A 72,089-nucleotide genomic window follows, 5' to 3' on the forward strand; every position below is an offset into this window, starting at 1 on the left:
TTAATCAAAATTTGATGGGAAGAAGCTAAGATGTTGAATATAAGTGAAGAGTTGCTCTTTTCTTTAAGAATTACTAGTTTTTCTGGGGTGGCTAGGTGGCACAGTGGATAGAGCACTAGCCCTAGAGTCAGGAGTACCTGAGTTCAAATCAATCTCAAACACTTAATAATTACCTAGCTGGGTGGCCTTGGGCAAGCCACTTAACCTCCATTGCCTTGCAAAAACCTAAAAAAAAAAAATTACCAGTTTTTCTTCTGATGTCAGTTTTGTACCCCTAGACTAGATCTTGATTGAAGAAGACAGATAAAATTTTAGTCCATTAGCCTTCTCAGAAACTGGGAAAAAAGAATACCTGATGATGCTTCTGGGGCCTTCCTATGACTTTTACCTCCCCACTACCTGGTACACAGGCAAGAGATGAAGCTGTGATTTATGAAGAATACAGAGAAAAAAAGAGAAATGAAATGATATTTTAAAAATCAATTAATAGAATTGGCTAAGGGAAGGAGAGGAAAAAGGAATCTAGTTGACAAACTGAGAGGAAAAAGAAGAGGAAGAAGATGAAAAAGGAGAGGCAAATAACCCCCCCCCCAAAAAAAGTAGTAACAAAGAAGAAGAGAATATCAGGAGAAAAGAACCAATGAAAATAAGGTCAACTTAATAGAAAAGAAAGAAAGAAAGAAAGTAACCAAAGAAACATAAAACTATATTAGTAACAGAAGAACTGGGAAATCATAACCTGAAAAAAGATAAATGGAAAAAAATATAGACCTAAATACCATAATTTAAATGTGAATGGATCAAACAATCCAGAAAAATTAAAAAGAGTGACACATGGAATAAGAAAATAAAACCCCACAATGTATTGCTTAGAAGAAATGTATTTTAAAAGCAGAATATATAAACAAAATATAACTAAAAATAGTAAAAAATTTTACATATATAAAGTGAATCTAAAAAGCAAGATTGGCATCATGTTATCAAAAGCAAAAACAATTATTGAAAAAGAAAATAACAAAAAAGGACAAATAAGGAAACTTCATATGTTGAAAGAAACCTTAAGTGATAAGCAATTATAAGTAAATATATATAAATATAAAGTAAAAATAACAATATAAATAAATATATAAATGTAAATAAACAAATAAATAAAATATGAGTATATATATATATGTATATATATATATATATATATATTCAAACACATATACATGCATATACTCCAAATACCTTAGCAACTAAATTCATAAAGGAAACATTATTCAAGTTTCAAAAAGTCATTGACAGTAATGCAACAGTGACAAGAGATTTCAATATCCCTCTGTCCATCTTGGATGAGTCTAACAAAGATAAAGGGAAAACTATGAACTACAAATTTCTGGAGAAAATATGTTAAAAGACTTATGAAATCTAAGTACAGCAGCAAAATAAAAAATGCATAATATTCTACATCCTATGGAACTTTTATAAAAATTGACCAATTTATATAGTGAAAAAGAGGGTATTGCAAACACATGCTAAAAAAAGAAGAAATAGTTAATATATCTTTACAGGCCATAATAAAATAAGAAGAGACATTGGTTCAGAGAATACCAACAAAAGATACAGACCCAAAGTGTTAACAATTAAATCATAAATGAGTGGATAAAAGCACAAATCACAGAAAAACAATTATATAAAAAAACAATGTATCACAAATTCCAGAATGCAGCTAAGGTAGTACTCAGGAGAAAATATATCCTTACAATCATACTTTGACAAAATAAAAAACTTAATTGAACTTTAAAAATAAGAAAATAAACAGAGCAGCTAGGTGGCACAGTGGATAAAGTACCAGCCCTGGAGTCAGTAGTACCTGGGTTCAAATCCGGTCTCAGACACCTAACAATTACCTAGCTGTGTGGCCTTGGGCAAACCACTTAACCCCCATTGCCTTGAAAAAACCTAAAAAAAAAGAATTACTAGTTTTTCTTCTGCAAAAACCTAAAAAAAAAAGAAAATAAACAAATTTTAAAATCAACCTAATAATAAAAACGCCTAAAATAAGAATAAAAAGACAGATACTAAAAATTAGAAGGGAAAAATCTAAAAAAAACAAAAAAAAAAATAAAACTAAAAACTTTGAAAAGATTAATAAAATTGATTTAAAAAATAAACTTTAATCACACAGATCAGAAAGTCAAATCAATAAAAAAGCAAATAAGCAAAACCAGAAGGCATATACAAAACCAGAAGAAATATAAAGATTATCAGAGCAGGGGCGGCTAGGTGCTGCAGTGGATAGAGCATCAGCCTTGGAGTCTGGAGTACCTGAGTTCAAATCTGGCCTCAGACACTTAATAATTACCTAGCTGTGTGGCCTTGGGCAAGCCACTTAACCCCATTGCCTTTCAAAAACCTAAAAAAAAAATATTATCAGAGCAATGTGCATAGTCATATGCTAAAAATCCATGAACACAAAGGAAATAGAATACCTTCAAAAACAGGAAATATCCAAACTATAAGAATAGATATTGATCTTAAATAGTCAATCTTAGATAAGGAAATATATCAAATCATAAAAGCATTACCAAAGGGAAAAAATTCCCAGGTCTTGATGGATTCACAAGACAAATTTATTAAACCTTTAAAGTAGTACTCCTTCACAAATTATTCTCAAAAACTGAAAAAGAGGTGGAACCAGGATTTCAATATGAAGCTAACATGCTCCTGAATCTTTTCCCTACCAAAGATAAATGAAATCTCTACACTGACATTCAACCTACAGATCTCACCAAGAAAATAGAAAAGATTCAAAAAAGTTTTCAGTGGTAAACACTGTGGAGAATATTCAGTGAAGGTATGTCTCTTTGGGGGAAAAGGAGAAGTAAAGTCCAGTAGCCAGGAGAGCAGGAAAGCCAGTGGAAAGCTTTTAGTCACAGTGCAGTCCAGGTCTCAGTAGTTTCACAACAGCAGAGGTCCAGCAGGTACATAGCAAGCCAACAGGGAGGGTCCCAATCCAAAACAAAATCTGAACACTGGAAACACTGGGCAAAAGATAGAACTGGAAACAAACCACTGAGAACAAACACAAAGGAGGAAATAAAACTCTGCAAAGGCAAGGCCTGCACTGCATAGGCATCATCTTGACCAATGACAAGTTAAGGATCAGATTGCAGCCACAGCTTCAAAAACTTGGATCTATCCTGCCTATACTCCCAGGAGCAAAGCTAAAACAACAATGATGGGCAAAAAAACTAAAAAAGGGCTCACTATAGAAAACTACTTTGCAGATAAAGATGATAACAATGCCATGCTGGCAGAAGAAATCAGTGAAAAATTACTCACAGGGAAGTCTCAAACAAGTCTATGAATTGTATTAAAATCCAAATGCTAATAGAAGAATTTAAAAATATATATATAAAAACCAAAAAAAGAGAAGAAAAGGAAAAATGGAATAAGCAATGAAAGTCCTATAGGAAAATTATGAAAAATTTACCAGAGAATTCAAGATCTCTAAAAAGAAAACACAAAAAGTAATTGAAGAAAATAAAACCCTAAAAACTAGAATTGAACAAAAAGAAACCAATGAATTACAAAATTCCATCAAACAAAATTCAAAGACTGAAAAAAAATTAAGAAAACATAAAGTACCTTTTAGGAAAAACAAATGACTTGGAAAACAGCTCCAGAAGAGATAATCTACAAATCACTGGATTACTAGAAAGCCTAAATCATAAAAAGAACCTAGAAAGAATCATGCAAGAAATTATTAGGGGAAAACTGCCCAAATCTGCAAAACAAGAGGACAATATTCAAAGAATATTGAAAGAATACACAGAACCCCTCCAGAAAGAGATCCCAGGATAAAAATTCTGAGGACTGTTATAGCCAAATTTGCGAATTCTCAAATAAAATGAGAAAATACTGCAAGCAGTAAACAGGAAACAATTTGAATTCAAAGGAAACACAAATAGACTCACACAGAACCTATCAGCCTCAACATTGAAGGACCAGATGACTTGGGATCTCATATGTCAGAGGGCAAAGGACCAAGAATTTACTACCCTGCAAAACTTCAGCCTATATTGTCAAAGGAAAAAGATGGATGCTCAACAAAATAGAAGACTTCCAGAATTTTCTGACACAAAGACCAGAAGTGAACAGAGAATTTAATCATCAAATGCATGACTCAGGAGAGTAAATAAAGGTAAATAAAAAGGGGGAAGGAAAAAACAAAATAAAACAAAATAAATGTTAATCAAGATCATAAAATTATATACAACCTTAAAAGGGAAGTATAGTATGTCTAATTCTTAAGAATTTTACTTCTCTTAGAATAATTAAAGGGTTGATATAATTGAAGAGATTGGACTTGGTATAGTTGGGTCTTGTCTCTACATTGAAGAGGCCCAAGATGATATCACTATGTTTGAGACAAAAAGCCCTGATGAAAAGCAGGAGTGTTAACTCTAAACTTTAGTGTCTCAGTATCCTTTGACTTGCTTTAATTCTACTGTGCTGACAAAGCTCAGAACTTTCTCTGATAAGGGCAACATAAACTGGGCAGTACTAAGTCAGTTTATCCCATTACTTACAATCATTTGTAAAGTTCTCAGAGTCTCCCAGTAATTAGAGCCCTTTGAGATTTTCATAGCTAATTAAATCAGATTAGAGTTAATTATTATTTTGCTTAAAAAGAAGTTACATACCTGGGTGGGAGGGAGTAAAGTGCGGGATAAAATAGACTTGGGGAGGAGGGGTGCAAATAGATCATGAAATGATTTGACTTTGGATAATATTTTAGTTCTTGAGGATTGTGTGTCCTTAGAGGGTACTTGAAAAGGAGATAAGGTAGAAAATTATTGTAATTTGATGTTATTCAAGACTCTTAAAACTAATGAGACAGAAGAAAGGAAGGTATTTAGTGACTTTGAGGCAATGCTACTTATCAAAAAATCAAGCAGTCAGTTTGTGATAGTACTTTGAGCTTATCAAGCAATCAATTAGTCAAGCTGTTATTGATGATACCTGATTAATAACACCAAGTGAAGAGGGAAAGAAGGGAAAGTGAACACTGAGTAAATTCTGTTCAATAGACTTGACTCAGAAAGGGAATAAAATACATTCCCACTTGAGTTTAAAAATCTATCCTACTCTATAGGGAAGGGGGTGACAGGGGAAGGGAGAGATAAGGGAAGGTGGAAGGTATAAATGAAAATAAACTGAAAGTTAAATTTAAAAAGAAAAGTTAGAGGGGAAAGGGAGGAAAACTTTACTGAGTAGGAATAAGAGGAAAGGAAAGAGGAAAATATAAATGGAAAGAGATAGCATAGAGGGAAATTCAGAATTTCTCATTTTAACTGTAAATGTGAATGGAATGAACCGCCCCATAAAATGGAAGCAGATAGAAAAACAGATTAAAAACCAGAATCCTACAATATGTTGTTTACAAGAAACACATTTGAAGCAGAGAGATACATACAGGGTAAAGGTAAAAGGATGGAGCAAAATATATTTTGCTTCAGCTGAAGTAAAAAAAAAAATCAGGGGTATTGATCCTGTTTTCAGATAAAGTAAAAGCAAAAATCAATCTCAGTAAAAGGGATAAGGAAGGGAACTTCATCTTCTTAAAATGCACCATTGGAAATAAAGCTATATCATTATGAAACATGTATGCACCTAGTGGAATAGCATCCAAATTCCTAGAGGAAAAGCTGAATGAATTACAAGGAGAAATAACAAAACCTTAATAATGGGGAGCTTCAATCTCCCTCTCTCAGAACTAGATGAATCTAACCACAAAATAAACAAGAAGGAAGTTAAGGTTAATGAAATCTTACAAAACTTAGATATGATAGACCATTGGAGAAAACCTAATGGGGATAGAAAAGAATATACCTTATCTCAGTAATAGATGTACCTATACCAAAACTGACCATGTACTAGGGCACAAAAACTGAATAATCAAATGCAGAAAGACAGAAATAATAAAAACATACTTCTCAAACCATGATGCAATAAAAATTACATGTAATAAATGGTTAGGGAAAGATTAACCAAGAACAAATTGGAAATTAAATAACTTTTTCTTAAATAATGGGTGGATCAAACAGAAAACAATAGAAATAATCAATAATTACATCCAAGAAAATGATGCCAATGAAACATCATACCAAAATTTATGGATATAGCCAAGGAAGTTTTGAGGGTAAATTTTATATCTCTAAATATCTATATGAATAAAAGATAGAAAGAAGAGATCAGTGAATTGGATATACAACTTAAAAAACTAGAAAAAGAACAAATTAAGGATTCCCAATTAAATACAAATTAGAAATTCTGAAAAATCAAAGGAAAGATTAATAAAATTGAACTAATAAATAAAACTAAGAATTGGTTTTATGAAAAAGCCAGTAAAATACAGATTGTTAATCTGATTTAAAAAAGAGAAGATAACCAAATTACCAATATGAAAGACAAAAAGAGTGAACTAACCCCCCAATGAGAAGGAAATTAAAGAGATAATTCAGAGCTATTTTGCTAAACTGTCATGACAATATATTGGATAAGCTGAGTGGATATTTACTAAAATACAAACTGCTTAAATTAATAGAGGAGGAAATAAAATACTTAACTCCATTTCAGAAAAAGAAATTGAAGAAACCATCAATAAACTCCCTAAGAAAAGGCTCCAGGTCCAGATGGATTTACAAATGAATTCTACCAAACATTTAAGGAACAATTAATTCCTATTCTACATAAACTATTTTTTAAAACAGGAGGAGTTCTTCCAAATTCCTTTTATGACACCAACATTGTGCTGATACCTAAACAAGGAAGAACCAAAACAAAGAAAATTATAGACAAATCTCCCTAATGAATATCATGCAAAAATCTTAAATAAAATTTTAGCAATTAGCCAACAGCAAGTTATTACTAAGATAATATACTATGATCAGGTAAGATTTATGCCAGGTAGGCAAGGATGGTTCAATATTTAGAAAACACTCAACATAATTGAACACATCACTAGCAAAACCAACAGAAATCATATGATTATCTCAGTAGATGCTGAAAAAAGCCTTTGATAAACTGCAACATCCATTCTTATTAAAAACACTAGAAAGTTTAGGAATAAATGGAACTTTCCTTAAAATAATAAATACTATCTATCTAAAACCATGAACAAATATTGTATGTAATGGAGATAAACTCGGAGCATTTCCAATAAAATCGGGTGAAACAAGAATGTGCATTATCACATTACTATTCAATATAGTGTTGGAAATGCTAACTTTAGCAATAAGAAAATAAAAAGAAAATGAAGGAACCAGAATTGGCCATGAGGAAGCAAAGCTTTACTCTTTGCAGATGATATGATAGCATACATCAAGAACTCGAGAAAAATCATCTAAAAAACTCCTTGAAACAACAAATTCAGCAAAGTAGAAGGATATAAAATAAATCCATATAAATCATCAACATTTCTATATATGAAGAACAAAGCCCAACAGCAAGAGATAGAAAGAGAAATTCCATTTAAAGTAACTGTAGACAACATTAAACACCTGGGAATCTACTTCCCAAGACAAACCCAGAAACACCATTTTTCACCCATATAAAGTCAGATCTAAATAACTGAGAAAATGTCAATTGCTCATGGTAAACTTGAGATAATATAAACAAATGACAAACCAACCCAAATTAAATTCAGTTCCATACCAAACTACCAAATAACTACTATAAAGAACATTTAAATAGAGAAATATTCAGTTCACATGCCCAGGTCTTACCAATACAATAAAAATAACAATACAATATTACCAAAATTAATTTATACTTTTAATATTATATCAATTGAATGATCAAGAAAATACTTTTCAAATTAATTATAAAATAATTAAAATTCTTTTAGGGGAAAAAAGTCCTAAAATATCAGGGAAATGATTGAAATAAGTAGACTAATACTTCCAGACATCAAACTATATTATAAAGCAGTAATCATAAAATCTGGAACTGAATAAAGAATGGAACAGAATAAGAAGGGAAATTCAATCAAGCTATAAAGTCTTATTTTACAGAGCTAGGAAAAATAGTAACAAAATTCTTCTGGAGTAACAAAAGGTCAAGAATAGCAAGGGAATTGATGAAAAAAAAAATGTAAACGAAGGTGGCCTAGCTTTACAAGATCTAAAATACACTATAAAATTGCAGTCGCCAAAACTGCCTGGTACTGGTTAAGAAACGGTATCATCTGAGTAATGGACAAACATATTAAACCAGCTATGGACAATGCTATCCTCATCCAGAGGAAGAAAAACAAAACAAAACAAAACTTTCAGAATCTGATAAATACTTTATAAAAATTATCTCTCATATATTTTCTCTCCCTTAATCATTATTCCTCATACCAAAAATGACTAATTTGTAAACATGTTTAACATAAATATACAATATAAACCTGACTGTTTGCCACTCAGGGGAGGGGGGTAGGAGGGGAGGGTGGAAGGAAATTTTTTAACTTAAAAACATACTTGTGCATATTGTTGAATTTTGAAAAATGTTTATAATGTGTATTTGTAAAAATAAAATATCTACAAATTGTTTTTAAAAATTAGAAAAACTGAGAAAGAACCACCAAAATCCTTTCATGAAATAAATATAGTTCTAATATTTACACCAGGGAAAGACAAAAAACAGAAAGAAAATTATATATCTTATTTTAGAAATGATACCAATCTCATGAAAAAACATGACTCAGAAATTTTAAATTAAATCCTATCAAACAGATTATAGTAATATATTCTAGAAATCATTCATTTTGACCAAGTGACATTTAAATTATGAAATACAAAGATGGTTCAACTTTGGGAAAAAACTCAAAACAATTAATCATTTTAAAAACCAAAGTCACAATCATCTCAATAGATTATCTTTGCTTGAGAAAATACAGTGTATATCTATGCTATAAATCCTATAAAGAATAAGTATAGAGGAACCAAAAATCTACCTAACTCAAAAAAGCAAGAATCATATGCAATGGGAATATAGTAAGGCCTTTTCCAATAAATACAAGAGTGAACCAAGGATTTCTGCTCTCCTTTTTATTATTTCATATAATTCTGGAAGTACTAAGAATAAGGCAAAAGAAAGTAATTAACGGAATCAAGATAGGTAAAGAAGGCAAAAAACTATCACTGTTGATGATTTTTGGCAAGGATATAGGCTATAAAATAAATTCTCAAAATCAACAGCATTGCTATATAATAATAAAAAACAAGGAAAAATGATAGATAAATCGCATTTCAAGTAACTAAAAAATGCATAGAATATCATCACACAAAAGCTTGTATGGAATCAATAACAAAGGGTTCTTTAAAGAAATAAAGAACACAAATCAATAGTGAAATATTCAGTGCACATGCCCAGGTCTTACCAAGATAATAAAAATGTCAATAAAGTATTACCAAATTTACATTTTTAATATTAGATCAATTAAATGATCAAGGAAATACTTTTCAGATAAATTATAAAATAATTAAAATTTCTTTTAAAAAAAGGTCTAGAATATCAGGGAAATGATTGAAATAAGCAAAGATATAGAAGGACTAATAATTCTAGACATCAAACTATGTTATAAAGCAGTAATCATCAACTCTGGAACTGAATAAAGAATAAATTTATCATGGAACAGAATAAGAAGGGAAATCCAAAGAAAATAGAATTCAGTAACTGGTGTTTGAGAAATTAGAAAACATCATTAACAAGGTACAGATTAGAATTAGACAAATGTATCACAAAAACATATCACAACACATTCCTTAATACATTCTAAGTGGATATATAATCTTAATATTAAATATTTTACTATTAAAAATTAGAAAAAGAAATATTACACACATATATAGTTCTCAAAGGTATGTGAGGGTAGATGTATTCTTAACCAAACAAAAGATAATGGTAATTATAAAATTAAAAGAGATAACTTTTGATTACTTGAGACTGAAAAAAGCTTCTGTACACACACACACACACTCACACATACACACACACACACACACACACACACACACACACACACACACCAAAACCTGAATATATCTAGAGTAAGAAGGGAAGTGGTTGAATGTGGGGGGGGGACGGTATCAAATTTATCTGATAAGGGCTTTGACATTCAAGATAACTAAACAATGTGTTTGTGTGTGTGTGTGTGTGTGTGTGTGTGTGTGTGTGTGTAGTATGTTTAATAGCCATTCCCAAATGAATAAATGTTCAAAGGTATAGACAAATAGTTCTCAAATAACCTGAAAAATATTCATAATACATTATTAAAATGTTCTAAATCACTAATTGTAGGAAAAATGAAAATCAAAATAACCACAAATTTTCACCTCACACCCTGAAAATTGGTAACAGTGATTTAAAAATGACAATTTGTCAATGTGGAGAGGCTGTGAAAAGACAGACACACTAATGCATTATTGGTAGAGCTGAGAAATGATTTTAAAGCAATTTTTAATTATGCAAATTTAGTTATTTTGTTTAGTCTCCTTATGCTTTTGAACAAGGGACTCTGTTGCCAGATTTATTTCCCAAGAAAGCCATTGATAAGAAAAACAAATGCCTATATACTTCAAAATATTTATAGGAGCCATTTTTTTTATGATAGCTAAGAACTGAAAACAAGACAAACTATGGTACATGGTGGGGCAGCTAGGTGGTACAGTGGAAAGGGGGCTGGCTCTGGAGTCAGGAGGACCTTTCCCTCTATTCAACCACTTCCCTTCTTATTCTAGATATATGTTTTTGTTTTATAGTTTGTGTGCACAGAAGCTTTTTCATTTTCAAGTAATCAAAGTTATCTATTTTAAGTTTGTAATTAACTTTATCTCTTGTTTGCTTAAGAATACATCTACTATCTCACATAACTTTGAGAATTATATAATGTTTCTTTTCTAATTTTTAATAGTAAAATCTTTAATATTGAGGTTATGTATCCAGCCTCAGTCACTTAATAATTGCCTAGCCGTGTGACCTTAACCCAGTGCCTTAAATACATTTTTAAAAAGCAACAATTTATGGTACATGAATATAATGAAAGATTATTATGCTACATGAAATAATGTGTGTATGATAGAGAAAAGACTGAAAGGATTAGTTTGAACTGATGTAGAGTGAAGTAAGCAGAAACAAGAAAACATTATATTTAATAACTACAAGAATGTAAATTGAAAGACTAATGGTACATCAAAAAAATCAAAAGTAAATGTAACAAAATAATAAAGATTAAGTAGAACTTGAATGAAGAGACATGAGCTGCCACTGCATCCTAGGTCTTTGCCAATTGTCTTGACTTCTGTCTTGCCATTGGACTTTGATGATTCTAGAGTTGAACCTTAGGCTGATTTCTTTGCTCTGCTTTGCTTCATTTAAATCCAGTCAAAACATCATACTCATGATGTCTGATCCTTTTCAAGAACAAGGGATGAGCAACAATGAAAAGATACCATAAACCTATCCTTTTGTGAATTTGGGAGGTGCACAGGTGTTACACATTACACAGATTTTTTGGACTTTTTCAATGGATTGGTCAGTTGCTTCCATTTTTTTCCTCTCTAAAAATACTGTTATGTGGGAGGATTAGGAGGAAGAATATGTGGGATTTTATGGTACTTAAAGAAACAGAAAATACCAATTATTTTAATATTTTATTAAAACATAGTAGGCAAGAGTGTAATTGAGAAATTTAGTTAAAAGTGAGAATAACATACAAACATTAATAATAGTAGCAACAGCAAAGGCAACTGAAGTTTATATTATATGTTTAGGTTTGTAAAGACATGTATTTTTTCGATTGAGACTCATAACCACCCTTTAAGTTATTCAAGGCATTGATGTTCCGCCCTCTTTCCCTTTTTTTAAAAAAATTGTTGGCATTCAGGAAACTAAGGCTATGAGATATAAACGACTTTCAAATGCACAGACACCTTCAATTGAACTGTTTGTCCCTGAGCAATTAGTTGAAAGAAATGGAATGTTTAGCCTGAAGGAGGTTACAGAGGAAAAAGACAGCTGTGTTCAAATAGTTGAGGGTTTTTTTTCATGCAAAGAGGATTATATTTGCTCTAGTCTGAAAAAGCAAAACAAGGAGCAGCAAAGGGTTCAAGTTGTGAAAAGTCAAACTCATCTTGACAGATGACAGGTAAACTTTCTAAAAATGAGAACTCTTCTTAAGTGGAATAAACTGCCTGGAAAGGAGATATATTCTTAACTAAGAATCCAAGATCTTCAAACAGAGTTTGTAGGATTGCCTGTCAAATATATTACATAATGAATATTCCTTTCAAGTATGGGTAAGACTACAAATTCCTTCCAGGTATCAACTCCTGTGCATTTGTGATTATGCCTTTATGACACCTTTAAGTCCAAATATGCACAATTTTAGCACAAATTTTTTTGATAGCTTTTGTTTTTTTACCCCTTAGTGTTATATTCTGGATCAGTCCCAGCATTGTACTATGTCTTGTTTAGACAGCAGATTTGGCGTTCCACTCCTAAAAGGCTTCACCTCTTTGTCTAGAAAGAAAGGTATATTTGATCTGTACCAGACTGATCAAAGTAATTATTCAAACTTCAAGTGTCTTCAAATATCTCTTTCATTTTTATAATATTGCATTATAATGAACTTTAAAAGACAAAATATGATACCAAGACATGAATATAATACTTCAAAAGTTGCCCAAAAACCCCCACAAAATATTGTAGAACTTTTTTTCACTCAATGAAGCCTAAGTTCATGTTAGCTTTTGTGGCCCTTATATCACTTCATTTGTAATTCACTGCAATTCTTAGCCTATTCTCATACAAACTTTTGTTCTGCTATTGTTTTTCTTTCTCTCCCATAATATATTTGGGTAGTTTTTTCATCTTAAGCATTGGACTCTACGTTTTTCCCCCCACTAGAAAAAAATTCAACTTAAAATTCAGAAAAGACTTTCATAGACCCCTTAAACCCTTAAATATTTTATTCCATGTTTGAGTTATCTTTCCTAGTATTGTATCATTTGGAAAATTGATATATCCTTTAATCTTATATTTTCATCAAAGTAATTGTTAAATGTAAACCAATACTAAGGCAAGAACAAATCACTTGGGCATTGGAAAGTTTACTCCATATTGATGTGAAGGCATTAATGACAGATCTTTGGCTTTAGTCATTCAACCCATTTTGATTATACCACATTGTAGCAAACATATCTCTTTCTTTGTTTGGTTGATGCTTTTTTGTGTCTTTTCAATACAAACATTACTTCCCTCTGACTCCCCCACTCTTATCATGCTTTCCCACAGAGATAACTATGTGATTCAATAGTTAATGCACTGATGAAAATAACTTTTTTTTTGCAAGGCAATGGGGTTAAGTGGCTTGCCCAAGGCCCCACAGCTAGGTAATTATTAAGTGTCTGAGTCCGGATTTGAACTCAGGTACTCCTGACTCCAGGGCCAGTGCTCTATCCACTTCGCCACCTAGCCACCCCTGAAAATAACTTCTTAAAAAACAGAATTGATCAAATGGAAAAAGATGTATAGAACCTCACTAAAAATAATTCCTTAAAAATGGAAGCTAATGACTCTATGAGGCATCAAGAAACAATAAAACAAAGTAAAAATGAAAAAATAGCAGAAAAGATCATTCTGGCCAAGATGACAGAGAGAAGCTAGGCACTGTGCTAAGGTCACCTGGCTTTCCCTCAGAAGTAATATGAATCAAGCCTCTTAACAGTATTCAAATCCACAAAATCCAGAAAGAGCAAAGGAGAACATCTACCAACAATGTCTGTTTCAGGGGAACATGGGTGAGCCAGGAACAGAGAGCAGAGAGCCAGCACAGGGGCAGTGGGGTAAGACTCTGTACTAACCTCAGAGCAGCCTGGGAAGCTTTGGCTTTGTGAGCAGGAAGGAGAGCAGCACAGTGGGCAGGGTAGCTACAGTGGTGGCCAGACATCAATCTGGTCATTTCTACTACCCTGGAAGACCAGGGCCACGAGTCTTGTATTTTCAGTAGAGTCCCCATGTTTCCAGTTGAGCCCCTCATCCCTGTGAGAGAAAGGGACTCTTACCAGAACAAGCACAGTAACAACCTTCCCACCCCATCCACAATCCCCCCAACCCAGGTTCAAGTGTGGGCAGCAGATATCTCTCAGTCCTGACATTAACTTAACAGCCCAAAGACCCAGCCCACTTTATTCAAGGATAATTCAGACCCCGCTGCTCTCCCCACACCCCAGGCCTAGGGAGTAGACCACAAATCAAGCTCACAGACACTCCAACGAGAGCTCTAGCACTTCCCGACTGGCTGGCCCACTTGTAGTTACAGAGCCCAGTAAGCAAAGTCTCTAGGGTTTTCAAACAAAAGGTCTGTGAACCAGCCCCTCCCCAACATAATATCCTAGGGAAATGAAGACAGGTCAGCAGAAAGGGTGTCCCATTGAACTCTACTTTGAAGACAAAGAGAGAAACTCAGAGAGAGCTACAATTTCTGAGGAGAATATGAATTGATCTCCAGTCCAGAAAGATTTCTTAGAAGAGATCAGGAAGGAGTTTAAAATTCAACTGGAAAGATTGGGAAAAGAAACTCAAGAGAAAATTAACATCTTGCAACAAGAAAACAAATCCTTAGAAAATACAATTAGAAAAATGCAAAAAAGAAAAAGAATTCTCTCAACTGGGCAAATGCAAAAATTAAATTGGAATTGGAAAATTGGAAAAATGGAAAACTCCTTTAAAAATAGAATTGACCAATTGGAAAAGGAGTTGCAAAAGGAAAATGAAGGAAATTCTCTAAAAAAAAAAGAATGGAGGGGCAGCTAGGTAGCACAGTGGATAAAGCACCGGCCCTGGAGTCAGGAGTACCTGGGTTCAAATCCAGTCTCAGACACTTAATAATTAATAATTACCTAGCTGTGTGGCCTTGGGCAAGCCACTTAACCCCATTTGCCTTGCAAAAATCTAAAAAGAAAAAAGAATGGAATCTTTGGAAAATAATGACTTCATGAAAGAATAAGAATCTATTAAACAAAACCAAAAAAAAAAAGAAGAAAATGTAAAATACCTCATCTGCACAATCACTGGCCTTGAGAATAGATCCAGAAGAGACAACTTAAGAATCATTTGGCTTCTAGAGAACACTAAAGAGAAAAAAAACCTGGACTCAAAATTACAAGATTTAGTGATGGAAAATGACCCTGACATCATGGAACCAGAGGAAAAAATAGTTATTTTTTTTTAGGTTATTTTTTTGCAAGGCAAACTGGGTTAAGTGGCTTGCCCAAGGACACACAGCTAGGTAATTATTAATTATTAAGTGTCTGATACCGGATTTGAACCCAGGTACTCTTGACTCCAGGGCCAGTGCTTTATCCACTGTGCCACCTAGCTGCCCTGTCGACAAAATAGTTATTGAAAGAATACATCAATTCCTCTCAGGAAAGGGATCCCAAAATGAAAACACCAAGGAATATTGTGGCCAAATTCCAGAACTATCATATAAAAGAAAAAATCCTGCAAGCAGCCAGAAAGAAACAATTTAGATACCAAGGAGCCGCAGTAAGGATTACAATGGACCTGACTGCATCAACATTAAGGGATCAAAAGGCCTAGAATGCAATATTCTGAAGAGCTAGAAATCTTGGAATGAAGCAAAGAATCCACTATCTGACAAAACTGAGCCTTCTCTTCCAGGGGAAAAGATGGACATTTAATGAAATAGGACACTTCTAACTTTTCCTGATGAAAATACCAAAGATAAATAGAAAATTTTGACATCAAACAGGAGACTCGATATGTATGAAAAGGTTAAAAAAATGCAAAGGAAAAAATAACTGCTACCCGATAAGATGGAAATGGCTATATCCCCACCTGGGAGAAAGATTCTCACAACTCTTGAGAATTGTAACTCTATTAGAGAAAATATACTTAACCAGAAGTGATGGACACTCATGACTTATCAATGAATCTCATAGAATGATTTAAAAACAATATCTCCTTAAAAAGAGGAGACTGTAAAGATACAGGAGTATGGAGAAGATTGAATGGGGCAAATCATATTACATAAAGAAGTACACAGGACCTATTGCAATAGATGGGAAGAAGGGACTATCTTCAGACTTGACTTAAAGTTAGCATACACATACTCAGTTAAGAAACTTATCTTACCTTTCAAGTATTAAAAGGGGAAAGGGGAGGGGAGAGGAAAAGAGGAACTAACAGAAGGAAGGGAAGGAAGAAGGGGAAAAGGGAAAGGGGAAAGAAAGGGGAGGGGGACTGGATATAGGAGCACAAACACACTGAAGGTAGTGGTATTCAGAAAGAAAATACTGGGGAATATGGATAAAATGAAAAAAGGGGGAATATAAACAAAGGGAAGATAGCATGGAGGGCAATAAAGAGTGATTATAACTTTGAATGTGAATGGGATGAACTTTCCCACAAAACATAAGTGAATAGCAGAGTGGATTAGAAACCAGAATTCTACAATATGCTGCTTACAAGAAACTTATTTGAAACAGAGAGATACATATAGAGTAAATGTAAAAGGTCGGAGCAAAATATATTTTGCATCAGCTGAAGTGAAAAAAAGCAGGGGTAGCAATCCTTATCTCAAAGCAGCTGCAAAAATGGATCTCATTAAAAGAGATAAGGAAGGAAACTATATCCTCCTAAAAGGTACCATAAACAGTGAATGAGATAGAAATGAGCTGGAAAAATTGTAAGGAAATTTATATGGAGAAATAAAAAGTCAAGAATTTCCAGGTATTTAATGAAAAAAAATGCAAAAGAAGATGGCTTAGTCCTAACAGATCTAAAATTACATTATAAAGCATCAGTTATCAAAACTGTCTGGCATTTGGCTAAGATATAGGGTAGTGGATCAGTGGAATAGACTAGGTATAAATGAGTATAGTGATGATTATAGGAAATATTATAGTAATTTGCTGTTTGATAAGCTCAAAGAGTCCAGCTTCTGGGATTGGAAAAAACTCTCTCTCTTTGATAAAAACTGTTGGGAAAATTGGAAGTTATGGCAGAAACTTGGATTAGACCAACATCTCACACCCTATACCAAGATAAGATCAAAATGGGTACAGGATTTAGACATAAAAGACAATATTATAAGCAAACTAGGAGATCAAGGAATAGTTTACCTGACAGATCTATGGAAAGAGAAGCAGTTTATGACCAAGGAAGAGATGGAGAATATCTTTGAAAACAAACTAGATAATTTTGATTACATTAAATTAAAAAGCTTTTGCACAGACAAAAACCATTGTAACCAAGATCAAAAGATATGTAGTAAATTGGGAAACAATTTTTACAACTAGTATTTCTGACAAATGACTCATTTCCAAAATTTATAGAGAACTGAGTCAAATTTATAAAAAAAACCCAAGCCATTTATCAATTGACAAATGGTCAAATGATATGCAGAGGCAATTTACAGATGAGGAAATCAACACAATCCATGGTCATATGAAATATTGCTCCAAATCTTTCCTGATTAGAGAAATGCAATTTAAAACATTTCTGAGGTTCCACCTCACACCTCTCAGACTGGCCAATATGACCACAAAGGACCAGAAAGATCAATGTTAGAAGGCATATGGGAAAATCTGGGCTAATGGGTTGTTAGTAGAGTTGTGAACCCATTCAACCTTTCTGAAGAGCAATTTGGAATTACAATGCCAAAGGGCAATAAAAATGTGCATACCCTTTGATCCAACAATACTACTACTACTGGGTCTATACACTGAAGAGATCATGAAAAAGGGTAAAAACATCACTTGTACAAAAATATTCATAGCAGCCCTGTTTGTGGTGGCAAAGAAATGGAAATTGAATGAATGTCCATCAATTGGTGAATGGCTGAACAAACTGTGGTATATGTACATTATGGAACACTATTGTTCTCTTAGAATCAGGAGGGATGGGAATTCAGAAAAGCTTGGAAGGATTTGCATGAACTGATGCTGAGTAAGATGAGCAGAACCAGAAGAACATTATACACTATAACAGCAACCTGGAGTTGTTGATCAATCTTAATGGACTTGTTCATTTCATCAGTGCAACAATCAGGCACAATTTGGGGGTATCTGTGATGGAGAATACCATCTGTATTCAGAGAAAGAGTTGTGGAGTTTAAACAACAACCAAGGACTATTACCTTTAATTTTAAAAAATTATCTTATTATAAAATTTTACTATCTCTTATACTTTATTTTTCTTCCTTAAGGATATGATTTCTCTCTCAACACATTCAATTTTGATCAATGTATAGCATGAAAACAATGTAAAGCCTATCAGACTGCCTTCTGTGGGGGGGGGTGGAAGGAGAGAATGAGATTAGGGGAAAAATTGTAAAATTAAAAAATAAATAAATAAATTAGAAAAAAGTAGAAAATGCGAACTAGCCCATCAGAAAACAACTGACCTTGTAAGTCAATCAAGGAGAGATAATTTAAGGATTATTGGACTATCTGAAAGCCATGATCAAAGAAAGAACCTAGATATCATCTTTCAAGAAATTATAAAAGGAAACTGGCCCAATATCCTGGAACCAGAGAGTAAAATAGAAATTGAAAGAATCCATCAATCACCTTCTGAAAGAGATTCCAAAATGAAAAGTCTCAGAATGTTATAGTCCATAAGCTATAACATTCTGGTACTTTTCATTTTGAAATATATATACATATATATATATATATATATGCATGTATGTGTGCCTAAATGCATGGTATATGTATAAATACACACACACACACACACACACACACACACACACACACACACACTCATTTGGGTACAGAAATCTGCCTTACCCAAAAACAGGGAAGAAGAAGGAAAGGAGTAAGAGTAAGGAAGAAGTGAAAAAAACAAAACAAAACAAAGGAGGTATAGATTAAGGGAGGCATTGGTCAGAAGCAAAACCCAGAAAGAGAATTTGAAGAAAATAAGGAGAGAAATGCACATTTAGATATAATAAATGTTAATGTTAATGAGATGAATTCACTTATAAAATGGAAGAGGATAACAGAATGGATTAGAAACCAGTGTATAACAATTTGTGGTTTACAAGACACACATTTGAAAAAGAAAAAACCCAGAGAATTACAATAAACAATTGGCACAAAATCTATTATGCTTCAATTGAACTAAAAAAATATGAACTAAAAGAAAAGAATCAGGGCTAGGAATCAGAAAAAGAAGTCAAAGTAAAATATAACTGATGAAAAGATATAAGCAAGGTAACAGTATCTTGCTAAAAATCACCACAGACAAGTTATATCATATGTGAACCAAATGACATTGCATCCAAATACTTAAAGGAAAAGTTAAATGAGTCAAAGGAAGAAATAGAAGATAAAATTATACCGGTGAGAAACCTCAGTTTTCCCCCATATCAGAGTTAGATATATTAGAGACAGCTAGGTGGAATAGTGGATAGAGTATAGGCATTAGAGTCAAGAGTACCTGAGTTCAAATCTGCCCTCACGAATTTGAAATTTACTAGCTATGTGACCTTGGACAAATCACTTCACCCTATTGCCCAACCTTCGTGCCGCTCCCAAAAGAAGACAGATAAAATATATTAAAAGAAGATGAAAATGATTTTGTAAAAGTTAGCTATTATAGACCTCTGGAGAAAATTGAATGGAAATAGAAAGAAATATACCTTTCTCTTGCATATGTGGAACTTCACAAAAATTAATCTTGCATTAAGGCATATCTCCCAAATGCAAAAAAATGTAGTAGAAAATGTATCTCTTGGGGTTATAGTTCATTAAAAATTATATTCAAAAGTATCATATTCATTTGTTGGTATAATGTTTTATCTTTTAAATTTTATTATAATGCAATAATATAAAAATGAAAAGATTAAAAATTAATTGAAAACTAAATAATAAAGAATGAGATAAAGTACAAATCTTAGACTTTATTTTAATTTCATCAAAGATAATGGCAACAATGAGACAAAAAAAATTATGGGATGCAGTCACTTGACAGAAAATTTATATCTCTAAATTTGTACATCAGTGTAAAAGAGAAAGAGTAGATCAATGAATAAGGTATACAAATAAAAAATCCAGAAATAGAACAAATTAAAAACTCCAATTAGATACAAAAAAATGTAAATCCTGAAAAATCAAAGGAGAAATTAATAAAATTGAAAGCAAAAAACATTATTGAATGAGTAAAAAACCTAGCTGTTATTTTTATGAAAATAAAATAAGAGATAAACCATTGGTTAATTTTATTGGAAAAAATTATAAATATCAATAAGGAAAAGGATAAATGCAGAATCAATTAAGGTGAAATTAAAGCAATTATTAGGAGTTATTATATGCCAATAAAATTAAGTAAAATAAAACAACATTCACCAAAATATGAATTGTTCAGATTAATAGAAGAAAATAGCATAATTAAATAACTATATCTTAGAAAAAGAAATTCAACAAGTCATCAATGAGTTCCCTAAGAAAAATCCCCAGGATTAGATATATTTACAAGTGAATCCTTCCATATATTTAAGGGATAATTGATTTCCAGTAAAATAAATCCCCAATTTTATATAAACTATTTGTTTTCAGCATCTTCTGGTGCTTGCATCACTTGGGACTCTGGGTTTTTTGGGAGTTTTTTTGTTTGTTTTTGTTTCTTGCTTTTTAGGAAGTCAATGGGTCTAAGTGATTTGCCCAAGGTCACACAGCCAAATAATTATTAAGTGTCTGAAATTGGATTAGAACTCAGGACCTCCTGACTCCAGTGCCAGGGATCTATTGACTGCAGGACCAGGCTAGGCTAACCCATAAACTATTTGAGGAAATAGTTAAATAATTCTTTTTTTGTCAAATTCCTTTTATGATACAAATATGGTTTTCATTACTAAACCAAGAAGATCAAAAAGAGAAAGAAAACTGTAACTCAAAATACTAGCAAAGAAATTTTAGAATATATCACAAAGGTCATGTGTTATGACCAGGTGGGATTTATACCAATATGAGAGGAGTGAGGTGGTTCTTCAAAGTTGTTTTAATTTTTATTTCTCTAATGGTAATATAGAGCATTTTTTATGTGGCTATTGATATCTTTGATTTCTTATTTTGACCAGCATCTCTGAAGTACCACCTTATATCTGTCAGAATGACTAACGGATAGCAAAGGAAATGACAAATGCCTGACGCAATGTGGAAAAATTAGGACATTAATGCACTATTGGTAAAGTTGTGAACTAGTCCATCCATTCTAGAGAAAAATTTGAAACTATGCCCAAAGGGTTATAAAACTACAGATACCCTTTGACCCAGTAATGTCATTGTTAGGTCTGTATCCCAAAGACACCAAAGAAGGGGAAAAGGACCAAAAATACTTAAAGCAGTTCTTTTTTTTTTTTATAGTGGGAAGGAACTGGAAATTGAAAGGATGACAATCAATTGGAGAATGGTTGATATGACTGTGAAGTAGAGCTATTGTATTATAGAAAATGACTATCAGGATGGTTTCAGAAAACCTGAGAAAATTTATATGAACTGATTCAAATTCTAGTAAACAGAACCAGAAGAACATCGTACACCATAACAGAAATATTGTGTTGACCAATTGGGAAAGCAATTGGGAGAGACTTAACTCCTCTGATTAGGACATTCTAAATGGCCCATGATGAAAAATACTATTCAATTCCAAAGAGAAAACGGATGAACTTCTTTATTGAAACACATGTTCAACTTATTTTTCTTGCTCTTTCTTATTTATTTGGCTTTTTTAATAATGTTAATTTGATAACTTTTTTTAAAGTTTTTGCAAGGTAAATGGCATTAAGTGGCTTGCCCAAGGTCACACAGCTAGGTAAATTATTAAGAGTCTGAGGACAAATTTGAACTCAGGTACTCCTGATTACAGGGCCAGTGCTCTATCCACTGAGCCACCTAGCCACCCCAATAATGTTAATTTGGAAATATGTTTTTCATTCACAATATAATTTTGAGTTTGGAGTGTTTTTTTTTGGCAAGGCAATGAGGTTAAGTGACTTCCCAAGGTCACACAACTAAATAAGTATTATGTGTCTGAGGTCAAATTTGAACTCAGGTCCTCCTAACTCCAGGGCTGGTGCTCTAGCCACCTAGCTCTCCCACTTTAGAAGTATAATTAATATCATATTGTTTGCTTCTCCATGGAGAGGGAAGAGGTTATGTGGGATGCAGAGAATTTTGAACTCAAAATTTTAAAAAATGATGAATGAATAATGAATAGTAATTTTTTAAAAAGAAAGAAAAAAAAACCAAGTACAAGATGTCCTCAACACTCCCCTGAATTATCTCTCTAGCAATCCTGGGTTTAAAAGGAAATTAGATTATATTGGAACTGGTCTTGATGAAGCCATATTAACTCTGTGATAACTGCTTCCCTTTCTCAATACTCACTCACAAATATTTTAATAAGCCATATTAGAAATGAGCCAAAAATTAAAATAAAAAGTGGAAGAGAGTGAAGTAATTAATTGAGTCTATTGCTTAAGGACTTCGCCTTCTTCCCTTTTTGGAAAATTGGAATATTTTCCATTTTCTTCCAATTCTCCAAGAGTTTTTTGGCTCAGGAATCACATCTGCCACATTTTTCAGTACCTAATAATATAATTTGCCCAGGTCTGGTGATTTTTAACTCACAGAGAGAGACCTTGATGCTCTCTCTTGCTTATTTTCTCACTTACCTTGAGTTTTAAAGCCCTGCTACCTATTTTTGTTTTATCCTTTCCAATACAAAGGTCATTCTCTTTGGATGGGGAAACAGAATAAAAATTGGATGGTACTATCTCTCTGGGGCTCAGTTTTCTCATCTATAAAATGAAATTTTAGAGCCAAGTGACCCCTAATTTCCTTCTGGCTCTTTCAGTCTGTGCTTATCCAATGTGTAGCCTCAAGGAATCTTGGGGAGCAGAGGGTTATGCCTGCAATATGGCCTTAACTTCCAAGAATTCTAGAGGGCATACTCAGGGCTACATTTACATGGAACACATTGAGGCATTGGCCTGAAGGTCTGGGAAAATGTATCCTTTTTACACCCTTTCTCCTAGAGGAAGATGAGGGCATTTTGGTAATTCTGCCCATATTCTTGGAAGATATTTGTCTGGATGTAAGATTTTTTTCCAAAGACTTGATTATTTCAGTAAATTGGGAAGAAACTCCTAGATATTAAGAAAAAAAATAAGGCTTTATTGAAGTTTTATTCTAATAGTGTTTTGACTCAAAAAACATAGTAAGTAACTCAATAAATTACTTTGTCCTCTTCTCCCTATCACTGGAAGTGCACATTCTATCTTCCAACAGAATGTAAATCCCTTTAGGACCAGGACTATTTAATTTGTCTTTGTATTCTTAGTACTCAGAACATTTGTCTGGTAAATAGTGCCTTAATAAATTCTAGTTGATTATGATTGATGTAAGTAGAGGATAGATGACTACTTACCCAAGATACTATAAAGTAGCTTTCTCTTCAGATAAGTTAGTCTTGATGGCCTGGGAGGTCACTTCCAACTTTTGATGTCTGCAGCCTGATGAATACAATAATCATTCATTTTCCTATATCAAAATATCATAAATAAGTCACTTCTTTTTGAATCACCCCTCCCCTTATGTCTCCCCCTGGCTTTAGCAGAGGTAACGTCGCCAACATGGGAAAATAACTGGAGTCAGAATTAGAGGACCTGAAATCCATTTCCAGTTGCACCATTTAATATGTGTGTAACCTTGGGCAAGTTCTTTAATCTCTGTAAGCCTTGATTTCCTCATCTGTAAAAGCAAAGAAATAATCTAGATGACCTCTAAGATTACTTCCAGCTCTAAATCTATGACTTATATGTATAATGCAAACTGTCAACACATGAATCATTTCTGACCCAGGGACTGAAGTGATTCATCACACATATTCTAAAATGTTGAGAGTTGTTTCTTTTTTCTTTTTCTTTTTCTTTTCCTAGTACTCCTTCACCGTTGAAATGAACAGATGCATTCCGCATCACATGAATCTCATGGAAACAGGCCAACCATTTTCTTAGCAACCAAATTCCCATCTCCTGTGCTGTTCATGATGAACAAAAACAGGCCGTTGATGGCTTAAAATAAACCTGCCCTTTTCTATTTAGGATTTTATCAAATGAAAGTAATTTCTTTTGCGGATGAATTTAGTTCAGCTGCAGAGGATTTCTTCTCTTCTTCATGGGGAGGCTGAAGAATCAGAATTGTCATTCCAGGGAAAGGAAATGCATGCTTAGAAACAAAAAGCAGCCAGCATTCAGGAAGCAGTTTGAGATCTGTACAGGTAAAGCCAAGGTATCTTTTTCAATTTCCCTTCCCTCAGAATATGAAATGAAAACCAAAACCATTCTTAGGTTCCTGACTTGTAATTGTCTTGTTGGTAGACTCCAAGGAGCATTCCTTAAATGTTGATGACTGTTGGGGGGGGGCAGATTCTGTAGAGTCCCACATTTGCATTTCTTTAATAGAATAAATTCTTGTCTCAGGTTAGTTTATTTCCAGGACTTGGATATGCATGAACTTTGAATTGAATAATTCTACCACAGCAAGGTAGAGTTGGGTTCTTCTTCTCCGGGGTATCAGAAAAAATGGGATAAACATCACGTAGGTTGACAGCAAGGAAGGAAGAGATATAAGATCTTTCTTCAAAACAGAAATTAAATTTCTGAAGATAAAGACCATCCAAGGTGGACCTATACTACTTGTGTTTTTGTATATGTGTGTCTCTATATGATATATAGTACATATATACATATAAGAAGTATATACATTTCCAAAATCATACAATGTTAAAACTAGAAGGAACTTCAGCAATCATTTAATCCAAACACTCTCATTTTACAAATGAGGAAACTGAGGCACAGAGAGGTGACATACCCTCAAACAGATTAAAAAAATTAGAAAACATTGTGTGAGGCTTTAAACTCAGAAAATAACAAGCTTATGTAGCCAAAGCAGCACACACCTCCTGAGGCGAAAGAATGAACATGGTTGGCTTGAGTATAATAGTCAGATCAGGCTCTTTATTATCTTTTTATTGGTACTGCCTTTCTGAAATAGAACAGGATAACGATGATTCTGAGTGAGTAGCAACATTATTTAAATTCCTACTTTATCTTCCCCAAAGCCAAAACCTAACTGTTCACTATCATTAAGCAATCCACTGGACAATATCTTGGCAGGGCAGTTTTTAAATACATCCTAAAGGAATGAAGTTACAATAAAATATAAATTTCAGGTCCTGCTATATCAAATTCTTCAGGTTCCTGGTCTTTCTGTGTTTTATAAAATGGTGTGCTATAGTAGAAAGTGCACTGACTCAGGAGACAGGGGATGTGGGTTCAAATGAGCAGAGACATTCAAAATCTGTCTCCTGGCTAATTGAGCTATTCATCCTAATGTCAGAAAACCTAGTTGACTTGACAGCCAGATGATGACATCGACAGAGCCTTCTTTTATACATCCAAGACCTCTCTTTGATGGTCATTTATTGCTTTGTAATCAGGAGCAGCTAGGTGGTTCAAATCCTCCCTGGAGTCAGGAGGACCTGAATTTAAATATGACCTCAGACACTTAATAATTTCCTAGGTTTGTGACCTTGGGCAAATCACTTAACCCCAATGTCTTAAATTAAAAAAAAATATTACTTTGTAATTTTGTGACTATAATAAGGGTAGGACTGAAGGGAACTACAGAAGGAAACTTGGAGAAATTCCTGAAGGCTGGCAGTTGGACTAGCATCAAGTGACCTTCAAGAAAGACAGTTTCTTTTCTTTCCCTCTCCTACCATTTTGATCTTCATTTAAATAGTGGTATCAAATACTTTCTAAGTCACTTTCCACTCTTTTTAGTCAGCCATGAGGTCTGACATGTGACACATATCACGATCTATTGTCAAAGAACCCCAACTTTAGTTATAAAAAATGCCCTTCTCATCTAGAAATGTAAACCTGAGGGGAGGGATTATTTCATTTTTTTGTCTTTTGTATTCTCAGTGTCTAGGGCAGTACCTGGTCTTTTGTCTTTTGTATTCTCATTGTCTAGAGCAGTACCTGGTCCATAATAGTGCTTAATAAATAGCAAATGTAATAATTACCTAGCTGTGTGGCCTTGGGCAAACCACTTAACCCCATTGCCTTGCCAAAAAACAAAAAACAAAAACAAAAAAATAAATAGCAAATGAATTGAATCAAATTGCATGAATTGAATGCTAAAAACAATCACTCTATCATGCTTTTCCATAGCTACTATAAATTTTTTGTTGGTTCTGAATCATAGCTGGAAACTAGACATAGCTATCTATGTCGCACATTTTATTTTTAATTTGATCTTTTATTTAATTTTTTACTGATATTCTTTAGATTTTTTTGACTATGGTTACCCCAATACTTACTTCTACCTACTCTATTACAATCAATACTTATACCAAAAGAAGTAGTTAAGGAAAACCAAATGGCACACAATTACAGCGAGTGGCATACACTTACTCATTTTTTAACATTTGATGCTAGAATTTAGCCTCCTTCCCAATTTTTTTCCCATTTCCCAGGAATCTATGTTTTCTTGCTATAGTTAGACTTTGTCTTTCAGAAACCTCACCATTTTAGCAAGGCAAATCTTTTAGAGATAGGGTAAGGAAATTCATTTGATTTTTTTTCTTTCTCTTTTTTCTTTAAATTTTTTTTTAATTTTGCTACAGTTTGAGTTCCAAACTGTCTCCCTCTCTAATTCCACACTACAGAAGGTCAACTTTTGACATTTTATACATGTGTGTATGTGTTCACATATATGTCTTTATTTATATATCTACATACAAATGCATGTGAAATCACAAAATACATAATTTCACACAGATCTTTATCATAGGATGGCTAGCATCTTCCTTCATAGGTTTTTTATAGTTGATTTGAATATCCATATTATTCAGAATAGTTTAGTCATTCAAGTTACTCATTGAACAATATTGCTGTTACTGTATACAACATTATCTTGGTTCTGCTCATCTCACTCTTTATTTTTTCACAAGTCTTCCAAGTTTTTCTAAAATCAATGTGTTCATTATTTTTTACAGCATAGTAATATTCTATCACAAGTCCATACTACAAGTTATTCAGCCATTCCCCACTGTATGGGCATCCCCACAATTTCCAGTTCTTTGCTACTACAAAGAGAATTGCATACATGTTTGAATGAATACGTTCTTTATCTTTTTTCCCTGATCACATTAGGAAACAGATCTAATAAGGGTATTAATATGTTAAAGAATATAAACAGTTTTTTTTAACTCTTTGGACATAATTTCAGATTGCTCTCCAAAATGGTTGTTTCAGTTGACCATTTCATCAACAGTGTATTAGGGTCCAACTTTTTCCACATCTCCCTTAACATTTGTCATTTTCTCCTCTTTTCACTTTAGTCAGTCTGATAGGTATAAACTGATATTTCAATGTTGTTTTAATTTGTATTTCTCTAATTAATAATGATTTAGAACATTTTTTATTTAAATATATATAGCTTTGACTTCTTCCAAAAACTGCCTGTTCATATTCTTTGAACATTTATCAATTGGGGAATTACCCATATTTTTATATATTCGGCAAATTCTTAATATATTTGTGAAATGAAGCTTGTATCCAAGAAACAATTTATAAAACTTTCCTCAAATTTTTAGCTTTTCTTCTAATCTTGACTACATTGGTTTTATTTGTACAAAGCATGCTTAACTTAATATAATCAACATTTTACATCTCTTAATATTTTCTCTCATTTATTTACAATTTCTTCTCCTATTCACAAATATGAAGGCAATATGTTCCTTATTCTTTTCATTTGCATTTGATATCTTCCTTTATCTAGGGAATGTATCCATATTGACTTTATCTTGTAAAATGGTATCAGATATTGGTCTAGGGGTGTCCATCCTTTTAGCTCTTCTGGACTGCATTTCACCCAACAAAAACCCCTTAAAAACTAAATACCCCTTCATGTATACAATTCAATGCATATCGTCAACTGGACACAACAACAAATGGAATTCTGACACATGGATCATGGAGGGCTGCAGGTTGGACACACCTGATCTAAACCTAGTTTTTGCCAGATTGCATTCCAGTTTTCCCAACAATTTTTACCAAGTGGCGAATTCTTATTTGATAACCTTAAATTGTTAGATTTTTCAAATCAAAGTATAATCATTTACTACTTTGTTTGTGCTTTGTTTATGCACATTATTGCACTGATTCACCATTCTATTCCTTAGCACCAGATAGTTTTGAGTAATTACCACCTTATGATACATTTTAAGATCTGGTCCAGCTAGACCTTTCCTTTGTTGTTTTTTTTTTATATATTCTTTTGATATTCTTGACCTTTGTTCTTCCAAATAAATTTTATTTATTTTTCCTATCTCAATAAAATAATCTTTTGATAACTTGATTGGGATAGCACAGAAGTTTAGGTAGAATTGTCATTTTCATTATATTGTCTGAGTTCATGAACAATTTATATTTCTCCAATTATTTAAATATATCTCTGTATAAAAAGTATTTTGTAATTAAGTTCATATAATTAATTCAAGGTTTTGTCTTGGTAAGTATACTCACAGGTATTTTATATTGCCTACAGTTATTTTTAAATGAAATGTATCTTACTATCTCTTCTTGCAGGGCCTTGGTGATGAACTATAAAATTGCTGATTATTTTTGTAATTGTTTTTTATATCCTGTTATTCTGCCATAATTTTTCAGTTAACTTTTTATTTGCATCTCTATGATTTTCCAAGTATGCCATCATATTTTCTTCAAAAATAGACAGTTTTACTATCTCATTATGCATTCTGATTTCTTCAATTTTGTTTCCTTCTCTTATTACTATTGTTAGCAGTTCTGTGATGATATTGAATAATTTTGGTGATGATGGGCATTTTTGTTTCACTCCTGATCTTAGGAAGGCTTCTAGCTTTTTCTTGTTAGAGATGATTCTTGCTGATGTTAGATATTTCTTATCCTTTAGGTAGGTCCTTATTTAGGTAGATACTTTTTTACTTTTTTAAGAAAAAAATCCATTTGTACCTATGCTTTCTAGAGTTTTTTTTTTTTAATAAGAATGAGTGTTGAGTTTTGTCAAAAGTTTTTTCCTGGATCTATTGTCATATAATCATTTGATTTTTGTTACTATTGTTATTGATATAAGTAATTATATTGATACTTTTCCTTATATTGAACCAGCTCTGCATTCTTAGTATAAATCCTACTTGGTGACAATATATCGGTATCACTCCTTTCTCTATTACTCTAAATAATTTACTCAATATTAGAATTAGTTGATTTTTGAATGTTTCATAGAATTCACTTGAAATATATTTGGACCTGATACTTTTTTTTAGAAAGTTCATGTATGGTCTGTTCTATTTCTTATTCTAAAATGTTTATTTATATATTTTATTTCTTCTTTAACTAATCTGGACTCTTTAAAATTTTGTCAAAATCCTATTTCATTTAAATTGCTAAAGTTACTGGCATATGTTTGGGCAAAAGTAATTCCTATTAATTGTTTTAATTCATTATCATTATGATATATTCACCCTTTTCATTTTTAATCCTAGTGATTTGGTTTTTTTTCCTCTTTTTTTTTGATCAAAATAACCAATAGTTTATCTGCTTTATTTTTTTTCCTCACAAACCAGCTCCTAGTTTATTTATTAATTCAATGGCTTTCTTATGATTACTTTTATTCATCTCATGTCTAATTTTTAGGGTTTCCAATTTGGTGTCTAATTTTAAATTTCTTCTTTTTCTAATCTTTTTTTAAAATTACATACACAAGATATTGATCTGCTCATTTTTCATTTTATTAATGTATGCACTTAATGATGAATTTTTTCCCTTTATAGCTCCTTTTGATACATCCTAGTAGTTTTGGTATGTTGTCTACAGATTAGAATTCTATTGAAGGAAATTATGTATTGTTTCTATGACTTATTCTCTAACCCATACATTCTTTAAGATTAGGTTAGTCTCCAATTAATTTTAAGTCTGTGTTTCCATAGTCATTTATCGTGTAATTTTAAACTAAATTATTATCTAAAAAGGATTCAATTAATATTTCTGCTTTTCTGCATTTAACTATAAAGTAGTTATGGCCTTTTATATGATCAATTTTGTAAAGATGCCATGAGAAAAATTCCTTTCCATATATTCTTTTTTATTCCTATTTAAGTCTCTCCAGATCTTTAATTGAAACTAGATATAATATACATCTAGTTTATTATTATATCTATTATAATAGACATATCTTGTTTATCTAGATATTTAGTTATTATATCTAGTTTATTGATCTTGACTTCTTCCTTATTTAATTTTTATTAGATTTATCTACTTCTGAAAAGGGAAAGTTGAAATACTCCACTTTTATAGTTATACTATTTCCACCTGTAATTCATTTACTTTTTCCTTTAAAAATCTGAATGTTTAACATTTTGTGTATATATATATATATATGTTTAATATTGATATTGTTTTCTATAGTATCTTTTAATATAATGTAGTTTATTTAAATTTTATCTGGGATCATGATTGCTACCGTTTTTTTAAACATCAGTTAAAACAATAAATTCTGCTTTACTCTATGTGTGTCTCTTATTTTAAAATGTGTTTCTTAAAAGCAATGTTTTGTCCATTCTACCATCCATTTCTATTTTATGGGTGAGTTCATTCCATTAGCATACAAAGTTATAATTACTGGTTATGCATTTCCCTCCACCTTATTTTCCTCAATTAATTCTGTTCTTTTTCTCTTCTTACCCTATTCCTCTTCAAGTCTAATTTACTTTCCTAATCTGGACACCCTTCTAAGAGTCCCTTTCTCATTCCTATTTCCTTGCTCTTATATTTCTTTATACATTAAGACTTTTACTATTTAAATGTATATGTAATTTCCTCTTCAACCTAGTTTCAATTTAAAAAAAAATAAAGGTTTCATACCACCTGCTCTCCATTCAAGCTTCTTTTACATGAAGTAATTTGCTCCATTTTACTTTTCCCTACCACTTTCATTTTTAAGGATCATCCCATCACAATGAATTCAACCCCAAACTGTCTAGCTATATATATGTTCTTTCTCTAATAATATTTTTAAGAGTTAGAAAATTTTTCCCATGTAAGAAGTAAATAGTTTAATCTTAAATCCTTTATTGTCTTTCATGTTAACCTTCTTATGTTCTTCTTGATTCTTGTACGTCAAATTCTCTGATCAATTCTGGATTTTTCCTTAAGAATACATGAAAATCTTTTAGTTCACTAAATAACAATTTAAATATCATTTTTCCCTTGCTGGATTCCACTCAGCTTTGCTTGATAAGTTATTCTTGGTTGCAAATGTCATATTCCATCTCCTTCAATTTTTTTAATGTAGAAGCTGCTAAATCTTGTGTTATCACTGACTGTAACTTCAAAATAATTAAATTGCTTCTTTATAGTTGCTTTTAACATTTTTCCTTGACCTGTGAGCTTTGAAATTTAACTACAATTGTTCCTGTGACTTTTCATCTTGGGATTTCTTTCAGGCGGTGATTAGTAGATTTTTTTGTCAATTCCTATTTTACCCTCTACCTCTAAAACTTCATGGTAGTTTTCTTAATCATTCCTGGAAGTATAATATCTAGACTCCTTTTTTGTTTATAGCTTGGCAATTTTTATATTATCTCTCCTCAACCTCTTTTCCAGGTAAGTTGCTTTTCCACTGAGATATTTTGTGTGCTCTTCTATTTTTTCATTCTTTTGATTTTATTTTATTATTTCTTAGTATCTTATAAAGTCAGTAACTTCCCCTTGAACAATTTTAATTTTTAAGGGGTAATTTTCTTACACTTTTGGATCTTTTTCTAATTGGTTTTCCTGATTTTTCTTGCATTACTCATTTCTTTTCCCAATTTTTTTCTCTACCCTTCTTATTTGATTTTTTAAAATTCCTTTTAAGCTCTTCAAAGAACTCTTTTTGATTTTCTCTTTGAAGCTTTAAAAGTAGCTGTTTTGATTTCATTGATTTTTTAATTTGAACTCTCATCTTTTCTATCACAACAGTAGCTATCTATTGTTGGGTTCTGTTTTTTATACATTTTTCCAAGCTTATTTCTTGGCCAATAACTTTCTGAGTCAGATTCTGCTCTTGGAATGTGGGGAATAATATCACAAGCCTTGAGTTTCTCATGTTGCTTTTTTTCTGAACTAGATATATGGGGGTCTCTGACTATTTGGTTCTTTTAATAGCCTATGACTCAAGGCCAGGTGTGGTCAATGCTCCTCCAGCTCAAAGCTTAGTCTTTTTTTATTTTTTTTTATTTTTTTTTAGTTTTTTGAAAAGCAATGGGGCCACACAGCTAGGTAATTATTAAGTGTCTGAGGCCGGATTTGAACTCAGGTACTCCTGACTCCAGGGCTGGTGCTCTATCCATGCACCACCTAGTCTCCCCTTAAACCTTAGTCTTTAAGTGACCTTAGGTATTCCTTTCCATCTCTGAGCCAGAACCAGGACCCCCAGAACCGGTGCAATCACAAATAACTGTGTTCCCTATGATCCTACATGTACTACAAATGTAGGCTCATCCATTTACCCTGGAATGAAAATCAAGGACTCCACTCTCTTGAGAGTAAACACAACCACCAGCATGACTCTCACCCTTCAATTACTGTACTCACCAACTCTTCTCTCCACCATAGCCTGGGACAGTTTGGTCAATGTGCCTGGGTCTTGAATTCAGTGCCAGCTGGTGAAGGGACTTTCTTCTTCCCCTTTCTTCCAATCTTTCTTCCCAAACGCTCCATGATCAGTCACCCAACCCCCACTTTATCCATGGGAAAAAACTTCTGGAAGCTAAGACTACTGCTCACAAGACCAGACTACTGCCTACTTTATCTGCATTTTGCTCAAATCATACCACCATCAGGGGAGGTCCAATCTTTCCTAATATCTACCCAAGTTGTCTTAGGCTGGATAACTGCCTTATCACAACCTTCAATTACTTCTGTCACTCTAAAATTCACTTTGAGGTATTATGTTAAGATATTTGAGGGAAGGGGATTTGGGAAAGTTCAATTATTTCCTCTCTTATTCTGCTCTATTCACACTCCTTTTGTCTTGAATTAAATAATGACATAAAATCTTAGTTGTTTTTTTTTCCCTTAATCTCTAGGGAGAATACAAATGCAGTATTTAAGGGCCTAGAGGGCTAATTACATGCAGGAAAATGAGAAGATAAAGTAATCATTTCTCTGGAGACATTTAAGAATATAAATGAAACCCTTCAGTCCAGGATGATTCAGGAACAGCTCTTCTTTGCAAGAAATGGGGTGGATATGATCTCTTCTGGCTTATGATTTTATGATATGCCTCTCTCCCTTTCCAAAGCAGTAAAATCTGGAAGCAATGTTCTATTCTAAGACTTTTGTCATTAAGTAAGATTAGATTTCCACTAGGAATTTACATATAAGTCTAGAAGAAAGAGGCCTCTCCTCCTCCCGACCCTCATAATGGCATAGCTTTTCCAGCCTTCTAACCAGAGTAGGCTTTGCAGAGCCATTGGAGCTGAACTTAGGGTTTTGTAAATGAAGGTCCTCCTTTCAGCATACTATAGTGGGCTATAAATTGTATTTCAAATTCATGGGGAAAGGACACTATTCCAATCAGGGACCAGAGGTTAGGAAGAAATTTTAAAATGCTTCTAATTAGAGTCTCTTCACCTTATCCTTTCAATGAACTCTTTCCCCAAACCAATTTCTGTTGTAGATTAGCAAAAGCAGGCTCTTCTATTATGCGACCCACATAGAGGTTCAATTTCTAATTAGAAGTTGATGAAGTTCTTTCATTTACTACAGTATCATTTGCACCACATTTTCCAACTGCATTAAGAAGTTAAATTATCTCACAGAAGATTATAAAAGACAAGGGAATTTACTTAGTAGGCTAGAAAAGAAAAGCATATTTGGGCCTGAATTCACTGTTTCTTTCTGCTACATAGAACAACATTTAGGTTAATCTCTTGAGAAATGAGGACACAGAATCACTAACAGGGAATAAGTATGACCTAGTTAGCAAAGAAGTCAGGAGTTCTTGGCTTTATTTAGAGCCTCCCACTCAAGTCTGGTCTTAGAGCACAGAGTCCAAGGGGCTGGTAGGTGGGGCATTGGCAAAAATTCTGCCCAAGTAGTCTATGCAAAAAAAGGGAGATGGAGTGAAGAAGGAATGTATTAAAGAAAAGTAGACATGGACCCACTGAGGTCTCAGGTGGAAAAAAAAACTTACTAGAATCTTTGAGGGAGATCTGATATAGAGAAATCTATCCAAATAACCAGAAGAAAGTTTTAAGTCACTTGTCTTGTTCCTCTCCCACCCCAGCACCAAAAAAAAAAGTTATAAAAGTAGTAAAGGATTTTTTTTAAAAAATCTTTTTAACATTATCATTCTTCACTCCCTCTCACTTGCAAGACTGTATTGATCGCATAAGGGCTGTTGGAAACTGGAGAGAAATTATTTGGCAGGGAGGGAAATGGCTTTGCAAGGTTTTTTCCATAGAGGCCTGGATTTTCATCTTACCTCTCATTACTTTTACATGACTATAAAACTAAAGAGACTGATTTTCCTGTGTGGTTTATATACTGGCTGTTAAGGTAATTCCCAAAGAAAAGTTCCAGAAACAATTACCTAGAAGGAATGATTCTTGTTGGACCACATAAGATTTGGTGAGTTTGGTGATGTGGCGTGATGGATGGTAAGCTGGTCTCTGGGAGCCAGAAAGTCTTGAATCTCTGACACATACTGGCCCTCTTACCCTGTGTTAGTTATTTAGCCTCTCATCTCAATGCCTTTAGACTAGAGGTGTATAACTGGAGTCCTACTAACCTCAAGCAGCCTGCAAAATTCTGCAGAAACTAGATTAAAAATATAACCAGAATAAAATATAATTAAAGCATAATAAAATATGATTAACAAAATAAAAATATAATACAATGTAGACAATGTTAACTTGTGGTTTCTGGATTCAAAATGTGGACTAAAGGTATTTATTTCTATTTGAACTTTGACACCACTGCTCTTGATAATTCTCTAAGACTTGAGGTTTCAGTAAAGGTGCCAATCCACATTAGTAGGGTAAATTTCCTCTCTGTTTTAGTTCTCTATACCATCGAAACCTCAGGTCCAGTTTCTATCCCCCATTCTTTGTGTGGTTAACTCTCACTAATATTATGATAGATGTCTCATTATAGTATGAAGGTGTTCCTTGGCTCTTAAAGACTGTGAACATAAGGTCTGGCACATTTTCTACCAAAATGGAGAAGCTTATTGATCTTAGTCTATGGATAATTCTAGTTGAGTACAGTCATTGAAAAAGATTTAGCTATAGTAGTTCACAAACCTCATCCATTGAAGTAAGGAGAGATTTGTACTATATTGATGAAATCATAGATATAATAATAATAATAATAATAATAATAATAATAATAATAATAATAATAGCTGCTAATTATATAGTACTGTAAAGTTTTGAAACCACTTTCCAAATTTTATCTCATTTGATCCTCACAACAACCTCAAGAAGACAGGTGCTATTAACCCCATTTTGCAGATGAGAAGACTGAATCACCGAACTAGTAAGTATCTGAGGTCAGATTTAACTCAGATCTCCCTAATTCTAGAGCAGTGAACAATCTACACCACCACTTAGATGCCCATGTTGATTTATATAACTATATTAATGTCATTATTTTAAGGTTGCAATTCAGCTTCTTTGATTAGATGGCATCTTGGTTGTGGTATTTTTTCTTGATCTACATTTTCCCCCTCCAAGAGGAGTAGAAACCCCCAAAATGATCTTTTACTTTGGTTTTTAGGGTAGCTTGCAGAGTAAGTCACTTTGGAATTCAAACTTCCACTCTTATGGCAGAGTGGGCTAAATTATAAGTATTGCAATGCATTGAATCATATATTGTCTATGATGACTCTGATCTTTCCATAAAGGATATGTTTATTATTTAAAATGTTTTAACTGTTAGTGTCAGCTTAACTTTGTGAATATAAATATAAATAAATTGAATTGCTCACTAGAAAATACAAACATACAAATACACATTAGTGTATTTACCTGATTCATAGATGCAGGTTACTGCAATATATGAGATACTAAAAAAAAGGCCTTGAATGAATGATTATCCTGTTTAGTGCATCTATTATTTGCTATAGAGATCAGAAACTGGTTCAAGAGACATAAGAGTTAAATAAAAAAATTCAGTTCCTGAACAAACTTAGTGACACCTTTGTTTTTTCTGGGGCTCAAAGGATCATAGATGTAGGACTGTAAGGGAGCTTGGGTCATCTAACACAGCTTTCTCATTTTAGAGGTTTGAAAATAGATTCTAATAGATTGAGTAATTTTTCTAAAGTCATACATGTGTTAAGTGAAAGAACTAGGAAAAGTTTTGGAATCTTGGAAAGTTATTCTGTATCTGCCCAAGGACAGCAGAGTCAAGCCCCTATCTCAATGAGAAAAAACCCAAAGTTAACCATTATGAGAATTAGACTCTCTCCCCTACATTCCTTTTCTTCCTCCTTCTCCACCTCAACCAATTATTACTCTTAAATGATTCAGAGAAGAATGCTTGAGAAGGAACAAGAACTATTACCTAGCTTCTCCCTACCAATTATTGCAATGGGAAGTCAGGAAAACTAATGAATGTCAGAAATATAACCTTTCCTATATGAAAAAAAGAAATCTTAGAAACCATTTAATTCTGCCACTCTCTTCTTGCATAACCCCACTTTGTCAGTCTGACATAGAAGTCACCCAAATAGCTATTGGAGCCTTCTTTGAAATGTAAATTCAAGAACTTGGAGCATTCTTTAACTTTTGTCCTCCTAAGGCAATAGTAGATATTAAAAATATACTCATTTTGGATACATAAATTGTGTGTATGGGCTCTGCCTTTTCACTTTTTTACTATGAGAAATTACTCATTTGGAGAGGCAATTCTCATCAACTGTAGGAATTTAGGGTTTTTTTTTGTAAGGCAAATGGGGTTAAGTGGCTTGCCCAAGGCCACACAGCTAGGTAATTATTAAGTGTCTGAAACTGGATTTGAACCCAGGTACTCCTGACTCCAAGGCCGGTGCTTTATCCACTACGCCACCTAGCTGCCCCAACTGTAGGAATTTAAAAGGTCAGACTAAACAAATTCTCTTTTCCACTTTAAGAAATGTCCTACAGGGGGCAGCTAGGTGGCGCAGTGGATAGAGTACCGGCCCTGGAGTCAGGAGTACCTGGGTTCAAATCCGGACTCAGACACTTAATAATTACCTAGCTGTGTGGCCTTGGGCAAGCCACTTAACCCCATTTGCCTTGCAAAAAACCTAAAAAAAAAAGATCTAGAGAAATTGCATTAATTCACCACTAATCATTTGCATTATCTACCTGAAAAAAAAAAAACAGTGAGAGAGTTTCCTGGAGTGAGAGAGATGGGAAAAGCATTTGAAGCCAATGTCAACAATTTCTTGGTTCAGTTTACTTACTATATGACTTTGAGCAAATCACTAAACAACTTTGTTAATTTTTTTGTTTGTTTTTGTTTTGTTTTGTTTTGCTCAGAATGTATTCTAGGAATATTTGCCCTGCCATTTTATCTCATTAAATTAGTATTTTTCCTTTGTGTCCAAGAAAATGATTCAGAATGAGATAGAGACTGAAAAGAAATGAAGGTCAAGAGAAAGTCAAGAAGAAAAGAAGAAAGGAAGGAAGGAAGGAAGGAAGGAAGGAAGGAAGGAGGGAGGGAGGAAGGAAAGGTGGGGCTATTTCTGAGACACAGACAGGAAAAAAGATTGTTCCACTATTTCTGAGATCAAGATGACCCTCACTTTTCCCAACAGTAGCACAAGTTATCACAACAGGATAAAAGGACAATACTCATGCTTGGTATTCTTTTCTCCTCATTTTTTTCTGTCTCTTCTTGAAATGGCAGCACCATGATATGAATCTTAGCTGGAAAAAGGGAGACATCAGAGTCAATATGGGCAATAAGGATTAGAACTTCCTCAAAAATATAATCCAGAATTCAGAATCTAGCAGTTGTTAGGATTTCAATTTGCTTAAAGATTGGTGAGTTGAGAAAAAATGTTATCTTTTCCATTTTTTTCTTAGTCCATGAGCATGAGATGAGGGTGAAGGTGGGGTAAATATTACTCCCTGCATTTCTTTTTCATAAGTCATGGGTGATATGGATTCAAAATTTTCATACTCTTATTAATGAACAAGAGGCATAGGTTCAAAGATAAAAGACTTGCTTGATTTCTTTTGCATTTAATTTCATGTTATTAAAATTATATGATCAAAACATTCAAGGTGTCTGAATCCATGAGTATCATGAAAAATGATCCAGGAAAAAATATGTCTGTGTAATGGAAGCCACAAGTCAGTTAAAAAAGCAGATTTCATCTTTTAATATTTGATCAATATTCCATTTTATCTCACACTAAATTAGAGCTCTGTCTTAATTGGATTTTTAAAAGGAACTCTTCTGAGTCAAGTATGCCAAAGTCAGGTTAGGAAGAACCACTTCGCTGTCAGCTAAGATAGAAAGTGACTAGCCAGAACTTGCCTTAAATTAAGGATAGCTAGAGTGGTGTGCCACCTGGTGGTGAATTCAGATATTATATTCTGAGTTTACACTCTTGGCTGGGTAATTAACTCAATTAATCAATTAATCAATAAACATTTATTAAGAACCTATAAGTCAGACATTATGCTAAGTACTGGAGGATACAAAGGAGGCAAAAAACAGTTCCTGGCCTCAAGGAGATTACAATCTAATGGGAGAAGATAAGACATAAACAAATATATTCAAAGCATGCTATATAGTAGATAAATAGAAAATCATTAACAATTCCAGAGAATTTGGGGAATTGAGAGGAATTAGAGGAAAATTTCCTTCAAAGGAATCTAGGGAGGTTAGTAGTCAGAGTGGAAGAGGGAAAGCCTCCAGGAATGGAGGACAGTCAAAGAAAATGGTCAGAGCTAAGAGATGGAGTGTCTTGTTTGGAACAGTCAGAAGGCTATTATCAATAGATCAGATGGTGTATTTCTGGGAGTAAAGTGTAAGAAGATTGAAAAGGTAAGTTTTGAATGCCAAAGAGAGCATTTGAACTTGACCCTGGAAGACATGGGGAGCCATAGGAATTTACTGAGGGTGATGGTGGTGGTGAAAAATGGAATGATGTGGGACAGAGATTTGAGGAAGGCAGACCCACCAGAAGACTATTACAATAGGTCAGGCATGAGGTGATAAGAGCCTTCACTAACATGGTAGAAATGTCAGGGGAGAGAAGGAGACATATACATGAGATGTTGTTTAGGTGAAATCAGTAGACCTTGCCAACAATCTGGATATAGTGAAAGAAAATGGGATGAGAAATAATGAGGAGTATTCCCAGGTTGTAAGCCTGAAGGATTGGGGAGGATAGTGTTGCACTTTACAGTAAGGAAAGTAGCATGAAGGTAATGTTGAGGGGGAATGATCCTGAGTTCTGTTTTGGACATACTGAGTTTAAGATGTCTGACATTGGACTTGCACTTTGAGATGTTGAAAGACAGTAGAAGATGCAAGATTGGAGGTCAGCAGAGAAATGGGGGCAGGATAGGTAAATTTGATCATCATCATCAGCGTAGAGAGAGAGAAGAGAAAGAAAGAGTGGTTAGATAAAGTAGAAGGAGAATCAGGAGAAGCTGATTTCCTAAAAATTCATAGAGAAGAGAGCATCAAGAAGACAATGATTGATCAAAAGTGTCAAAACTACAGAAAGTTCAAGGAGAATGAGGATTGGTAAAGGTCATTGAATTTGTCAACTAAAATCATTAGTAACTTTATAGAAAGGAGTTTCAGTGGAATGATAAGGTTGGAAGTCAGATTGTAAAAGGTTAAAAAGAGAGTGAGAGGAGATAAAGAAAGTGTCATCTATTGTAGGAAGCCTTTTCAAGAAGTTTAATTACAAAAGGCAGCAAAGAAATTGGATAATAATTAGCAGGGATGGAAGAATCAATGAGAGTTTTTTCAGAATATGGGTGAAATGAGTATTTTAGTGATCAGTAGATGAGCCTATAAACGAGGAGAGCTTGAAAATGAGTTAAAGTGTAGGCATGAGGGAGAAATAGAAACACTTGAACAAGTAGAGGAGTTATCCATTGTATGGAGTAAGGCTACTTCTTCATGTGAGACAATGGTGAAGGAGGAAGTAGAGGGAGAAAGTATCTGAATGGTAGAAAATGAGGAAGAGGGGAAAAGAAAGTGTTCACAGTAAGTGTCCTCTAATTAGCTGAGTAAGGAAAAGAGGAGTCATTTGAGATTTGAACAAGGATTTCCAAGGTCTAAATGCTAACACTGAAAATTTATAGATTGGCATTCAAGAGCTGTTCAAATAGATTCCAAAATAGCCTAATTATATACCTCCCTATAAAGAGAAGAGACTAATTAATAAACTAGTAACAACAAAGGACAAAGATCTAGCAATGGACACTGTTTTCAGCCTAAATTCAGGAAAGAGCACAGGATAGATTTAGAACTGGAAGAGATCTTAGAAGTCATCTAGTTCAACTCTCTATTAAAACGAGGTCCAGAGAGATTAAGTGACTTGTCCAAGATCATACAGGCAGTTAAATAACAGAATCCTCTATATTTCAAATATGATTAACTGTCCGCTATACCACAAGGAAAACCCAGAAATGGACTTGGATCTAGTCTCCTACATTTTAGGGAAATAACTTAGGGCTGCTAAGTCATACATATTGCCCAAGAGCAATAGGAAAGCCACTGCCTAACAACATGACCTAACCTACACCCATTCCCCTAACCCCCATCATGCAAGGTAACCTCCCAAGGAAGAGAAATAGACAGTTTTCTTGTAAAAGGCTCAGAATGATCAGGAAGTACTAGAGTGGGAAACTTGAAAGCTCCAGAAAACAGCATGAGACATCTGACCACTTGTTACTTCTGTAGTGCTTGTACTAAAGTACTCAGACTGGCCCCTAATACTCAGTCTTGAAATTCCACATAAGTCCCCCTAAACTCAGCAGTATGAATTTCAATGATCAAGTAAAAGCTTAACCCCAAAAAGGGAAGTGGTAAATCTTATCCAAGAAATTGAATCCTTGAAAATTAAAATAGACCAAATAAAAATCTGTGTTTCCATGAGAGGGGAAGAAAAATTGGGACAAAATCAAAATTAAGAAAATGTATGATATGAAAAGCAACCAACCTGGAAAATTAGTCAAGGAATGATATTTTAAGAATTATTAGATTGCCTGAAAATATGATTTAAAAAGACTGAACATTACATTTCCTTTCTGAAATATATTTGTTTTTTATAAAGGGTTTTCTTTTCTTATTTTTTCAATTATCTAGCTTTCTTTAAAAAAATACAGTCCCTCCCACTACTCTTCCCCCAAAGAACAGCAACAAAACCTGAAAAATAAAGCCTTCATTATATAGCTGCATGGTCTTGTATTAGGGGAAATATTAGATCAAGAAAAAAATGTTATGCCAATGTTATTTCCTCCTGTTCTGGCCTTATCTGATTTCCATATCATTGTTTTCCAGAATAGATAAATATTTCCCATTGTTGGTCACCTGCAACCTATACACAGAAAGCTATATTACTAGAGGAGGAGATTGGCATTCCCATCTGGTTATTTTGGGCTCCAAAGGCTAACTCATCAAAAAGATCTATGGAGAGGTAAATACCCAGCAACTTTTCAAAACTCACATTAGAGGCTATCCCATCACAAGAAGGTACTTAGATGCAAATACTTTAATTCCTCCCTTACCCCTTTCCCATCATATACTCTTCCATGACATAAACCCTGCTTATATCCCCCTGCTGGTTGCTGATTCAAATAGCTGCAACTGTCCTTAATTTCTCTCCTATGCTGCTTACCTTTATGATGACTACTGTTGCTGATCAGTCAGCTGTTCTAATTGTCCCTAATTACTTTATTAAATCTCCATTACCATTTAATCCCTTTACTTTTTTGCCTTAACAGGACCTTTTTGTCCCTAAACACTTCTGGGGGAAGTTGTTTGGTTTTTTTTCAGTGAATTTGTTCACACATTCTCAAACCCTAAACTAGACTACCTCAACATTTTTTCCTTCATCAGTCTGGCAAAACAAATTTCCATGGTAGCTATATCTGAAAGTGTATGCTTCTTTCTCTATTTTAAATTCATCCCTAACTGTTAAGAAAAGAATAGCATGTTTATCCTTATATTTTTAAACTCATTATTTATCATTGATCAGTTTTAAAGCCTTTCACAATTACTTTTCTCCTCAATGATATCATTTTATAAACTGTTCTCCAATTTCTACTCACTTTGTTTTGCTCTGTATTCATTTATAAAGATCTTCCCAGTTTCCTCCAAAATCATCAATTTCAGCATTTCTTTTAGCACAAAAATATTTTATATTCATATATCACAATTTATTTAAATTTTGATGCTATTTTCTTCTTTGTTTTCTTTTGGTATAGGGATGTGCTAACACAATTGTTAAATTTTTCAATGTAAGCATTTATACCTCAGAAATTGGTAAATGCTACAAATCAAAGTTAAATTCACTGATTCGTTGATTGCCTAGACTTAAGAAAGTGATGGAAAGCATGTTAATAATTAAGATTAAAAATAAAGATGTACTTTTTCTTTTGGAAAGCTAGTTGTTGAACATTTACCAGTATATCCCTGGATATAGGCCTAGCAGCTGGGTCAAAGATTTTTTATCAGATTTTCAACTGTTGGGGCATACTTTCAAATTGCTTTTCCGAGAAGCTGAATCAATTCAAAATTCCATCAATAGTGTAGTACTATACCAGGATTCTTATAGTTCTTCCAAAATCTGTCATTTTCCTCTTTTGTCATCTTTACCAGTCTGAGAGAAATGAGGCCATAGCACCTTAAAGTTGTTTTAATGTACATTTCTCTGATTATTAATAATTCATTGCTTTTTTATATCATTGTTGATAATTGTATTTCTTCCTTTGAAAAAAGCCTTAGATCTGTATCCATTATAGGGAAATGAGTCTTAGTCTTAGAAATTTGAATCAGTTCCTTTTAAATCTTATGCATAAGATTTATCAGAGAAACATGGTCCAAAGATCTCCCCCAGTTACTCATTTCCCTCTTTGTCTTTATTATATTTGATCAATTTGTGCAGAACATTTTCATATCAAATCATTTTGATATGATCAAAATTGTCCATTTTATCTTGTGACTCTCATTTATTTAATCATGAACTTTTCTCCTATCCATACCATATGTCTATTTTCCTATTCTGAGAAAGGCAATTGGTGGAGGCTAAGGGAAGAGTAACAGCCACAATAGTTCCTTTCAGCCTCTTTCAGTATCTATGCTCTCAACTCTTTAACCAAGGGCATGAACAGTATCATGGTATTCATTGTAGGGCCATTCAAAACCTCACACACATCACCTGGGACTTTGAAAAATCTGGATGGCTTTATATACAAATGCAAGAGTTCTGAGTAAACCATTGTCAACAGTATAATATCCAGTCAGTGGACTTTCTCTGTTGGGTATTTAAAGACTTTCATAACCTGACCCTTTGTGCCCTTTCTGGTTTTCTTTGAATTTACTCCCTTCTATACTTTCTAAGATTTAGCTACATTGGCCTACTGTTGTTCTTTGAATTCTCCATCTTTTGATTCCAGAACTTTGCATGGATACTCCATCCCTGGAATGAACTCCCTCTTGCTTCTTAGATTCATTGAATTTCTTCAAAACTCAGATCAAATCCTATTATATTGCAGAAGTCCTTTCCTAGTCCCTTCTACTTTTCCACTCCCCCAGTATCTTTCCTCTAAGATTACCTCCCATCAACTTTGAAAAAGTCTTATGTGTACATGGTAATTTATATATTGTCTCTCATGAAAATGTAATATCCTTGAGAACAAGCACAATGTTTTTGCCTTTTTTTGTATTCCCAAAAGTGTCTGGCACAATAGTAAGGGCTTCATAAAAGTTTGTTGACTGACTGACTGACTTTATCCCAGTGACACTGTCCTGATCACTGAGTAAACCTTTATAGCGACAGAGATCTCTGAAACATTGTTTCTCCTAGAAGCACTGTCAAGACTAAAGCCTCCATTTATAGCATCCCGAAAGTCTTAATGTAATTTTAAAAGAATTATTAAAATATGAATTAAAAATGTAAATCATTTAATCATGAAACAAAACAACCATTACAAAAACTATTTATATCCCAGAAACCTAGTTACTAATTTTTATTAGATAAAAATTTCATCTTAAGCACATTTATTTTGAATGTAATCCAGTTGGAGCAAGTATATAATTAAGCTGGTATTTAGTACTTGCTTTGTGTTTCATGCTGATTATATGGGATTGTGTAGGCCAAGGGAAGGCTCTAGAGTCTAGAGTATCCAAGGTCCTGATCACTTGATGGAAACAGTTAAGCTTTGGCTTGGGATAGATTAGTCTAAGTAATAGGTATTTTTAGATGGTGTGCCAAGTCAAAGCCCAGGAAACTTAGCTCATTGTGGAGTCATGCAGTTTGGAGAGGTTCTGTTTCATTTATGTTATAAATCAACTGACCCTTCTTGAAAAGAGGGACAAAAAGAAAAAAACAGAGACAGAGATGGAGAGAAAACAGACTGGAACAGAAAATTCCCAGAAGGGCTAAATCACACTTATGTGCAATATGAAATAGTATTCTACTCCAGGAGTAAACAACCATAACCCAAATTCATGGGTTTTACTTTGTCTGTAGGCTGGTTCTCTTTTGTGGAATTCTCCATTTCCCCAGGTTTCAAAAACTACCTCTATCAATTCAAAGTCAAATCTTTTTTTATTAACTTGATGGTGTTGGTAAAGGAATAGTATCTCTTAGGTGCTTGCCCTTTTTCTACTGTTCTCATATCTGCCATCACTCCTGGACTAAAAGCTTCAACATTCTTTCTTGGTTCATAGTCACTAAAACTTTGGATTCAGGTTTCAATCCACATGCAGCCTCTTTCACTTGGGTGGCTCTTTCTTTCTTTGAGGTAGTTCAATCCTACTGGGGACCATCAACAGTCATCCTGACCTATGTCTTGATACTGGACTCTTATGACTCTGGAGGAGTGAGACTGATGACTTTGCACACAGCTCTGCCTCACATAAATCCAATTCATTTGCAAATCAAGACAACACCCTCCTGATGTCATTGGTCTCCTTCAAGACAGGACAAGTGTTGAGGGAACAGGTCAGGCAGAGCTGAGTCTCACCTCTGATTGTGAAGGGTTGAGTGCCTACCGTGTACTTTTCAGTCAGAGGTTCAACAGCTCTCTTCACCTCCCTGCCCACTTGGCACCTGTCCCTACCTGTCCCTCAGCCCCCTACTGCATGTCCTTGATTTCAAGTAGGAAGGACAATCACCACCACAAAAACCCTACAGGGATCCCAAGAGTCTCCTATGGTATAGTGTATCTTTCTTCCAGTCTCAAAGTCCTTAACAAAGAAGGGACAGAGGCAGAGGTCCAAGAGAAAGTGTAGGCCTACTCTCCATTTAGAACCCACATGTTTTCAGAATTGGAAAATACCTTAGTATTTTTTGCTCACCATTCATAGTGTTGCTCAAAAGGATCAGCAGGGAAAAAAGTCTATCCTTCTTCCATGTAGTTCTTCAACTGTTTGATTGTTATAGACTTTCAATTTATTTCTAGTCTGGCAGAGATCACACATACATGAGAAAAAACCCTAGGTTTGCACCTTGTGGTGTTGCCACTGTATTACCTTGGGCAAATCATTTGAATTCTAAGAGCCTACTTCTATATCTGTAAAATGGGAATATAATACTAAGAAAATAGCCTGGGGGAAATCAGAATGGAGAAAACACTTTATGAAGTGATATGAATGAGAATTATTGTTGTTAAAGCTGAAGTCTAAATAACCCGCAGTTCTTAGGGATCTTCAAAAAATTCCTTCCTTGACCCCACTTGGTTACTGCTGAAAGTGTAACTGTTGGGAGAACTCAGAAACTAAATTATGACACTGTATCTATCTTAATATTTCCTCACATTTACCTACCTTCATTAAAGTCATCACATTTTGCAGCTTTGAAGTCTTCAACATAGTTCTCACTTTGATGTCCTTGAAATTGTTTCTTTATACTCATTTTCTATACTGATTAACTTAAAAATTCTTTCTCTGTTTTTTTTATAACATTAAAAATTTCCCACACAACCAAGGCACCTTTCTATATCATTCACAAATACATTTGAGTCTTTATATTTTCTTCCACAGAACTTTCTCTCTCCAAAACTGGCAAAATCCTATCTGAAATTCACATATATTGGTACTGTATATTAAAACAAAGTTATTTTTCTATTACTTTTAGGCAACAATGATAATATTCCACATTCATAGACAATTAAAATAAATACACTTCTTTACCCAAATTCACTTTTTGTATCTAATTCCATTCATTTGAAATAGTGTACTCTATAATGCACACATAACATAATATACCAAACACAAGGAAATTTAGTGGGAAGTCATTAACAGCAAATAAAGATAAATAAATGTTTCATGTAGAGAGTGACTTTTTAGCTGAAGGAAACAAGGAATTTTAAGAGTTGGAAGTGAAGAAGCAGGATATTGCAAGTGCAGGTTAGACCCTGTTTGTCGTAATTGTGTGCTTAATATAGTACCTGGTTCATACTGAATGTTTATTGAATTGAATCTGTGAAAAAAAAAACATAGACATAGGAGATTCAATATTGTGTTTGTGGTTTGGCTAGACCATGGAGTGCAGGAAGAGAAGTAATGTTTAAAAAGATAAGAAAAGTTATTGACTCATGTATAAAGAGGTGTATATCTTAGGTTATGATTAATATGGTGATTCATTTTACTTGAATATATACATTTGCTACAAAAGGTTTTCTTTTTCCTTTTTTTTATCAATTTAGGGGATACCTGGGAGAAAGAGGTGAATTAACTATAGGTTTGCTATGAAGAAATAGAGAGAAAGAAAAGAAAGTAAAAAAAAGTCATTGAACCATTTTTCAAATGTACAGAAGAGAACAGAAGGAAAATCAAAAGGAATCATTGACAAGCAAGATAGTTTTGAAAGTACACATAAAGTTGGTTATATACTTTAAAAAAAGCAAGTTCTTCATAATAGAGATTTACAGTTTCATGTATAATCATCTTCTTTCCTATCATATATTTAGAAATCTATACTTTATTTGACATTAAATTCAAAATAGAAAGAAAGAGAGAGAGAGAAAGAAGGAAGGAAAGCAGATTGGGGTCAGGTTGTGAAGTATTTTTTTTTTTGTTTGTTTTTGCAAGGCAATGGGGTAAGTGTCTTGCCCAAGGCCACACAGCTAGGTAATTATTAAGTGTCTGAGGCTGGATTTGAACTCAGGTACTCCTGACTCCAGGGCTGGTGCTCTATCCACTGCACTACCTAGCTGCCCTGTTGTGAAGGATTTTAAATGACAGAGGAGTCTATATTTTATCCTAGAGAAGGTAGAGTCTACAAAGCTTTGCAATTTAATCAGATCAAGTAATCATTCAATAATTATTAAGCCTACTATGTGCCCTCAAGGAGCTCACAATTAGACTGAGATGAGGAATTGATGATGACTACAGAAGAACCCCAGTCATGCTCAAACAAGGGCATCTTTTCCATTACTAACCAAACTGCCACAAGAATCTTTGTCATTCCTTTCTCCCTTATGTCTCTTTTGCCATGTTAGTTTGACATTTTGGTAATTTTCTCTAATTTCTGTTTTAATTTCTTTCACTAACTATGTTGATCCATCTTATGGATACAACTTCACTCTATGAAACCTTAAAATAAGTCTTGTGTAATTTATCAATGCAATTGGTTAAGGGAGTATCTATGATTCTTAAGTTGTAGGATAGGGGAGTTACCTCACTAGGGGTTCTTTACACCAATAAAAATTGCAGGTCAAGTTCTCCCCCAAAAGTTATTAATAAGTAAATAAATAGTCTCCAAATCAATTTTTGCCCATCAGGAACAGACCATTAGATCTACTCTCAAAAAAACACCCATGCTTTCCAGATATCCAACAGTGAATTATATGGCTTCCATCTTTAACCTGAATAACACCAGCACTTAAGGAGAGGAAAACCTGGTTAAAATACCTACTCCTATGAAATTGGAAATGGGTGGCAGCTAGGACAGCACAGTGAATACAGTATTGGACCTGGAGTCAGGAAGATCTGTGTTCAAATTTGACCTTAATCTATTAAGTACCCTGGGCAAGTCACTTAACATCTGCTTCCCTCAGTTTCCTCATCTGTTAAAGTGAAGAGAATAATAGTACCAACCTCTCAGGGTTGGTTTGAGGATCAAATAGGATTTTTATAAAGTTCCCGGCTTATAATAGGCATTATATAAATGAATGCTACTACTATTATGGTGTTCTTGGGGCTTATCTTTAAAATTCAGTTTCAGATGAGGTCTTCTGTACTATTTTCATTGCTAGAACCTAGTGCTTGTCTCCAGTACATAAATGAACTCTAAACTTTGGTGTTTATTGCTAGCATCATCTATTTGAATCTTAACTGTTCTCTAAGTTTCACTTTCTCCATCAATTCTTTTTGAGACTTTAGTGATTTTTTCACTCTTTTGAACTCCTACATCCTCTTCTTTATATTGATGCCTTATCTGGCATTTAATTTATTACTTTTTTTAGGTTTTTTGCAAGGCAAATGGGGTTAAGTGGCCTGCCCAAGGCCATACAGCTAGGTAATTATTAAGTGTCTGAGACCAGATTTGAACCCAGGTACTCCTGACTCCAAGGCCAGTGCTTTATCCACTACGCCACCTAGCTGCCCCAATTTATTACTTTTTATTGTTAGTTAACCTTTTACAATATTGTGTCAAAAATACCAATCTCAGTTATGAACACATTTTAATATAGAATAGAATATGAAGAGATGTTACACTTCACCACTTTTTGAGAATTGACTCAAAAAACAAACCCACCCATCTCAGTGATTTTATTGCTGTTATTTTTACATGGTATAAATGGTACCAATATTTTATCACTAAATATTTGGTTCTGTTTTTATACTAAGAATTTATAAAATTATAATAAAATCTCAGTTTTATCTGAAAAATATGAGCTAAGGAAATTGTGTGGTTTATTTCAGATAAAGGTGAGTGAGTGAAAATATTTTTTCTTTTACAAAATTTGATATTATCTGCTAAGCAAGATGAGCAGAACCAGAAGAACATTGTATACCCTAACAGCAACATGGAGTGATGATCAACCTTAATGGACTTGCTCATACCAAAAGGGCAACAAGCAAGCACAAATTTGGGATATCTGTGATGGAGAATGCCATCTGTATCCTGAGAAAGAATTGTAGAGTATGAACAAAGACCAAAGACTATTACTTTTAATTTAAAGAAAATGTTATCTTATTATGTAACTCTGCTATATCTCATACTTTATGTTTCTTCCTTAAGGATATGATTTCTCTCTCATCACATTCAACTTAGATTAATGCATACCATGGAAACAATGTAAAGACTAACAAATTGCCTTCTGTGAGGGGTGGGGGGAGGGAAGCAAGATTAAGGGGAAATTGTAAAATTCAAAATAAAATCTTTCAAAAAACTGATATAATCCTTACTCAAGTCTGCAAGCCACTGCCATTAAGGGAGGGAGGTCTGTCAGGTCTTAGAGTCTTATTTTTTGAGGGTCAACATATTTTGGTATAAATAATTGTCAAACAGCTATTATCTGAAGGCATTAGGTCTTTCTTCCTGCTATCTAGATCAATATCTTTGCCCCAAGTCTCTAACTGACTTTGGTTAGAAGTCTAAGACTGCCCCTTTGGGACAACTTGCTTATTGAGACGGATGAGTGATTGGTTCAGAAACAAAGATAATATAAAAACAAAATATATTAATAATTATTTTTTAAAATTCTCATCAATTCCCATTTGTCAAAAGCATTCCAACTCAGTTCAAAAGCTACTTTCAGAGTTAGCTGAATCTGAGGCAATGAATCAATGAACATTTTTCAAACAATTCTGATACAAAAGCAAAAAATGGAACAGTCCCTGTGCAATCTCTTAAGATATATAACACATATGTAGGAGTACATGCAGACTAAATACAAAATAATAAAAGCTAATTTAAGTTCTAGAAGATGGTGTGGGAGGGATGGGCGATACTTGTGCTGTCTTGAAAGAAATGAAGGATTCTAAGGAAAGAGGCAGAGGCAAGGAAGGAGAACAACTCAGGAAAGGGGTGGCTTGAAAGTTTCAGGAATGAATAATGGACTGCCATATTGAAGATACAAAATAGAAGCTGATTTTGCTAGATTGTAGATGGGAAAGGACATAAGAAAACATATCATAAGACTAGAAATTTAGTTTGGGGCCTAGTTTTGAAGTTTTTCTCAACCCTAAAAGTCTAATGGATCTTGTCTCATATGTAAATTTGAACCAAGTTAAGCTTAGAGAGCAAGGTAATCTTCCAGGTTTGTCTCTTGGCCTGGCTATGTCTATGTGATCAGCAGCAAGTTTCCCAGATTTTAAAATGGGGCCCATCTTTATGCTAATCTATCTAAAACCTCTCTTGACTATTGCAAACTTGCAGACTGATTGCATAAGCTATACAATGCACTGATTCATGTTAGGCTTTAGGTAATTAGAAATCCTTCATTCTTTTCCATCCTGTTTTCCATGAAGGATAATCTCAAGAAAATTTTCTCTTACAACTTTGGAAGAAAATTTAAAATTCAGGGGTAAGCAAGGTAATTTTCCCCACCACAAGCAATTCAATCCATGATTTGTGTTTTGAGATCTCCTCATAGAGATTTAAGCAATTAGAAGTTAGAAGCCCTTAATTAGGATAGAAAAGAATCAGTTGTAACTGACTGGCAAAGTCTGATGAATTCCAGAAGGGCTCTTTGTATATTAGAAGAGTTTCACAGTCTGTTCAACTACAACAAATCTACGTTGTGTGGAACATTTCATTCTGAAATGCTTTAATCATGCTCCAAAGACCTAAATGGAGTTACTCTTGACTTTTAGTTGCCTGTTTCTTTTGGTGTGGCTTTGATGCATTTGGAGGAAGAGGGGCCCTCTTTCTCCCACTTGCACTGCACATTGTATCTGGGGATATGTTGGTAAATGTTTAAGAACTAGTTCTCCAGGGGGGAAATTGTAGCCATAATAGACTTTTTTTGGAGGCAGTTACAATTAAATGGCTTACTCAGCATCATACAGCCCAATAAATGTCTGAGATCAAATTTGAATTCATGTCTTCCTTACTCAAAGGCTGGTACTCTATCCACTGTACCACTTAGCTGCCTCCACAATATACTTTTAATCTACATTATCATCATTTTCTTCTCCATTACTTTCTTAGTTCTAGAGCATCATTAAAACAATAAATGAACTAGCTTTTTGTAGGTTTCTGATTTTTAAGGTCTAAATGTTTACTCTGACAATTTAATAGTCAGCTTTCATAACTCAGTTTCATTTAACTTTAACATTGCTTAACTAATACAATACCTTCCAGAACCAGGTTTGACTTGCATTGGCAGGACAGGATTCATGAGCATCAATCAGAAGTGAAAGAAGACTCCTACTCCCATGCTGTAACAGACATCAAACTCTAGTTCCCAAATATTTCTTTCTAAAACTGTGGGACCAATATAGTGTAATGAAAAAAGTCCTGGACCAGTAGATTTGGGTGTAATTTCCTGATCTACAATTCCATGGCACAGTGAATCAAGCATTGGATTTGGAGTCAAGATCTGAATTCAAATTCTTCCTCCAACACTGATTAACTGTGTGACCCTAGTCAAATCGTTAGTTTCTCTTAATCTCAGTCTCTTAACCTGTAAAAAGTGGCATAAAATTAGATCATTGATTTAGAACTGAACTCTAGAGGTCATCTAATCTAACTCCCTCATTTTATAACTGAGGAAATTCCACAGTACTGGGAAAGTATTGACTTGTTCAAGGTTATTCATCTAGTAAGTGGAAGAAGTAGGCCTTGAATTCTCATCTTTTGATTCAAGGAGCCAGTGTTCTTTCTCTTGTATCACATTTCCCCTTTCATAGGATAGTAATGAGGAAGGCATCTAATGGTATAGTGTCAGATAAATTTAAGTTAATATATGAATCCATATAACAGAATATATGAATATATTAGATGAGTCCAGTTGTCATCTCCTTTTAGGAAAGTTTCCCCTACTTCAGTCTACTTAAAAAATATTCTGGTAAATATTTAACACAGGACTGGGGTGCAAGGAGGATATAAGGGGAATGTGTACTGAACACATTTTAAATTAAATATGCTTGGTTGTAATTTTCTCCATCACTTAAGTTTATAAAACCACAAAACAATAAATCAAGTTCTAATTTATAGTGACAATTTCCAAGTTTAAATGCTCATACTGAAAATTTAACAATTAGTTCTAAGAACCAGTAGAAGCTGACACTTCTCTTTTTAATTTTTTTTTTGATGAAAAACTTTAATTTCACATCCTCCATTCATGTTTAAACTTACTTGAGGTCTAACATTCTTTATCTCCTTGTCTTGTTTCCTCATTAAATGATAAATTACTTGATGGAAGAAGAAAAGTTTTCTCAATATTTTGTAAATTCCAGAGAACTAATGACAGTGCTTAAGGTGGGCACTGAATGATTATGCTACAGATCTGTAATATTAGATGTTTGAGAGTTTAGGGCCAGAAAAAATCTGTTAGAGAAGTATGTTTGTAAGTGTGTATGCATGTGTATGTGAATCAGCAGGATTCAGTATGATTGATCCCTAGATCAAGAGGTGTCAAACACATGGTCCAAAGGCACATAGACATAGTCTGAGGGCCACATGGGAACCACAGGACTACTTAGTGTTCTTTCAACCAGATTAAATGTAATTGGGAAATATTTAAATTAAATATTTAACAAAATAATTTAAAATACTATAAAATGGATAATAATAATTTAAGGTTTTCTGAATCAATATGCAGGTCACAGGATTCCTTACATATGACTTAATGGCCCCCATTTCTATTTAAATTTGACACAACTAGATCATAGTTTCATATCTCAGGGCTTATGGAGAAAAATTTTAGCAGGATCTGTAAACTTGAACAGGAAAAAAAATTTCATTTCTATTTTCACTAACCTCCAACTGAAACTTAACATTCCCTTCAATTACTAATGTAGACAGCAAACTACTATCCTGAAAACTGATCCAAAGGCTTCATGAGTCTGTCAAAGGGATTCATGATATTAAAAAACTTAAGAACCCCTGCTCTAGATCAATCCATTAACCCCCATTAATTAAGAACTCAGAATATGCTAGACACTGTCCTAGATCCTAAATCTAAAAATAATAATAGTAAATATTTATTACTATGCTTATTATATTATTATGTTTAAATGAATATGCAATCTAAATATAGTATCATATTATATGTTCTGTTGTAATATATTAATTATATTATGCATATTATTATGCAAACATTTAAAGTATGCAAAGTATACATTATATATCTATGCATCTATCTAAAATTTCATTTGATCTTCATGGCAATCCTGGGGAGAAGGTTAAATGTTATTGTTAACCCTTTCTACAGATGACTGCTTAGCTTCATATGATTAATACAGGTATTAATATACCTCAGAGATACTGCAAGTTCAGTTTCAGATAACTACAATAAACTGAAAATTGCAATAAAGTGAGTCACAAATTTTTTCACTTCCCAGTTTATACTATGTTTTAGTCTATTAAAGGTTCAATGAAATTTTGCCTAAAATATACATACTTTTAATTAAAAATTTTTTATTTTTGAAAAATGTTAAAAAATGTTGTAATCATTTTGCTGGTCCTCAGTGTTGATGGCTGCTAACTGATCAGAGTTGCTGATGGTTGGGGTGGCTGTGGAAATTTCTGAAATGGCCTTATAAAGTGACTCTTCTATTTTAACAACTTAGTGGTCATTGTAGCATTATTATAATTTTCCTAATTTCAATATTTTGTACCTCAAGGAATAGAAAGGCCCAAGGAGAAGGAGAGAGATAGGGAACAGTCTTATGGTGGAGCAGTTAGAACATATACGACATTATATATTAAATTTTCTGTCTTGAATGGACAAAGTTAAGAGCATCCTGAAACAATTACAATAGTAACATCAAAGATCACTGATCCCAGATCACCATAACAGATTTAATAATAATGTTTGAAATATTGCTAGAATTATCAAAATGTAATTCAGAAACAAAACTTTCCTTTCAAAAACAAACACAAGAACAAACAAACAAACAAAAAAAAACAAAGCAAAGAGCAATAAAATAAGGTATGCCTGTAATTGTTTAAGGCAGAATTTGAATTCAAGATTTTCTTCCAGACTACAATGCCCTGTTCACTGTACCACCTAATAGTCAAAAATGAAACAATACCCACTATCATACCCAAAATTCAGGGCAGAGTTGGGAAGTTCAATTACTTACAGAACAGTTACATTTAAATTCACAAATTTCTCATAGGTTTCTGCTAGGAAGGTAGAGTAGAAAGGATTGGGTTAATATGCTCAAGTCAAGGAAGAGAACTGGGTTCGAATCCTGGTTCAGCTTGTGTATGTGCCCTAGGAAGTCATTTAACCTCTCTTTTTTTAATTTTCCTCCTCTGTAAAATGGGAATAATAATAGCACCTCCCTTAAAAAATTGGGAGGCTAGGTGGCACAGTGGATAGAACACCGGCCCTGGAGTCAGGAGTTCCTGAGTTCAAATTCCACCTCAGACACTTAATAATTACCTAACTGTGTGGCCTTGGGCAAGTCACTTAACCCCATTGCCTAGCAAAAACTAAAAAAAAAAAATTGTTAAGACTCAAATGAAATAATGTATATAATGTATATAAAGTTCTTTGCAAACCTTACTATAGAAATGTTAGTTTTTTTAAGTTAAAAATAAGTGTCTTTTAAAAATAAATAAAAGACTGAACTTAATGTTTACAAATTATTTTCTTCATAGCAACCTGGTTAAGTAGGTAGTAAGTAGGTTATCTTCATTTTATAGATAAGGCAACAGAGTCAGAAAGGATAAGCAACTTATAGTTAGGGTTTGAATATGGGACACCATTAGTTTATAGCCTCTTAGGTGATGGTCATGAGAAATTAGGCAAAATAATTTATCAGCATTTAAGATCTATGTACACACTCTGCTCAGTCTGTCAGACTTGAATACTTTCTGACTTCTAATTTTCTAAAACTATTATCCAATTTTACCAAAAACTATTTTTACTAAAACTTATAACACATATTATTGTTGTTAGCTAGTTAGTTGTTATTCTGATTATCACCATCAATATCATCACGCACCAAGAATAATTAACCTAAATTTTGATTCTGAACATTAATATATAGTATTATCCAATGCTACTTTCAAATCTCCTTAAAACATTACTTGTATTTTGTTTTCAAGCTTCTTGGTTTTTTTCATCTTTGCAATATAAATAAGGGTGGGGAGGAATAAAGATACATTAATTGCAGATGTCCCAGCATGCCCTTGGTGACTGCTAATAAGGCACATATGTAGCTTGTTCCTTCCCCACACATTCCAGAAGAAGGAATTTTCTTTTTTTCTTTTTTCAAAAAAAAATTTTCCCTTAATTACATGTAAAAAATTTCAACATTTATTTTTTTAAATTTTGAGTTTCTAATTCTCTCTTCCTCCTTCCCTCCCCTCCCTCTTCTTTGAAAAGTCAAGTAATTTGCTATATATTATGCTTGTTCAGTCAAGAAAAAGCAGACTAAAAACAAACAAAAAGAACCAAATCCAAGAGTAATAAAGTTAAAAATGTATGCTTCAATATTCATTCAGACTTCATCAGTTCTTTCTCTAGAGAGGGTTAGCATTTTTCCTTCTAAGTCCCTTGGAACTGATTTGGATCAATTGTCTTTCATAGTTGGTTATCCTTACACTATTTCTGTTACTTTATGCAATGTTCTCCTGGTTCTGCTATCAGCTGTTTTTTTCTGAAATCCTACTCATCATCACTTATAGCACACTAGTACTCCATTACAATCATATGCCAAAATGTGTTCAGTCATTCCCTAATTGATGTACAAAGCCTCATTTTCTAACTCTTTGCCACCATAAAAAGAATAATTCCAAATTGCTCTCTAGAATGACTGGACCCATTCACAATACTACCAACAATGCATTTTTCTTCATCTCCAACATTTATTATTTTCTTTTTCTGCCAAATTAATCAATCTGATAAGTGTGAGGTGAAACAACCCAAAGTTGTTTCAATTTGTATTCCCTAATCAATAGTGATTTAAAGCATTTATTCATATAACTATAGCTGCCTTTGATTTCCAGAAAAGATAATTTTCAAGGTTTTGTTTTATGGACTTTTATAAAGAGGTGCGTCATTGCCATGATAGAAATTAAAGGAAACTGAGGAGATAAAGTTCCAAGCATGTTCTTTGTTAGCAGAGTCAGCCAGTAAAAAGGACAATGGCTCCTCAGTAGTCAAAAGCTCCAGGTTGGGGACAATAGGATCTTTTATAATGTTTAACAAATAATATAGCAAAATTTTGAGCAGTGTTGTTACTTGGTCATTTCAGTCATGTTTCATTCTTCATAAACTCATTTGATATTTTCTTGGCAAAGACTGCAGTAACTTGACATTTTCTTTTCCAGCTCATTTTTACAGATGAGAAAGCTAAGGCTAATAGGGTTAAATGACTTACCCAGAGCCACAGAGGTAGTTTCTGCAACTAGATTTTAACTCACAAAGATGAGTCTTCCTGACTTCAGATCTATCATTCTATCCACTGCTAATCTAACTGTCCCTGTTTTTCCATCCCATCACGGAGCAGATTTGTGTTTTCTTCTGATTAGTTAAATATTTCATTCAGGAGGTAGAATGAGATCAATTTAGCTCTTCCCCAATACATCACTGGGAGATGAATCAGTTCTCAAGTAGTGGCAATAGTCTTCAGGTAATAAGGTTAGTCTGCAGGTAGTGGAATTGCTAGCAGAGAAAATAAGCACTTCTTTTCTAGACTCTCTGTCTAGATAGCTTCTTAAAAATGAATACTGAAAAATTTTGTAATAGTTGAGATTTCCCTTTAAGTCTGTTTGAGAGAGCTCAGTCAATGAGAACACCCAATAGAAGCAATTTAACAGAGCATTTATACTCCTTAGACCTCTATTTCCGACATCTCTCTTTTGAGAACCTACAGACCCATCAGCTCTTTCTAAAAAGCTTACAGATTCCACCAGTTCTTTCTATAGAGGAGCCTGCAGTGCCTTGACTCAGAAGAAATTGGAGAGACTCAAGGAAGATTCTATTCTCAGGATAGCCCTCCGCAAAGAGGTCCTTTGGAAGAAATACACCTGAGTGCTCTAGGGAATCTTTGAGGAAGTTGTCCCTGGGTTAAGGTCCCTTCATGGCCGCCAAATTAAGGTCAACTGTCTTTTTCTGATTAACTAGATGCTTAGGAAGTGGGATAAGTGTTATCTCAGTTCCTCTCCATTACATCATAAAATGAGATTAGTTCTCAAGTAATGGAAGTAGTCCTCAGGTGATGGGAATAGGCAGATATGAGAGTTTTAGTTTAGACCTATGAGACTAACCTCTAGGCAAATTTCTCCAGAATGAGTGAAGTTACAAGAGTTATAAGTCATAGGAATAGAAACCTAACCCAAATGACCTGAGTCTAACTGAATACACTTTAAAGGGGTATAGGATTTAGACTCAGGGAAGAAGAATAGTAAAATCTATGCTGGCTTGATTAAGTCTTAATAAATAGAATTAAAATCACTTTTTTAATTTCATATCATATATAGGAAAGTTTAAAATGAAGGAACAGGCCATATTGGGGCAGTTTATTTTTAAAATTCAAATATTGAATATTTTTATTACTTTTTTGTCAAGGAATTTGCCTTGTTTTGTGTTTTTTAGGTAGGAGAGGGCTTTACATTTAAGATTTCCTCTTATGTGTCTGTATTCTTTTTCTTCATCATTTTTGAAGTGAAAGCACAAAAAAAATAAATTTCAGTGCAGTTTTGCTTGTCTAGACAATTGAGAGACAAGCAGAATCAGAGAGGTTTCCTTCATAGCACTGAATAGAATGACAAGCCAGCCAAGAGCTAGCACATCTATGATGAGATCTTTCAAAACATGAATTCTCTTATGCACAATCCAAACACAGAGGCACTGTTTTTTGTATCCTTCCTTGCAAATCAATAGTTTTATATATTGGGGACAGAGACTGCTACTCTTTAGAAATCCATGCAGCCCCACAACAAGGAGATTCAAAGACCATCACCAAGTGCTGATGGCATCTGGAACAGAGTTATGTACCCCTGCTGCATGTCCCCCCATCCCCCTTCTCATTGTTTCCCCTTGCCACAAACCAACACACACACACACACACACACACACACACACACACACACACACACAAACAAACAAACAAACAAACACAAACACACCAATCTCTGTACTCTAAGTAAGGCAGTTATCAGCAAAGCAAGAGCTTTTAAAAAGCCGAAGGAGAGACTGCCTCCCTCTAATAGGAGAATACCCTAGTCAGTCATAAACCACAGAAGCAAGCACAGCTTCTCCTAAGCAGACAGTGGGTGGATGGCTGCAGGGTGAGCTCTGCCGCTCCCACTGACTACAGCTCACATTGATTTGCTGCACAGATTGATTCCTTCTGCCATTTGCAACTCTCCTGGAGGAAAAATATTTCCAATGGATAAATAAGCCAAATCTCCCCATGATGAATGAATATGATAGATGATATGGGAGTCACACTGACTTTCTACAAATAATATCACTACAGTAATAATAGCTAGATAAAGTCTTTGGAAACCTGGCTTGCAGTATACTTGGGTTATAAGAAAGGAATTTTGATGATTCAATTTTTGTGATTTTAGATTTAGAGTTAGAAGGGGCCTGAGAAGTCATTTAGTCCAACCCTTTCATTTTTCAGGGGAGAAAACTGAGGCCTAGGTAGATGACTTGACCTGAGTCACACAGATAGTAAGTTACAGGTAACATTTGAACACAGATCCTTTGACTGCTCCTCACACCTCCATCCAAATTCCTATACTATATTCTTCAACAAAAGACCTTCCTGGAATTTATTTCAAATAGGAGGCTATAACATACATTTAAACAATTCAAGTGTTAATACTTGTAAAGAGCACAAGAATATGCTTGATTTCAATTTAGTTTTTGTGACTTGGTAAATGTTGGATCCAGGCCTAAATTCACTGTTGCCTAGTAGGGTCCCATTGATCATCCTTTCCTAAGGACATGAACCCTAACCTCCATAGAAACTCCAAACAATACACAATCTCACCTTGGTGAACCCCCAAATAAAATATTCTCCATGGAGACTCCAATGGCTCCCAGTCCCTATAGAAGCCATATCACCCTACCTCCTCTATCCAATACCCTATAAAAGACTTGCTCTCCCCACTACCCACTGCTGGAGTCTGTTTGGAACTAGCCCACTGTACCTTCCTTCAATAAACAACTTTCCATTCACTTCCATTTATAGCACCATCTTCCTTTTTATCAAGGGTTCACTTTTTGACCTTTCACTAAAAATTCTTGAATATATAAAGATAAAAATATCTCTATATATGTACACACACACACACACACACACACATACACACTCACACACACACAAGGGTCATCTCTGATCATCCTGATCTGGACCCAAATGGTTCCTGAGAAGAAAGTGAAGCTGGTGACTTTGCACAGTCCTCTCTCACTTAAATCCAATTCACTTTCATGTCATGGCATCACATCCCTGATGTCATGGTCCTCTTCAAGAATGAAAGACAAATAACAACAAAATACATCCATATATATATGGATGTATGTATAAAGGAATGTTTGTTTTATGTACCCTTGACTACAATTTGTAAACAAGAGTGTCATATAGGAAAGCTTAAAATAGGGGAAAAGGTCATTTTTCAACAATGTATTTTCATACTTTTCAAATATTTAATGTTTCCTTATTATTTATATTAAGGAGTTTACCTATATTTGTGTGTTTTGATAGGTATGAGTATAGAGGTGAATTTGACATTTTTCTTATTCATCCAAATTCTTTTTCTTCATACTACAAAAAAAGAAATTTAATTGTAGTGGTATACTATAAATACTATATATGTGTGCATATATATATGTATATACATATATATATATATATATATATAGCGAGAGAGAGAAAGAGAGAGAGAGAGAGATGATAGATATTTACAAAAAAATTATTTTAAAGTTTATCCAATGAGATCCAATTTCTGATGGAGCTGCTTGCTACACAAAGAAGGTCATAGGTAAACCCTGGGGATATCTGTAGATGGACTTAGCCTTCTGAATATGATTTGGTAAATCTAATTTGTTCCCCCCCCCCCGTAGTGTTTCTTGAAGTCCAAGACAGAAATGTCAGACTGAAGGTAATCAGGTCTCTCTTTATCTCTGTCTCTTGTGAGTCTTTATCTCTCAGATTCTTTTATCTCTTAGCTTTTTGTATCTTTATGTCTGTATGTGTGTCTGTCTTTCTCCTTTTGACTAGGATGCACATTTTTTGACTTTCAGTTATTCTAGAACTGTGAAGATAGCTCAGGTCCTTTATAGTACAGATGAGGCAACCAAAGTTCAGAAGCAATAGTAAATGGAACAACTGGGCTTTGAATCCAGGTTCTTTGTCTCTAAATTCAATATTCCTTTCATTTCACTATGCTGATTCCATAAGGTAAAGACTTGGATAGTGAGAAGTATATTCTTGTAAAATCTGATTTCTTTGATGTCTTACAGAAGAATGTCTAGAATAGGTGTTCTAACAACAGGTCTGGTCATTCCAAACCTTCAAAAAAAAATTTCCTCATAGCTGTTGTGACAGGAGGGATAAGTTCTTTGTGTGAATTTGAGGACAGGGATTTGAAGGCTTGCCCCCCTCTATTCCCATTCTGGAAAGTTCCTTAGTGAGAAGCTGCATGTCAACCAATATAGTAATCAAGGATAAGACAGAAGGGAAGGCACTGTATCATTGAGGTACACATGACACTTGCCAAGAAGCAAATAAAAGGGTAAGCCTTAAACTATTTTCTCCACATCTCAAGTAGATAAGCTGGTTAACTAATCTTGCTATTGTTTTTTATTTTATTTTTTTTATCACAAAGCACACCTGAGGCTAAGCCACCCAAAACCTTTGTATAAAAGCTTCAGGCAAATTCTTATTATTCTCACCTTGTATTTTTCAACATCTGCTAGAGCAACAAGCACCTGAAGGCATATTTGTCAAAATCACCTGGAAAGAATTCTGACTCTGAACTAGTCTTCTAATACTTCCCTTTAGGCTGCTGAAAATTAGATTTTTCTGCTTATTTTCAACATTATCTAATAACTTTTATTTTCCATTCTCACACTGTATGTTTTGAGTGAAGTAGGTTTTTCTTTTTCTTTTTTTTTTTTAAAGCTTGAATGTACTGTCTGGTTACATTCCTCACTGTTTCTGCAAAGATATCATTCCCCTGTAACATTGACAGATAGCTATTCATGCCATCTAATAATGAGCTATTGGTGAAATACACACGGAGAAAAGATAAATAAAGCAGCTCTCCAAATTTAAACTAAATCATTCATTAGTTTCCTTGAATGATGGAAGCAAAATCTATATGAGAGATTCTCAACTTGGGCCCTGTGAACTTGGTTATCTTTTTTTGATATTTCAATAACCCTTTAATATACTTAGTTTGCTCTGTAATTATATGTATTTTAGTTTATATAAATTTAAAAAAATATGAGAGAAATATGCCAAAGGACACACACACAAAAAGTCCCTTAAAGAGGCCCTTATTTATATGATTCTAGGAAATTTGTAGCAGGAGTAAAACATCAGATGATTTGGAAGACCTATTGAACTTCAAGAGGACATGCATGTTGGTGTAGTTAGGTGGTATAGAGGATGGACTATCAGCCCTGGAATCAGGAGGACCTGAATTCAAATCTGTTTGCAGACACTTGACACTTACTAGCACTTAACCCTGACTGCCTTGCCAAATTTTTTTTTTTTAAAGTATGTGGGTACATCAAGACTAAGGCTTCTGGAAGCAGACCAGCAGCTAATTCTGCCAGTTCAGAACATGGATTTTTTTTCAATCTAGTATGATTTGCCCACAGTTACATTGAGTTTCTTATTTTTTTATTTTGTCTTTGGAAAATTATCTCTTATAATTTTCTTAGGTCATCCTACTTTGGGAAACTTGAGAAGTCAATTCTAATACTTTAACTTCTTGAGCAATTCTAATTTCTTCTGTAAAAGAAAAATAATTTCCATTTGGGTTAGCACTGAGTTGAAAGACACAACTTAATGTCCTAACTTGATTTCACACTCATAAGAAAATAGGATATTGGTAGCTTATTGGTACCCTTCATTTGGTCCAATCCTTTAAGTCAATGTATAACACTTAAATCTTTTTAGTCCATACCTGTGATTTAACTGGCATTGAGAGAGCGTGGTGGAAAAAAAAAATCCTTTCTAAGTACAAAATTATAAGCTTACTGCAACTTAGAAAATTGCTTGGGAAATTAAGCATTTAAATGATTACCCAAGGTCATACAACAAATATCTATCATTGCCTCTATACATCTATGTGTACATTTATCTAGATCTATCTCTTTCTATCTACTTCTCTATTGGCAAGACTTGAACCCTGATCTTTGTGACTCTGAGGTTGACTTTTTATGTGTAAGATTCTGGTGACTTGAACTGATTTTACAGTCAAGTCAAATCAAAAGGCATTTATTAAGCAGATGCCACTAAGTTCTGGGGTTAGGAAAAAAAGGAGCTAAAATGGTGCCTGCCTTGAAGGAACTCACAGTCTGTTGGAGTGGAGGGAGATAGGAGGCAGACAACTGTGAACAAATAAGATGCATATAGGATAAATTAGAGATGATCTCAAAGAGAAGTCATTAACATTGACATTCAAGAAAGTATGATTCTTACAGAAGTTGAGATGAAGAAAATAAAGGCTAAGGAAGTTAAATGACTTGCCCAAGGTCCCATAACTGGTGAATGCCAAAGCCAGGACCAGTGGTAGGTTCATCATCATTTTCCCCAGGATTTTGATTGACAAGTTAAAAAAAATGAAGGAAGCAAAATTCCCTGCCCACTTATGCCCTACAATTCTTCTTAGAAGAAGAATTGAAAAAAAAAAAGGAATTTGGGTGCGAGGTAGAAGTGGGACAGAAGTTTATGAGATCAATGACAGAAGGAATAGATGTTCCTGCTTGGAACCATGTATAGGATTTTCAGGTTTTGAACAGGTAATAGACAGTGCTGGGACTAAGACTTATGATGTCAAAAGTATGGTAACAAACATCTGACTTGGTTAATCCAGTCCTTTCTCATATTCCCTTTTTGGGGATAACAGTCTTTTAGGAAACATATCTTAACATTCTATAGACAGTGGAAAGAGTTTGGCTGAAATAAGCATCCCTTTTTTTACCTTAGGTGTTAAGATTTAATTCAACTTAAACTGTTGGGGTCCCAATGTAAACAGAAATATGTAGATAATGTAATGTGTGTATAATGTAATCTCTTTGCAGGAATTTCCAGAGGATATTGTATAATTCCCTTCAAATTTTTATTAATGATAATTTCCAATAAGAACTGATTTAGCAAATAAATATTTTACTCTAAACTCCAAATCCATCTCAGTTTGATTCCAATTTGTCTAATCAACTTTATCATGCAATATTATTTTTCTCTGAATATAGTTTTAAAGTATTTAATTATTCATAATACATAATGGTCATAATGTATAAAACCATTTTTAAGTTAATAAAAAGAAATGAAATGATATGTATAAATTTAAATCACTGAAGAGTAGAAGATAGACATACCATTTATCAGTTATGAAAAATTGTTGACTCTTCTTCCCTGCTGTTGTACTAGGTCATAAGCAATATTATTCTAAAGAGTGAGTAACTTCATTTTGCCTTTTATCCACCATTTTGTGAAGTTAATCTCAACTTCATGTAAATTATCTTATTTTGAATAAATTCACAAGATTACCCCCCCAAATATCACCCAAATTAAAGAATGTCACAAAACTATCCCTTTCCCTTTTACCTTACTGTCTCCTGATTCCCCCCACCATTAAGGAACCTGGTGTTTCATTTTTGTTTCTCACTTTCTACAAATTGGATATTGCCTGTGTAGAAAGCAAGTATTCTACACAGAAATCAAGGTTACCACCTTGGATCCAGTCTGTTTTGTCAGTCTAATACTTTGCTAAGTAAAACGTTTGGATGAATGAAAATCAGTTTCTTAATTTTACTATAACTTATGGTGCCCACAAAATGAGTATGACTTTGAGTGTATGACAGACACTTGTCAAAAGAACACAGCAGGGGTACTAATTCTTCCTGTGGACACCCTTGGTGAAGGATAACCCATTCTCAGATTTCTATATCTTCCCAAACCACGCTCCAAATCACACATTAGTGAGTGGTCCCTGATGAGCGTACCATAGGAGTCTGCTCTATTAGGGAACTTCTTATTGGCCTTGGAATAAGGGCAACTTCTGATTCAGAAAGATACAATCAAAAGTAGAACTCTCGAATTTTCAAAAAAACCATTGAAAATGTATAAATATCTATATTGGGTCCCTGATCTAAGGTAAAGAAGAGACTTTCAGCTACTGCAAATTAAAGGCTTTGAGATTGCTTTATTTGTATTTTTATTAAATAAAAATTAATTTTTTTCCAAATAGATGTAAAGATCAGCATTCATTTTACAGTTTTCCATCTCCTATGTTTCCCTCCCTCCATCAAGTAATGTGATATATATTATATATGCACAATCATGTTTTATATATATATATATAATTTCCACATTAGTCATGCTGTTAAAGAAGAATCAGAAAAAAAGGGGGGAGCCATGAGAAAAAAAACAAGAAATAACTTTTAAAAAATAAAAATAGTATGCTTTGATCTGCATTCAGACTTCAAAGTTCTATCTCTAGATGTGAATGACATTTTTCAACAAAATTTGTTTAGAATTGTTTTAACTCATATTGTTGAGAAGAGTTAAGTCTATCATAGTAGATCATTGCACAATGTTGGTATTAAAGTACCAAGTTCTTCTGGTTCTGTTCACTTCACAGAATCAATTCTTTTTTATTTTTGGCCAGGGGATGTTTGTTTTCTTTTTTTCTTTTCTTTTTTCCCAATTGAAATTTTATTTTATATTTTTTATTACATGTTATAAAAGTTTTTCAATTTTCATGTACATTTATATGCATAGTTATAAATTGCATAATTTCCTTTTACCTTTTCTTCCCACCCCACTCCGCTCTATGGTGAAAAGTTTGGTGAACATTGTACATATACATTTGTGTTTAACATGTTTACAGATAAGTCATTTTCTGCTTGAGGAATTAGGACTAAGGGAAAAGAAAGAAAATCATGAGATATGAAAGCAAAACAATGGAGAAATTTTTTGAAAATAAACATATGTTTCATTCAGATTCTGTAGGTTTTTCTTTGTTTTTTTTTCTTCCTCTGGATGTGGATAGTATTGTCCATATCAGGTCTCCCAGGGTTAGCCTAGCCCTCTACACTGCTGAGAGGACCTGCATCCATCAAAGCTGATCAACTCACAATGTTGTTATTAATGTGTACAGTGTTCTCTTGGTTCTGCTCCCTTCAATCAGCATCAGTTCCTGTAATTCATTTCATATTTCTCTAGAGTCTGACCATTCATGGTTTTTTATAGAATAATAGTACTCCCTAATAGTCACATACCAAAACTTGTTCATCATTCCCCAATTGATGGGCATCCCCTCAATTTCCAGTTCTTTGCACTACAAAAAGAAATTCAGCATCAATTAATGTGTTTCCAGGTTTTGCTGAAATCTGTTTGTTCATCATTTATTACAGAACAAGAATATTCCATTATATTCATATAATATGACTTGTTCAGTCATTACCCAGTTGATGGGTAGCCCCTCAATTTTCAATTTTTTGCCACCACAAAAAGATCTCCTATGAATAATTTTTACATGTAGGTCTTTTTCCCTTTTTTTATGATCTCTTTGGGATATAGAACTAGTAGCAGTACTGCTACAACAAAGGGTATACAAAGTTTTATAGCCCTTTGGGCCTAGTTCCAAATTGTTCTCCAGAATGGTTCTATCAGTTCACAATTCCCTCCAGCACTGATTATTTTCCTTTTCAGTCATAATAGCCAATCTGATGCATTTCTCTAACTAATAGTGATTCAGAGCATTTTTCCATATAACTATAGATAGCTTTAATTTCTTCATTTGAAAACTACCTGTTTATATACTTTGACTATCAATTGGGGAATGATGTATTCTTATAAACATGACTCAGTTCTCTATATATTTAGAAACAAATCGTTTATCAGAAACATTGGCTGTAAAAATTGTTTCTTAACTTTCTGCTTTCTGACCTTGGTTGCATTGGATTTGTTTTTGCAAAATCTTTTCAATTTAATGTAATCAAAATTATCTATTTTGTATTTCATAATGTTCTCTATTTTTTGTTTTGTCTCTCCAGTAGATATAAGTAAACAATTCCTTGGTCTTCTAATTGTCTTATAATATTGTCTTTGTGTCTAACTCATGGACCCATTTAGACTTACCTTAGTATAATGTGTGAGATGTTGATCTACTCTAGATTTTGCCATACTCTCTTCCAGTTTTCCCAACAAATGAAATAATGGGATTTTGTACCAGAAAGTAGTCTTTGAGTTTCTCAAATAGTAGATTACTATCACCATTTACTACTGTTTCTTTGGCACCTACTCTCCTGCACTGATTTACTACTCTATTTCTTAACCACTACCAAACAATTTTGATAACTGCCACTTTATAATATAATTTTAGATCTGTTATCTAGACCACCTTCCTTTGCATTATTTTTCATTAATTCCCTTGATAATTTTGATCTTTTGTTCTTCCAGATAAATTTTTTAAATTATTTTTTCCTGGCTTTATAAAATAATTTTAGATAGTTTAATGGGTATGGTACTGAATTAATAGATTAATTTAGGTAGAATTACCATTTTTATTATATTAGCTCAACCTACCCATGAGAATTGATATTTTTCCAGAAATTTGGATGTGATACACTGAAAAGTGTTTTGTAATTGTTTTCATACAGATCTTGGATTTGTTTTGGCAGGTAGACTCATAAATATTTTATATTGTCTACAATTATTTTGAAAGGAATTTTCTCTCTCTTGCTGCTGGGCTTTGTTGGTAATATATAGAAATGCTAATGATTTATGTATGTTAATTTTATATCCTACAACTTTGCTAAAGTTTTTAATTTTTTCAAGTAGTTTTTAAGTTAATTCTCTAGGATTCTTTTAAGTATAACATTGTTTCATCTGCAAAGAATAATAGTTTTGTTTCTTTATTACCTATTTTAATTCCTTTGATTTCTTTTTCTTCTCTTATTGCTAAAGCTAACATTTCTAGTACAATTTTGAATAATAGTGGTAAAAATGAATGTCCTTTTTCATCCCTGATCTAATTTTGGGAAGGATTCTTGTTCAACCTCTTACATATAATATTTGCTGATGGTTTTAGATAGATACTCCTTATCACTTTATGGAAAACTTTGTTTATTCCTTAGCCCTTCTAGTGTTTTTAATAGGTGCTTTAGGATGTCAAAAGCTTTTTCAGTAATTATTAAGAAAATCCTGATTTCTTTTAGTTTTGTTATTGATATGGTCAATTATGCTAATTGTTTTCCTAATATTGAACCAGTCCTGCATTCCTGATATAAATTATATCTGGTCATAGAGTATAATCCTGGTGATTGTTCAATTTTTGTAAACTTTTTCCTAAAATTTTATTTAAAATTTTTTTACATTAGAATTCATTGGAGAAATTGGTCAATAATTTTCTTTCTCTTTTTTGATTTTTACTGGTTTAGATATCAGCACCATATTTACATCATAAAAGTAATTTTCAGGGCTCCTTCTTTGCCTATTTTTTCAAATAGATTATATAGAATTGGAATTAATTGTTCTTTAAATGTTTGCTAGAATTAGCTTGTGAATCCATCAGACCCTGGTGATTTTTTTTTCTTAAGGAGTTCATTGAAGGCTTTTTAAATTTCTTTTTCTGCATTGAGGTTATTTAAGTATTTTATTTCTTTTTTCTTAATCTGGAAAATTTATATTTTTGTAAATATTCATCCATTTCACTTAGATCATCAGATCTATTTACATATAGTTGGGCAAAATTACTCTGAATTATTTTTTTAATTTCCTCTTGGTGATAATTTAACATTTTTCTTATGATACTGGTAATTTGGTTCTCTTTCTTTTTTTCTTTTTTAAATCAAATCAACCAAAGGTTTTTCTGTTTTGTTGGATTATTTCAAAAACTACCTCTTAGTTTTATTAATTCATAGTTTTCTTATTTTCAGTTTTTATTCATCTCTCCTTTGATTTTCAGAATTTCTAATTTGGTATTTAATTGGAGATTTTTAATTTGTTCTTTTTCTAGTTTTTTAAATTGCATGTTCAATTCATTCATCTCCTATTTCTCTAATTTATTTATGTATTCATTTAGAGGATATAACATATCCCCTAAGAACTGCTTTGACTGCAGTCCATAAGTTTTGGTAAGTTGCTCATTATTATCATTTTCTTGGGTGAAATTATTTATTGTGTCTATTATATCTGATTTGATTTGACCCACTCATTCTTTTGGATTAGATTATCTAGTTTCCAATTAATTTTAGTCCATCTTTCCATGACCCTTTATTACAAGTAATTTCTATTGTGTCATGATCTGAGAAAGATGCATTTAATATTTCTGCCTTTCTGCATCTTCTTGTGAAGTTTTTATACTCTAATACATGGTCAATTTTTATGTAGGCATCATGGATCACTGAGAAAAAGGGTATACTTCTTTCTATCTTTATTCAGTTTTCTCCAGAGGTCTATGATATCTAATTTCTTTATGATTCTGTTCACCTCCTTAACTTCTTTATTATTTATTTTGTGGTTAGATTTATCTAATTCTGAAAGAGGGAGGTTTGGGTCTCTCACTATTATAGTTTTGTTGTCTAATTCTCCCTGTACTTCACTTAACTACTCCTCTAAGAATCTGGATGCTATATGACCTGGTGCATATATACTTACTATTGATATTACTTCATTGTCAAGGGTGTTTTCTACCAAGATGTAGTTTTCCTCCTTACCTCTTGTAACTAGATCTATTTTTGCTTTTGCTTCATCTGAGAGAAGGATTACTACTCTTTTTTTTACTTCACCTAAAACATATTCTTCTCCAACCTTTTTCCTTTACTCTGTGTGAATCTTTCTTCTTCAAATGTGTTTCTTAAAAAAGAAGATTGTAGAATTCTGGTTTTTAATCTATTCTGCTATCCATCTCTGTTTTATGAAAGAGTTCATCCCATTCACATTCACAGTAATGATTACAATTCTTTATTTCTCTTCATCCCATTTTCTACCATGTGTACTTTTCTCTCTCCTTTCATCATCTCTTCTTACCAGCATTTTGCTTTTGACCACATCCCTCAATCTTTCCTCCCTTCTGTCAGTCCCTTTTTTGTCTTTGAACTTTTCCCTCCTACCTCTGCCCTTCCTTCTATCAAACCATCCTTCCCTTTCTTTTCCCTTTATTGTCCTAGTAGGTTAAGACACATTTCTAAATCCAATTGAGTGGATATATTATTCCCTCTTTGAGCCAAATCCATTGTTAGCAAGATTCAATAAATGCTCATATCCTTCCTTCTTTCCTTCTACTATAATGTCATTTGTCACTCTTCCTGGGATATGATTTACCCCATCATGCTTCTCTCCCTTCTTCTCTCACTACAATTCTTTTTTTTCATGTCTTGTTTTTCTTAATATCACTACATCAAAATCAACTTATACCCATACCTTCTATCTAATACTCTTTCTAACACTCCTAATGGAAATAGAGTTCTCAAGAGTTTCAAGTATTATTGTACCATGTAGGAATGTAAACAGTTTAATCTCAATGAATTACAGGTATTTTGTTTTCTTTTATGTGGCTTCTTATCTGAATTGTATCTTTCTGACTGCTTGCAATATTTTCTCCTTGAGCTGATAATTTTAGAATTTGACTACAGTATTCCTTGGAGTTTTAGTTTTGGGATCTCCTTAAGGAGTAATCAGTGGATGAGTAAAAGATATCATCCATGCTCTTTTCTTGACCATGGCTTTCAGGTAGTTCAATAATTCTTAAATTATCTCTCCTGAATCTATTTTTTAGGTCAGCTGTTTTTCCCAAGAGGTAGTTTATAATTTCTTTTATATTTCCTGTCTTTTGATTTTATTTGATAGATTCTTGTTGCTTTGTTGAATCATCAATTTCCCCTTGCCCAGTTCTAACATTAAGGATTTATCTTCTTCAGTTAGGTTTTGAATTTCCTTTGCCATTTGATCGATTCTATTATTAAAGGAATTGTTTTCTTCAAAATTCTGTGCTTCCTTTTTCAAACTGTTTACTTTTTTTATAATTCTACTGCATAACTATCATTTCTTTTTCTAATTTTTCTTCTCTCTTACTTGATTTTTTAAAATCCTTTTTGAGTTCTTCCAAGAACACTTCATAATTCACTTTGAGGTTTCACATGTGAGCATTTTGCCACTGCTTTCCTTCTTCTGAGAAGGAATTTTGATCTTTGCTGTTACCATAGAGGCTTTCTATGATTAGGACTCTTTTAGGGTTTTTTTTTTGCTCATTTTAAAAGTTGAACATTTCTCCCAAGATTGTTCTGTTACAGCCTAGGCATCTGGTCACTGACTTTCCATATTGGAATCTCAGATGCTGGTGGCTTGCTCCCTGCATTAGTGTAACCAGTTCCAGTTCCACCTATTATGCAGGCATTCTGGGGTTCACAGTATGCCTTCTGTGCTAGGGTTGGTGCCCTCACTGCTGACCTACTGCACTGATAGCTTGCCTAGCCAAGTTGGCACTTGCACTGTCCTTTTGTGCAAGGTCTTCCAAGGTATCTTGAGCTGAAAAATTGTTTCACTTCATATTTTTGTGGGTTCTGTCCCTTCAAAGTCTGTTTAGAGACTCCATTTAAAATTAGTTCAAAGGGAAACCAGGAAAAACTCAGGTAGCTTCCTAGCTTCTTTCTGCCATTTTAGTTCTATTCAGGAAGTCCCTGAAATTGCTTTTAGAAAATATGCATGATGACTTTTTAAAATTAAACTTTTTAAAATTTATATTTATTTATTTATAAATTAAACTTCAGTGGAAGATATGAAGGAAAAACTTTGCTGGCAAGGACATCTATTTGTCCTTCTTGTTGTATTATCTGTTTTCTGTCTTGGTAAATGAAATTAAGTTCTCCCTGTGACCTGATCAGACAAAGGAAAAGACTGGAAACAGTGAAAACTTTTCTGAAGAACATTCAAAGTCTTTAGAAAGACAGTCCCATAGGATTATAATCTAATATTGTTTGTAGTTTTGATTTCAAATTTGATTGCCTAAATTGTCATGAAGTCAGTTGTCCACCAATGCATTGTCCAAAAGGAGTGCAGTCTGAGAACCATTATAGGAGGATAACTATGTCTGAAAAAATTGAAGGAATAACCTTGCTTATACAAAGGTAAAATGCTCTTGATTCAGTTTTTCCATTGTGCAATTTCTTTTCTGAATAGGAAATTATGGTTAATTAGGAGCCTGGATCTTGATACCCTGTAAATAATGTATAATTTTTTACATGCAAATATGATTTATGACTAAAATCAAATAGAACTAAGGGAATTTTTTCCCTGTTATGGTTTATGTCAAGTCAGTCTGTGTCTTTGAGAGAACAGCCTAGATATTGTCATAACCATACCCTTTCTTTTCTTTTCATAGAAAATTTTTGTAATCAGGACA

The sequence above is a fragment of the Macrotis lagotis genome, chromosome 5, assembly GCF_037893015.1.
Source record: "Macrotis lagotis isolate mMagLag1 chromosome 5, bilby.v1.9.chrom.fasta, whole genome shotgun sequence".
NCBI classification, from domain to species: Eukaryota; Metazoa; Chordata; class Mammalia; order Peramelemorphia; family Peramelidae; genus Macrotis; species Macrotis lagotis.